The 72,089-nt window shown below is 40.7% G+C and overlaps 1 long non-coding RNA gene across 1 annotated transcript; it reads left to right on the forward strand.

Annotated features, from left to right (window-relative positions):
• Window positions 1-25,646: 25,646 nt before the first annotated feature.
• LOC110743561 lies at window positions 25,647-57,411 on the forward strand. Its single transcript, XR_002522833.2, has 3 exons — window positions 25,647-27,762; window positions 55,511-55,631; window positions 56,388-57,411. It is a non-coding gene; the product is annotated as an uncharacterized LOC110743561 (long non-coding RNA).
• Window positions 57,412-72,089: the final 14,678 nt, after the last annotated feature.

Raw genomic sequence — 72,089 nt, forward strand, 5'->3', positions numbered from 1 at the left:
GCACTCCAGCTTGGGCGACAGAGCGAGACTCCGTCTCAAAAAAAAAAAAAAAAAAAGAAAAGCTATATTGACTGCGTATCAATGAAAATGCTTAGAAGAAGAAGAGAAGGGAGAAATATCTGGAGGAATTGCTGCCATACACATGGAACATACTACTGATGGTCAGAAATATTTTTAATTCTTTAAAAATATTTTTAATTTTTAAAATTTAAAAATATTCTTAGGTATTTTGCCACACATTAAGACCACTCTGATTAAATAATAGAAGTGCTTAAAATTATAATTTAAGGCCAGACGCAGTGGCTCATGCCTGTAATCTTAGAACTTTGGGAGGCTGAGGCAGGAGGATCACTTGAGATCAGGAGTTTGAGACCAGCCTGGTCAACATGGTGAAATCCTATCTCTATTAAAAATATAAAGATTAGTCAGGCTTGGCGGCAGGTGCCCATAATCCCAGCTACTCAGGAGGCTGAGGCATGAGAATCGCTTGAACCAGGGAGGTAGAGATTGCAGTGAACTCAGATCATGTCACTGCACTCCAGCCGGGGTGACAGAGTGAGACTCAGTCTCAAAATAAACACATAAAAGCAGGAATAAATAAATAAATTAAATTACAATTTAACTGCAGAATATAAGGTTTTTTCTTTTATTATACTTTATGTTCTAGGGTACATGTACACAACATGCAGGTTTGTTACATATGTACACATGTGCCATGTTGTTGTGCTGCACCCATTGACTCGTCATTTACATTAGGTATATCTCCTAATGCTGTCCCTCCCCTCTCCCCTCACCCCACAACAGGCCCCGGTGTGTGTTATTCCCCTTCCTGTGTCCAAGTATTCTCATTGTTCAATTCCCACCCGTGAGTGAGAACATGCAGTGTTTGGTTTTCTGTTCTTGGGATAGTTTGCTGAGAATGATGGTTTCCAGCTGCATCCATATCCCTACAAAGGACATGAACTCATCCTTTTTTATGGCTGCATAGTATTCCATAGTGTACATGTGCCACATTTTCTTTATCCAGTCTATCATTGATGGACATTTGGGTTGGTTCCAAGTCTTTGCTATTGTGAATAGTGCCGCAGTAAACATACGTGTGCATGTGTCTTTATAGCAGCATGATTTATAATCCTTTGGGTATATACCCAGTAATGGAATGGCTGGGTCAAATGGTATTTCTAGTTCTAGATCCTTGAGGAATCGCCACACTGTCTTCCACAATGGTTGAACTAGTTTACAATCCCACCAACAGTGTAAAAGTGTTCCTATTTCTCCACATCCTCTCCAGCACCTGTTGTTTCCTGACTTTTTAATGATCGCCATTCTAACTGGTATGAGATGGTATCTCATTGTGGTTTTGATTTGCATTTCTCTGATGGCCAGTGATGATGAGCATTTTTTCATGTGTCTGTTGGCTGCATAAATGTCTTCTTTTGAGAAGTGTCTGTTCATATCCTTCGCCCACTTTTGGATGGGGTTGTTTGTTTTTTACTTGTAAATTTGTTTGAGTTCTTTGTAGGCTCTGGATATTAGCCCTTTGTCAGATGAGTAGATTGCAAAAATTTTCTACCATTCTGTAGGTTGCCTATGTATATATGGTTTTTTTAAAAAAAATTAAATAATGCAATGCAGAGACTGAGTCCTGCGGTCCTGGGCTAATGAATGGACATCATTTGGAAGTGACTGTACTAACTTCCCTGTCAGGTGAACCTTCACAGCTACTGTGAGTCCAGTATTTTACATGTAGTCTCTCTCTCTCTTAATTTGGTGCTTTGGACAAGAGGGCTGGGAAAAGATTTCTCAATCAATGTGATATCTACCACATTATTCATCAATTACAAATTCATTAAATAACTACCATGTAACAGTACTGTGTGAGATCCTGGTGACACAAAGAAGAGGGAGACAGAACCCCTCTCTTCAAAGAGCTTTCAGTCTTATCTGTAAGTAATTTATTTAAAATATGTATGGTAACACACATACAAGCTAAATGTGTGTTGCCAAATGAATCTGGTATTTTAATAGTATTAAAACCTATTCCAAAAGTAGAATTTTCCAATCAAATAAGATGAATGTATACGATGTGAATAACTTCATTAGGAACTATTTCAAACCTCACAATTTCTGGATATATCTGGAATAACAGGATTCAGAAAGATGTTTATTACGTATTTATTACACTCTGTACTTTCCTTGCTGAATCTGATACCACTCCAGAAATGAACAACAGACCTTTCTAACATGGTGACTCAGAGTCAGAATCCACACAATTTCAGGAGCAGAGCAGGCAGATGAGAAAGCGCCTCACTCTGAAGCAATGCCTTCCATTGTTTTTCAGGCAGATGCCACATCAAACTCAAACTCTTCAACTGATCCCTAAATTAACTGTGCGAAGGAACTTTCTGTCTTTTTCTCTCTGGATCTGGGGACATGTTATATTCTATTAGCAGCCTCTCTGATTTTTCATCTAAAGCCCTTCCCTTGCCTTGGATATTGGCTAACATTTTCCACTGGTCAGAAACTTTGTTTATACAGCTGATCAAGTTAATGGTTCATCTCCTCTGCTCCGTAGGCACTCCAATTCTACCGTCATCATAACTAGGACTGGTTATTTTGTTCGGCAGAATTATTTCAGTAATATAAGATAACCAAATTAGATTGGTGATCGATTAGTTTGTTCAGTACTCATCCCAGTAAATAAAACCAAACAGGCTCCAAATGGCTGAAATGCTATTGCAGCAGAGATGCAGTGTGAATCAAAGCTTAGAGACCTCAGGGAATTTCATAAAATCCTACTCTGCAACCAGATGATTGTCCTATAATAAATACTGTCTGCCAAAGACTCACACATTTCCTCCTTTTCTCAGTGGTATGGGTTAGCATTCTATGCTACATAGATTAAAAATACCACCATTTGTAAAGTTGCTTTTGAAAACCACTAGATTCAAAGAGGAGTTCAAAGGCCTAGACGATGCTGCCTCAAATTGATTAATAGCTGCTCATTTTTCTATTCCCATTTCTTTGTAAATGCTGATATAGGAAAAATTTGGAGAGTCATCACGATCTCTGTATTAATGAATACAGCAGATTGAATATCTGCTGAATCATAAATAACTGAATTTTGTTTTTAAATATCTTCCTCTCATTTGAAGGAAAAAGAATTTCTTAAAAAAGAAAAACATCTAAGATGCAATGGAGAATGTATCAATAAACTTTGAAATGTATTTTCTTTAGTGAAAAAAGAAGTCTAAGTTTCAGAGAGAGCTTTGCCACTGACTTCCTGTGTGTGCTTAAAATATGTAGCTTCACACTGTATGTGGTAGCACTTTGCAAAGTCTAAGAAGACATTATAAAGCATGAGACTGCTAGCGAAGCTTCTTAAATTGTGGGATGCATTGCTGGTGAGATGAGAGACACCTGTCAGTGTCCAGGGGTCCAGGGGTTTGCTTTTGGAAATGAATATTAAATGGTATTAAACTACATAGTAGGAAAGTTATTCCTTTTTCAAATCTCAATTACCCTTTCTGATTTCTTCAAAGAGCAAGTCTTCCTGTGGTGCCAACATGTCCTCACTACCTCAACACTGGCTAAATTTCCTTACCGTAAAGAGAGAGCGGACCTCAACCTCAGGCATGGAGCCTTGAATGAGAACATGTATTTAACTAGATTTCAATATCACAGTTTAGTTTTCCTTGCTCATGTTTTCATGATTTTTGTTCTTAGGTTTTGTTTTTTTGGGGAGAGGGAGGGGACAGGGTCTCTCTTTTTTGCCAAGGCTGGGGTGCAGTGGCACAATCATGGCTCACGGGAGCCTCAGCCTCCCAGGAGCTCAAGCAATCCTTCCACTTCAGCCCCCTTTGAGTAGCTGGGACTTACAGGCACACACCACCACACTTGACTAATTTCTTAATTTTTGTAGACACAGGATCTTACTATGTTGCCCAGGCTAGTCTTGAACTCCTGCCTCAAGCAATCCTCCCACCTCAGCCTCTCAAAGCTCTGGGTTTACAGGCATCAGCCTCCCAAAGCTCTGGGTTTACAGGCATGAACCACCGTGGCCAGCCTGCTCATATGTTTTTGTGGTAAACTCCTTAATGACCAATGGTAATGCCTTCCCGTTAATAGCAGTTATATAAAGTTTCATTTCTATGTAAATTTATCTATGTGAAAAAAGAGCCATTTTAAAGAAAATGTTGAATAAATAATAGTCAAGTGATATGTGAATTTGGCAAAATTTGTGAATGTGATATGAATATGTTTGAAGCTTGGGAGCACATGTGGAACACATAGGCCAAGACTTAATATGTGTTGTTTTGAAGATAGTTAATCCTTTTTTTAATGTTGCTTCATTTCATCCTTCACCATCCTTAAACAGTTCTTACAAAGAAACATTGGAAATAGAGGAAGGAAATTGGAACTTTCAGCTGCCATTTTAACTTTCACTGATAAACCCATTCACTGGGAGAATTTAGGCACTGGAATCCCACTTAAATCTTCTAAACTTTTCAAACACTAAAAATTGACAGCATTGACTGAGCTAAAGAGATATTCTCCTCCCCAAGAGTCCGGTTTGTGTCATTAACCTTGGAAAGGGACACATACATGCAATATATCAACCTTGGACAGAATGGACTTCAACATGTGGATGAAATTCATCTTGTTCTGTTCTCTAGGGACCACGTGAATTTGTGAACAATTACAATTTTGAAGAAGTTGTGGGTAAGCTAATCCCCTGTGATCACAGCATTTTCTCACCCATGTTTCTCTTCTCCCTCTCTCTCTCTCCTCTTTCTCTCTCTCTCAATGGGGAATGGAGTAGAAAAATATTTTCAAAGAGTTGGGTTGGAACAAGAAGCATGGAAAATTTGTTCGTAGGTTTTTAAAATACTGTTTCTGAAAATTTATGGATGAGCGCAATTTAGAAAAAGTGAGGAAATTACATGATGACATTCAGGCAACTTGTGAGCCTATTTTTTTCCATATAATGTTGTGCTGAATAAAATCACAAAGTAATGATTTCCACTTGTTAATAAATAATTCTTGCTTGAAGTGAGGAAGTCTTTAAGAAGGAGAAGAAATAATCGTAATCATAATAAAAGTCAGTAGGAACATCTTCATTCCTTTTAAATATGTTCAACTCCAACCCTGGAAAAGTTAACTAAACCTCATCTCAACATTAAATGCTGCCTCTCCTATGGTTTTTTTTTTTTTTTTTTTTTAATTGGTGTATCTTTTTTCCTACAGTCTTCGAGCCTGTGTTTATATAATTATTGTCACAAATGTAGGTATTTGACACTTTAATAACATATTACTGCACTTGAAGGAAAACACGCCCTTCTGCACGATTCTTCTTGCCTGGGTGTAGGGCTCTTCTTTGGAGCAGATGTTCATTGCTGTTACGAAAGGGCTTTAGAATGCTGGATTCAGATGAAGCTGGGAGGCGAGCGCCAATTATGTCATATGGTGTCAGTGCCCAGTTACAACACTCACATAATCATCTTTTTTATATTTTTAATTTTTTAGCCTTAATTATTCCCATGTATACTTCAGGGCTCTCTTTATGGAAAGCTGGGATTTGAGTTGCTATTATGTTTTTCACCTAAACAGGACAAGGAGTGTTTTCATGGTCTGATTTTTAAAAGAGTGTTGGGAATGTCTTGCAACAAACAAAAACCCAAACCTGCCCTATAGCCTGGTCACTGAGGGCTGATGCTATGTTTTTAATGTCTAGTATGCCTAGGTTTCAAATAAATTTGTGTCAAATTAATCAAGTAAATAAACCAACAACATTTTTCTATTTTTTTAGTCAGCTTAATGATACACCTTCCCTATTTCTTCCATTCTTGGAGACTGGAACTATTCATATTCACATGACCTGGAAAAATGAAATATGCCTGGTTCACTCAAAGCAGGGCTGTTTAATCTTTAACTCCTAGCCCCATGTTCTTTGCACAGCATCCTTTCTTTCTTTATTTTTATTATACTTTAAGTTCTGGGATAAATGTGCCGAACATGCTGATTTGTTACAGAGGTATACACATGCCATGGTGGTTTGCTGCATCCATCAACCCATCATCTACATTAGGTATTCCTCCTAATGCCATCCCTCCCCTAGCCTCCCACGCCCCAACAGGCTCTGGTGTATAATGTTCCCCTCCCTGTGTCCATGTGTTATCATTGTTCAACTCCCACTTATAAGTGAGAACATGCAATGTTTGGTTTTCTGTTCCTGTCTTAGTTTGCTGAGAATGATGGTTTCCAACTTCCTCTATGTCTCTGCAAGGACATGAACTCATCTTTTTTATGGCTGCATAGTATTCCATGGTGTATATGTGCCTCATTTTCTTTATCCAGTCTATCACCGATGGGCATTTGGGATGGTTCCAAGTCTTTGCTATTGTGAACAGTACTGCAATAAACATACATGTGCATATGTCTTTATAGCAGAATGATTTATAATCCTTTGGGTAAATACCCAGTAATGGATTGCCAGGTCAAATGGTATTTCTGGTTCTAGATCCTTGAGACATCACCACACTCTCTTCCACAATGGTTGAACTAATTTACACTCCCACCAACAGTGTAAAAGCGTTCCTGTTTCTCCACATCCTCTCCAGCATCTGTTGTTTGTTGACTTTTTAATGATCACCATTATAACTGGCATGAGATCATAATTCATTGTGGTTTTGATTTGCATTTATCTAATGACCAGTGATGATGAGCTTTTTTTCATATGTTTGTTGGCCACATAAATGTCTTCTTTTATATAACAGAAGTGTCTGTTCATATCCTTTGCCCACTTTTTGATGGGGTTGTTGGTTTATTTCTTGTAAATTGTTTAAGTTCTTTGTAAATTCTGGATGTTAGCCCTTTGTCAGATGGATAGATTGCAAAAATTTTCTTCCATTCTGTAGGTTGCCTGTTCACTCTGATGATAGTTTCTTTTGCTGTTTAGAAGCTCTTTAATTTGATCCCATTTGTCAATTTTGACTTTCATTGTCATTACTTTTGGTGTTTTAGTCACGAAGTCTTTGACTATGCCTATGTCCTGAATATTATTGCCTAGGTTTTCTTCTAGGGTTTTTATGGTTTCAGGTCTTACGCTTACTTCTTTAATCCATCTTGAGTTAATTTTTGTATAAGGTGTAAGGAAGGGGTCCAGTTTCAGTTTTCTGCATATGGCTAGCCAGTTTTCCCAACACCATTTATTAAATAGGGAATCCTTTCCCCATTGCTTGTTTTTATCAGTTTTGTCAAAGATCAGATGGTTGTAGATGTGTGTCATTATTTCTGAGGCCTCTGTTCTGTTCCATTGGTCTATGTATCTGTTTTGGTACTACTACCTTGCTGTTTTGGGTACTGTAGCCTTATAGCACAGTTTGAAGTCATGTGTCCAGCTTTGTTCTTTTTGCTTAGGATTGTCTTGGCTATATGAACTCTTTTTTTGGTTCCACAATATTGATTCTTCCTATCCATGAGCATGGAATGTTTTTCTATTTGTTTGTGTCCTCTCTTATTTCCTTTGTAGTTCCTGAAGAGGTCCTTCATATCCCTTGTAAGCTGTATTCCTAGGTATTTTATTCTCTTTGTAGCAATTGTGAATGGGAGTTCACTCATGATTTGGCTCTCTGTTTGTCTGTTACTGGTGTATAAGAATGCTTGTGATTTCTGCACATCGATTTTGTATCCTGAGATTTTGCTGAAGTTGCTTATCTGCTTACGGAGATTTGGGGCTGAGATGATGGGGTTTTCTAAATAGACAATCATGTCCTCTGCAAACAGAGACAATTTTACTTCCTCTCTTCCTATTCGAATATCTTTGTTTCTCTTGCCTGATTACCCTGGCCAGAACTTCCAATACTATGTTGAATAGGAGTGGTCAGAGAGGGCATCCTTGTCTTGTGCTGGTTTTCAAAGGGAATGCTTCCAGCTTTTGCTCATTCAGTATAATATTGGCTGTGGGTTTGTCGTAAATAGCTCTTAATATTTTGAGATACATTCCATCAATACCTCATTTATTGAGAGTTTTTAGCATGAAGGCATGTTGAATTTTATCAAAGGCCTTTACTGCATCTATTGAGGTAATCATGTGGTTTTTGTCATTGGTTCTGTTTATGTGATGGATTACATTTATTGATTTGTGTATGTTGAACCAGCCTTGCATCCCAGGGATGAAGCCAACTTGATCGTTGTGGATAAGCTTTTTGATGTGCTGCTGGATTCAGTTTGCCAGTATTTTATTGAGGATTTTCACAACAATGTTCATCAGGGATACTGCCCTGAAATTTTCTTTTTTTGTTGTTGTGTCTCTGCCAGGTTTTGGTATCAGGATGATGTTGACCTCATAAAATGAGTTAGGGAGGAGTCCCTCTTTTTCTATTGTTTGGAAGAGTTTCAGAAGGAATGGTGCCAGCTCCTCTTTGTACCTCTGGTAGAATTCGGCTGTGAATCCGTCTGGTCCTGGGCTTTTTTTGGTTGGTAGGCTATTAATCACTTCCTCAATTTCAGAACTTGTTATTGGTCTATTCAGGGATTCGACTTCTTTCTGGTTTTGTCTTGGGAGGGTGTATGTGTCCAGGAATTTGTCCATTTCTTCTAGATTTTCTAGTGTATTTGCATAGAGGTGATGGTAGTTTGTATTTCTGTGGGATCAGTGGTGATATCCTTTTATCATTTTTATTGTGTCTATTTGATTCTTCTCTCTTTTCTTCTTTAGTAGTCTGGATAGTGGTCTACCTATTTTGTTAATCTTTTCAGAAAACCAGCTTCTGGATTCACTGATTTTTTTGAAGGAGTTTTTGTGTCTCTATTTCCTTCAGTACTGCTCTGATCTTAGTTATTTCTTGTTTTCTGCTAGCTTTTGAATTTGTTTGCTCTTGCTTCTCTAGTTCTCTTAATTGTGATATTAGGGTGTTGATTTTAGATCGATTCTGCTTTCTGTAGGCATTTAGCGCTATAAATTTCCCTCTAAATACTGCTTTAGCTTGTCCCAGAGATTCTGATATGTTGTGTCTTTGTTCTCATTGGTTTCAAAGAACTTATTTATTTCTGCCTTAATTTCATTATTTACCCAGCAGTCATTCAGGAGCAGGTTGTTCAGTTTCCATGAAGTTGTGTGGTTTTGAGGGAGTTTCTTAATCCTGAGTTCTAATTTGATTGCACTGTGGTCTGAGAGACTGTTTGTTATGTTTTCCATTCTTTTGCATTTGCTGAGGAGTGTTTTACTTCCAAGTATGTGGTCAATTTTAGAATAAGTGCGATGAGTGCTGAGAAGAATGTATATTCTGTTGATTTGTGGTGGAGAGTTCTCTAGACGCCTATTAGGTCTGAACAAGCATTTATTTTTAAGGGACAGGGTTTCAGTCTGTTTCCCAGGCTGAGTACAGTGGCAAGATCATAACTCACTGCAGCCTTGACCTCCTAGGCTCAAGCAATCTTCCTGTTTCAGACTTCCAAGTAGATAGAACTAGAGGCATCCACCACCACACCATTCTACTTTTTATCTTTTAATTTTTTGTACAGATGGGGTCTTACTGTGTTGCCCAGGCTGGCATCAAATTTCAGGGCTCAAGCAGTCCTCCCACACTGGCCTCCAAAAGTACTGGAATTTTAGGCAGAAGCTACAGTGCCCAACCCGCATTAATATATTTACTTTCTATTCAATTTAGTGAACACTTTCTATAGGCTGCCTAATATTTAATTTTCATTCATATAAATCCTCACAACTTTACTGGAACATCCTAGAGGGCAGAGACAAGATCATATACTTTTGATGACTTCATGAAATGCATCAATACTCAAGTGAAAGCATTTTACACATGCTTTTACTTTCCTATCAGAAACAGTTAAAACAAAGCTTTAAAAAAATAAACTAGGTATTGATGGAACATATCTCAAAATAATAGGAACTATTTATGACAAGCCCACAGCCAATAGCATACTGAATGGGCAAAAGCTGGGAGCATTCCCTTTGAAAACCAGCACAAGGCAAGGATACCCTCTCTCACCACTCCTATCCAACACAGCATTGGATGTTCTGGCCAGAAAAATCAGGCAAGAGAAAGAAATAAAGGGTATTCACACTCCTTGTAAGTTGTATTCCTAGATATTTTACTCTCTTTGTAGCAATTGTGAATGGGAGTGCACTCATGATTTGGCTCTCTTTGTCTATTATTGGTGTATAGAAGTACCTGTGATTTTTGCACATTGATTGTGTATCCTGAGTGAATTAAATCTTTCCCATAATTAATAGCACTAATTGAGTCTTACCCACAATCCAAGAGTATATGGCTATCCCCATTTAAAGATGAGGAAACTGAGGCTCAGAGCAGTTAAGTAGTCCAGGGTCACACAGTTGATAAGTTGCAAAGCAAGGATTTAGCTCCAAAGACTTTGTTCTATAAAATGCTGGATAAGGGACTTGTTGCGGAGGAATGGGTTTCATGAGTCAGTGATGTCATTCGACCCCTGACCTAGAGTTGTTCAATATGAAAACCAACACTTTGAGGGAGTTGTACTAGAAAACCTCATCCAGAAAGAATTTTTGCTCATTTCAGTCTAGGTACATTCTCCCAGTCCATCTGATTTGGCTTTCCGCAGAAACCTGGGCAACTGTTTGGTATATAACAATTGGTACTTTTCCAACAAGAGTCAACCCTACATCCTAATAGGATGGGCACAACTGGACTCCCCTGCTTTTGACAATACAAAAGATTGGGTCAGATGAGGCTGGCCAGCAAAACCCAGCTTTTCAGGGGACTGGGAGGCAAGGCAACCCCAAGTCTCTGGCTCAAATGGGAGACTTCCTAAGCTTCTCAAAAGGCCTCTCCTTGAAAACCTATGCATCTACTCCTCCTAAAAAGCTGCAGGGAATGCTGGCAGGGCATCTAAATAGGGAAATGGAATCCAAGGATCAAAGGAGAAATGGCACAGGGTAGAAGGGAAATACACACACGCAGAGACACACACGTTCGACAAAGTAAGGAATCTCTCCTGGAACACTGGCCTAGGAATGAAGCAGTCAAAAAAAGAGGAGGCAGTGCTGACCCTCATAGTGTCCCAGAGGGGCTGTAGGCTGTGGATGATTCCTTAATTCCATGTTAAATTGTCAGGCTGCTCACCTGTATCCTGGGTCTTAGAAAAAACTGTGATTTCTGAGGAGCAACCAGAATCTGCTTGGGCCCCTGAGAAACATGATAAAGGAAGCTGTGGGGTCTTGGAAAAGGCCTCTAATCACCAGGACTGAGATTTTTTCTTTTTCTTCCAGAAGAGAGAAGGAGATACCGACTGTTTCTCCCAAATAATCATTACCATCATTATAATTCACACTGAGCCTTCTTAGCACTGATCAGCTGATTAGCTAGCATTAACAGATCATTCTGTGCCAGGTAGTGTGCTCAGCACCTTCCAAACATCAAATCCCAAAGACTCTAAAATGTAAGTTCTAAGGTTATGTTAATTTTGCAAAGAATTTTTGAAGTCTAGGGCTGCCTGTCCCACACAGTAGCCCCCAGCCACATGTGGCTTTGAGCTCCTGACATGTGCTGTGTGTGTTAATACAAACAGGTGTTCAAAGACTTAGTACAAAAAGGGAAAAAAAATGCAAAATAATTTATTAGCAAATTTTAATGATTACTTATTCAAATGATTTTTAAATACGTCAGATTAAACAAATCTATTAAAATTCATTTTATCTTTTTTATGTTTTTGTTTTACTTTGTCTAATGAGGCTACCAGACCATTTTAAATTACATATGTGCCTCAGTGTGTGGCTTATACTTTATTTCTGTTCAATAGAGTGGCAGTCTAGAACAGAGGTCCGCAAACTACAACCCTCAGGCCAAATGCAGCCCACAGCCTGGCTTTGTACAGCTTATAAGCTAATACATGACAGAATTATTTTTACATTTTTAAAGGGTTATAAATTTCTTTTAGTGTGAGAGAGACTGTATGTGGCTTGCAAAACCCAAAATATTTGCCATCAGTCCTTTACAGGACTGACCCCTGGTCCAGATGATTCAGTGGCAGAGCAGGCGTCAGACCCAGGACCACCAACCCCAAAGTCTGTGCTTTTTTCACTATGAACATCAGCTGTCATACTGGGTGCTGGACATGGCATGGAACCTTTATATACATTGTCTCATTTAATCCAGAGATTAAATAATGTTAATCATTAACATTTATTAATAACACTAATATGATACTACATGAGATTAATGATGTTATTATGTCCAATTTAAAGATAAGCAAGCTGAACATTGTAGAGATTTATTAAGTTTTCTTAAGTCACATAGCCAGTAAATGATAGGACTGGGATTTGAATCCACTTCTTCCTGAAAGCTACAACTGCAGGCCCTTGATACCTCCTGCTTCTGAATCCCTACTATGTTGAGGCAGGGCCAGCCTCTTCATTGATGAGCACTGACTTATCCACTCTTGAGTCTTTATCTGAGGTGTTGTGATCTTTCCAGGTATAATCCAATCCGGGAATCTGAAAACTATTGCCTACAGGCCAAATTTGCCCCCACAGACCTAATTTGCTCAGTTGGGGCAAAACGCTGGCCTCAGTATGGCTTGAGAAAGAACTTGGCAAGCAATTGTACGTGAAACAAAAGTGGTAGTTCCAGGATATTTTGGGTAGACTCATGGCAAAAACTGTTTCGTAAGGTGGCCACGTGCCATTTCCAAATGATATAATAATAGCTCTCATCACCGAACACAACCCTGTTCTTTTGTTACGTATTGTCTAGGGGTGCTTTTGTGTTACAACGGCAGAGTTGACTAATTGCAACAGAGACCGTGAATCCCACACAGCCAAAAATATTTACTATCTGAGCCTTTACAGAGAAAGTTTGCTGACTTCTAATCTACTTTGTTCAGGACAGGGATCACGTTGACCCCTTCTGTACGAGCAGTGCCCACTACAGTGTGGAGTTAGTGAGGGCCCAATAAGCATGGAGTGGTTGGGTGAGTGGTTGACCAGTGGGTTGGAGAGGAGAATCAGGAGGTCTCATGGCCTCTCTTCCTTGTACAGAGGTCCCTTAGAACACATGCAGCACACACACCTCAGATGCTGCCATCTCTGTAAGAGATGTTGGGATTCTCCCTGATTCTTTCCCACTTCCCTCCTCAATAGTTACTTGACCAGGAACACGTGGATTACATTTCACTTAAAAACACACAGGGAATTTCAAATTAGCGGGAAACATGTTTGGCAAAAACTAAAATACTTTGCAAACCATCTGGGATGTTCTCTTGTTGGTACTGGAGCCGAGTGCCACTGTCCTCCATGGAGAAATGATTTTTTACAAAATCCACATTAGTTCCAGGACAAAAGGACTCTGCACATTTAAGCAAGACCAACGGGAGTGAATAATGTTGGCTTCACTATGTCTTGAGAACGGAATTGGCAAGCAATTGTATGTAAAACAAAGGTGGGAGTTCAAGGATATTTTGGAGAGACTCACAGCAAGAACTATTGCGTAAGGCAGCCATGTACCATTTCCAAATTATATAATAGTTACCATTACTGAGTATTTCCTATGTTCTAGGCACAAGCACCTTACACCTTTACCACAAGTAATCCTCCCAACAACCACATGAAATAGGTCCTATTATTGTCCACATTCCAATTAAAGGAAACTAACAATTAGCTTAAATAATTTTCCCCCAGGCCACACAGCTGCTAAGTGGTAAAGGCAGGGCTCAAACCCAGATCTAGGACTAGCTAACTCTGGGCTCTGTGCCTCCCACCATTATTCCACACTGGACTCCCCATAAGTTTCCCCATGGCATTAATTATGTTTCCCATGCCCTTTGAGTACAGCAGTGCTGGGCATATGGTAAGCATGCAATAATTACTTATTTTCTCATTCATGTATTCAAAAATGTGTATCAAAACCTACTATATGCTAGGCACCATGATAGGTCATCGGGATTCAATGGTAACGTAAGACAGATGGACTTAAATTAAATTTATTAATTTTTTAAAAGGCATCCTGGGATTTTGTATCGGCTATCTCTGTATGTAGAAGATGTTAGACTCTGTATCTAGAAGATGTCAGACTTCCCTTTGCTTATCCATTCTTTCTCGTTTGGAGGAAGACTTATTTTTCTGTCTCATATCTCTGTCCTTCTTGCCCCACTGCTTTCCCCCCTTCTCCAAAAATCCCAGCTCCAAAAACAGTCTACACATTGTGAAAAAGATTTCTCAAACCACAAGGGTGATGTAACTTTAGGCCTGTGTTTTCTCTCTCACATACACAAAATATTGGATCTGAGTGAAATTTTAAAAAATTGGTTTTTAAATGTGATGAAAAGAGTGTCCTTTTCACCAGAACAAAACAACCCTTAATGCTGAAGCCTCCTTCCTGATATGGTTGACTTCCAAAAATGAAGAAATCTGTGCATTGGGCCACAGGCTCCAGACAAAGTCTGAGGACAAGGAAAACCTGTGGACTGAAAAGATCGTCGATGTTTAGAATGAACTGGAGGCTCCCTTCAGGCTTCGGAGACCGTGGTTAAGGACACAGCCTATATTTCGATGGGCAGCAGCCCAGCAAGGCTCCTTTGTAATCCAACTGATAGGACAGGGTTTTTGCCATGGGAAGTGTTTGCATTTGAGCGTTTCTCAGCTAGTCACTAGGCATCAATTACTTAGGAGTCAGATCTTGGCCAGAGGCCCCCGTTCCACAAAGTATGTCATTCTGTGTTCACAGAAATGGAGTTTACAGTCCTGCCACTAAATTAAAACTGGTGCTTCCAAATTAAAAGCAGACAGGACAGATGTGCAGGGAAGAAACGGAGACTCACATCTTTTGTGAATCAGCTAATCCTTGTGCCAGAACTTGAAATCAGCTTTTCCTGTAGAGGCCTTGACTACACCACACCTATGTAAGCTGCATTAAATGAGGTGGAATTAACATTTTACCAGATATTTCCTCCGCTCTGCCATCTGGACAAGGATAAAGAGCTCAGTGAAGCCCAGAATCCCAAAAACTGTGCAACATGAGAACATGGGGCCAGCACCTGAGGGTGGCCACATCCAGCCTGTCCCCTCATTGAGCAATATGAAGCCATGTAGGACACCAGAGGGTGGACAAAAAGCACGTGAACCAAGTATGCTGCTCCTAAGGATGAAGGGTTCAAGCACAATCTCAAAACTCCAGTGTCTGCACTCCTCAAGGGAAAATGATTTTAAAAAAAATACGATTTTCACTATTCTGCCTGCTTCGTTAATCACCTCATGATACAAATATTAGCTTTATTTTATAGGGCATTTATGATATTAAATTTGAAAACCTCAAATATGATCAGGCAACTTCATGCTTAAAAGCCTTCAGTGGCTTCCCATAGCCCTCACGATTAAGAGCAGCATCCTTTATTGGGTCACTAAGACTTGCAGGGTCTGGTTTCCACCTCATCTAACACTACTTCTCTCCTCTACTCTGTGCTGCAGACACATTGACTTTCTTCCATTTCTCCTGCACACCATATTCTCTTCCACTTCAAGTTGTTCCTTCTGCTGCATAGCTTTTCCAGTCACCCTCTTTTATAATCTCATTATTAAGAAAAAATTTACATACACACAATTCACCCACTTAAAATGGACTATTCAGTGGTTTCAAGCATATTCACAGAGTGGTGCAAGCATCATTACATCTATTTCAAAACGTTTTTATCACCCTTAAAAGAAACCCCTTTACCTATAAGCTTTCACTTTCCATTTTCCCTTAACCCTAGGAAATCCTTAATCTACTTTCCATCTCTCTTCTGTCTCCTGTTGCAGACATTCAAACAAATGGGATTATCCAACATGTCATATTTTGTGTAGGACTTCTTTTACTTATCATAATGTTTTCAAGGTTCATCCATGTTGTACCGTGGATCAGTGTTTTGTTCTTAGTCATCAAGTAATATCCTATTGTATGGATATACCACATTTAGTTGATCCATTCACAGGTTGATGGACGTTTGAGTTACTTTCACTTTTTGACTATTATGAACAATGCTGCTATGGGCATTCATGTACAAACTTTTGTGTGGACATATGTGTTCATTTATCTTGGGTTTATACCCATGGATAGAACTGCTAGGTGATAAGGAAACTATGTTTAACATGATGAGGCAACCACCATAATTTTAACTAATGTTAACTACCACTCATCCTTTGAGTTTCAACTGAAATGTAACTTCCTCACAAATGCATCCCTGTCCCTTCCACTTCCTCCTAAGGTCCGCTGTTAAATGTCTCTCATAACATACTGTAACTTTTCCTTCATTGTCTTAACCTAGTTGGTTGTTATGTATTTAGGTACATAATGATTTTATGTATGTCTGCCTCTCCTCTTAGACTATAAGTTAGATGGCCCTTTAGCTCATGGCTATATCCCCAAAACTCTTACTAAGGCACTGTGGCAGCCAGTCTTCAAAATGCCCTCCAAGGATTCCACCTCCTGGCATTTGTGCTTTTACGTATACTTTCCCCTGGGTGCAAACTTGTCTCAGTGATGGACAAATAAAATAGGAGAGTTGGGTACTAGGTTCTCTCTCTCTCTCACTCTCTCTCTGTCTCTCTCTCTGTCTCTCTCTCTCTCTCTCTCCTTGCTCTAGGGGAAACCAGTGGTTAATTCATATGGACACTGTATAGAGAGGCCCACTTGGCAAGAAGCTAAGACCTTTTGCCAATAGCCATGTGAATGAACCATCTTGGAAGTAGGTCCATCAGCCCTGGTCAAGCCTTCAGATGACTGCAGCCAGAGTCCACATATTAATGGCAACCTCTTTAGGGATCCTAAGCCAAAACCATCCAGCTAATTCCTTGAATTCATGACCCATAGGAATTGTGGGATAATAAATGTCTGTTGTTTTAAGTTACTAAATTTTGAGGGTAGTTTGTTATACAGTAATAGAAAATGGCAATCATTAAAAAGTCAGGAAACAACAGGTGCTGGAGAGGATGTGGAGAAATAGGAACACTTTTACACTGTTGGTGGGACTGTAAACTAGTTCAACCATTGTGGAAGACAGTGTGGCGATTCCTCAAGGATCTAGAACTAGAAATACCATTTGACCCAGCCATTCCATTACTGGGTATATACCCAAAGGATTATAAATCATGCTGCTATAAAGACACATGCACACGTATGTTTATTGCAGCACTATTCACAATAGCAAAGACTTGGAACCAACCCAAATGTCCATCAGTGACAGATCTCATCAAGAAAATGTGGCACATATACACCATGGAATACTATGCAGCCATAAAAAAGGATGAGTTCATGTCCTTTGTAGGGATATGGATGCAGCTGGAAACCATCATTCTCAGCAAACCATCCCAAGAACAGAAAACCAAACACTGCATGTTCTCACTCATGGGTGGGAATTGAACAATGAGAACACTTGGACACAGGAAGGGGAACATCACACACCGGTGCCTATTGTGGGGTGGAGGGAGTGGGGAGGGATAGCATTAGGAGATACACCTAATGTAAATGACAAGTTAATGGGTGCAGCACACCAACATGGCACATGTATACATGTGTAACAAACCTGCACGTTGTGCACATGTACCCTAGAACATAAAGTATAATTTAAAAAAAGAGAGAAAATGAGCATAGTTATGCAGCCTGGAACATAACAGAAGCTAAGTAAGTGATGAATGAATAAGTGAAGGAATAAACACCCTAGGCTTCTCAGAAATAAAGACAGTAAAGGCTACATTTATGAACACTTCCTAGATGTTAACTGTTTGCGTGGGCTGAATGTTTACGTCCCCTGCCAAATTTATATATTGAAGACCTAACCCCCAATATGATTGTACTTGGAGGTGGAGCCTTTGGGAAGTAAGAGAGTTAACATTAAGTCATTATGGTGAGACCTTCATGCAAGGATCACTGCTCTTATGAGAAGAGGAAGACAGAGATCTCTCTCCCTGATGTGAGCATGCAGCTGGAACGCTGGTATCTACAGCCAGAAAGCAGACTCTCACCAGGAACCAAATCTGACAGCAGTTTTATCTTGAACTTTCCAGCCTCTAGAACCATGAGAAATAAATGCTGCTTAAACCACTCAGTCTATGGTATTTTGTTATAGCAGCTCAAGGTGACTAAGACAGTGTTTATATCAGAATCTCATTTAGTGATCACATCAATCCTCAGTGGTACAAACAATGACCTGCATTTTACTGGTAAGGAAACTGAGGCCCAAAAAAATCTAGGAATCAAGAATCAGCCTATGTGGTTTTTACTGGGTCAAAGCATGAAAAAAATCATACCATGCTCCCAGCTGGCAGTGCAGACAACTCACTCAACCATCCAATAGAACCTTCAGAAGTTCCAGGACCTGAAGCAAGATGCAAGATGAAAGATCACTGGCATAGAACCTTGCCATTTCATTTTCAACTTTGTTGCTTAATTTAATTATTGATATTTTTTTAAATTTTTTATTAAGGTTTAATTCATATAATATTAAATTAACGCCTTTGAAGTGTACAATTCAGTAGCATTTAGTACATTCACAATGTTGTGTAACAATCATGTCTAATTAGTTCCAAAATACATGAATTTATTTTAGTCCTTGGTACGGAGGGTTGAATTTTAGTGACACACCTTAGTTCAAGGCATATCAATATCTTCATCAGGTCAGGGCCCTTTCTCCAAGTCACTTATTTATGCCTCCCCTTCATCCTTCATCCCAGGAGCTGTGGCCCTAACCACACTAAAATGTCTAATGCCTACCTTCTTGTTTACCTGTGCTTTGTTTTATAAAACCCTCACGGTTTTCCAACTCTGATCTTTCATTTTCCCTTAACATTAAGAAAATAACAGGGCTTTACAATTCATCTGTCTTCAGGAGGCAGCTTTGTTTTTGTAGAAAAAGTGCTAAATAAAGAGTCAAGGATCCTTTGTTCCAAACTAGAGTGCCACAAATTATCACCCATGGGTCAAATCCAGCCGTCAACCAGTTTTATAAATAAAGGTTATTGGAATACAACAATGTTTCTTTTTTTACATATTGTCTGTGGCTGTTTCCTTACCACAATGGCAGAGTTGAGTAGTTGTGACAGAGCCTGCAAGGCCCACAGAGCCTAAAATATTTACTATCTTGTCCTTTAGAGAAAAGGTTTGCCAAGCCCTGCTCCAAACCACAGTCTGTCACCTATAACTCTTCGTATGATCAGACAAATCTGTTCACCCCCTGGGCCTTAATGTCTAGTTCATAAAATCGAGAGCATGATACTAAAACTATAGTTTTGATTTCTCTCTCTCTCTTTTATTTTTAACCTTCTTTTTCTCTGTGTTATGTAGGAGAATACATTTTTAAAACAAAATATTTACGTGCAAATCTAGTACAGAAAGTACATAAGTAGTTTCTCTGGTAGAAGAAGATCGGGACCCTAGAATCCTGCCTGGCTAGCTTTAGCCATCCCTTTCTCTCCATCAGCCTCTGAGGTGCCATACTGATATGCCAGGCCCATGAAAAACTCCGTGAGAAAGCAACCCACCTCTTGGATACTGTTAACATCAGTTCCCTTTCATAGCATCCTGTTGTTCTATGATAGTACAGAAAGTGATGAATTTTGGAACTAGGTCAAATTCCAACTCTGACATTTGCTGTGTGGCTTGAACCAGTCACTTTAACCTCTCTGAGCCTCGGTGTGCTCACTTGCTTGGGAAAATGGAGATAAATAGTCTGGACATCACATGCTGGTTGTAAGGATTAAAGACCCCAATTATTTCTAGAATACTTGGCATAGAAATCTGCATTCAGTGAATGGTAACCACAGAGGATACAAAATAATTTTTGTGTGAGGGAATCCATGTGATGCTTTTTTTGGGTGTGAACTCAATTTGAATTTTCACTTTTTGAACACTGACACACACTGGAAAGGTCAGCCTTTTATTGTAATAGAAATCTGTTACTTATGTGCTGTGATTTGGAGACACTTCTGAATATCTACCCCTGCCTCCAAATGGCACCTACCATGCCTGGCTGAATGCTTGACACCCACCATTAGTGGTCAGCAGACCCTGGGCTGAGACAGTGCCTCTTTAGCCATAAAAATCTCAGACAGAAACAACAGGTTAAGCCATTGTCTTCTGTAAGGATTTAGCCTGAATTAATCAATTTTTCAGGTTTAAGTCTTTGAAGAAAAAAAGCATAAATAAGGCTTAGAAAAGACCGAAATGTATAATGACTTCCAGAGAACAGAAAGAAGTCAACTGCAGAGGCCTCCCAAAGAGAATGGAAAAGCCTCTGCATGGGGAGACACCTTGTGCTGAGTCAGCCTCACCTCCTCCAGGCTGTGTGACTTGAGGCAGTCTCTTATCCTCTCTGAGCTTCCACTTGATATCCAAAATTAAGGCCAAGAAGACTGACTGGCCTCCAGGTGACAGTGAGTGTGAATGCCTGGTCCCAGTCCTGGCACAAAGCAGGCACTGGGTTAAGTCTTCCTGAATGAATCAGTGCAGCATCACACTAGACACTATGAAAGTAATTGAACATCAAAAATGATCATGTAACCTTGAAACAGGCATGTGATGGAACACCAGAGTGTGGAGCGTCAATGAGTTGTGGATCCACCTGAAGGCACTGGAAAAGGAAAATGGGGCACAGAGAGGCAGGGAAAGGTTGATAAAGGTGAGGGACAAGCGTGACTACTAAGAGAACCTGGGATTCACCACAGTGTGTGGTGTGGAACAACCGGTGGTTTGATCCAAGTCAGAATTGCATTGAATCATGTCAGATGGGCACTGAATCAAAAGTAGTAACTCTCACAAGAGACAGGGGGCACTAACCATGTGCCAGCCACAGTGTGAGCATGCCATGCACATTGCCATTTAATGCTTTTACAGCACAGTGTGATTTGGGCAGTTAGCCTAAATTATCAGAAAGGCCGTTTCCTGTGCAGTAGGCTTTGGGTTCTCGAACTTGCTGTGGCTGATGGACTGTGAACAGGATTGCCAAGAGAGAAAAGAGCCAGGTACCCCCCTCCCCATCTCTTTCTCTGCTGTGATGAACTGGAACCAACCGCTGTAGGTTGATTGACATAGTGATGTCAGAAGAAGAAAAGAATCCCAGATCCCTGAGTCTCCTGAAATAGAAGAAATTTCTCCACCTGCATGAGTAAGAAATAAATGTTTATGGTGCTAATCCACTGAGATGCCAAGGTTTATATTTCACTGGAGGATTACATGGAACCCATGCCACCAAACACAGCAACTAACATTTATTTAGTGCTTGTTACTACTTGAAAAACTTTGTATATTTTAAAAATTTCATTTCATTCTCATTTTCATTTTACAGGTAAAGAAAGAATAAATTATCTGAGTATATGAGAATATACCAGATGTACCAGAGCCTGAATTTGAACCTAGGCATTCCGGCACCAGAGCTGCCTTCTGCGTTGTTTTTTTTGCGGGGGCAGAGTCTTGCTCTGCTCTGTTGCCCAGGCTCTGCTGGAGTGCAGTGGCGCAATCTTGGCTCACTGCAACCTTTGCCTCCCGGGTTCAAGCAATTCTCCTGCCTCAGCCTCCCAAGTAGGTGGTTAAGCTGCTTTTTTATAGAAGGAAAAGTTGAGAAGTTAGGGGATTTGCCTATGATCACAGAATTCAGAAATGGTAGGGCCATGATTCAAAACTAGGTCTGTTTGGTTTGGTTTTACATTATGGGAAAACCATTATGGGAAAGTCACAGCTATTTTGTGTTCTCTTCTTTGCAGTTTTGGTCCAGTAGGTCCACTCACTGTCCAGTGTGCAAGGTGTGAAAACACTGTAAAAGTTGAGAGTAGGCGTTTCCAGCCACTGCATCAGTGTAGGAGTAGGCAGGGGCTGTCTGGCTTGCCTCGTGCTCAAATCCCCATTTGCTGTGGAGGCCGCAGATGCTCTGGCCTGACAGTAAGACAGCCCCTCTTTTGGACAGCACTTCCCACCACCACGAAGCTTCTCTGTGCCGGGGTTGCAAAGCTCAGCAACACCACTGTGGGCAGTCCCTGGAGAGGCAGTGAGTCTTGCTATCGACAGGCGTATTGACTTTCAAAACCACAGTGTTCGAGCCTCAGGGCACTCTTTGACTCATATTTCCTTTTTCAGTCTATAATGCCGCAAAGGTCCACAGAGACAATGGGAAAGGCAGGCACAGTACTGCCCAAATGGTAATGAGGAGTGGCTCAGAGGGAAAGAAACGAAAGAAATGGTAACAGTAGTGAACATTCAGAGGACACATGTGCCAGGCAGCATTTAAGCTGCTCTGTGGGCATAATATCATGGAATTCTCAAAACAATGCCAAGAGATGGGTATTACTTGATTTTGAAGGGCAGAAAATTGGGATTCAGAGAGATCATGCGACTTACGCACAGTCACTCATCTAGGCGTTAGAAATGATATTGGGTTCCTCTGGAACTAGGAATCTTAATTTGCTTGGCTCCTTCAATGTTAATTTGCTTTATAAATGTTTTTCCATATAGCTTCACTTGACAGTTTTGCTGGAACAAATAGTCCATTGGGGTTCTTACCTTGCAAAGAGCATTTGTAAATGTTAATATATTTGATCCTCATGAGAGCTTTGTGAGGCAGGTGGGGCATGCCGGATTTTCATATTTAAGGACACCAAGACACAGACATTGAGACACAGCTCATCCCAGGTTAGGCAAGGTGAGGCAAAAATCTAAAATCCGTATGTCTGAAACCTGGTTGGATATCTTCCCATGAGCTCCACAGCTCTCTTCTTGGAAGCCCAGAGTTACTAAGGGTCCAAGAATATAGGCTTAGACATTAGAACCATCTTCGATTAGAGTCCTGGCTCCACAGCTCAAGTGCCGTGTGACCTGTAATGCACAAAGTTCTTATGAGTTTAGGTGTCCTTGGACAAAAATTAAGACGAATAATAGTAACATCTACTTTATGGGTATTGTAAGGTTTCAGTGTAAGTCCGTGTGCTTGGTGGATAGAAACTGTTATTTTTCTTACACTATAGAATCTCTTCATCTGATTGTTTCTGCCTAAGAACAATCACATTGAAAAAAAAACTCATCATGACTGTGATAGAGCCTGAGACTCCTACCAGCTTGTGTGTGTTTCATCCTTTGAGATTTCCAGGGAACCGAACTGTGCCCAGTGCCAGTTTTGTGAATTCAATGGAAAAGCGTGCCCTTCAGTCCCCGCTCCACTGGCTTCTGGACCTCCAGGAGGAGACGCTGGGTTAGAGCTGAATGAAAGACCCTACCCATGGATGGCTCCACAGTCTCCACAGTTCTGGGAGCCACTGTCCCTCTCAGCAGCTTCAGTTGCTTTCCTGATAACAGTGTTATTCTCTTTGGTCCTTCTGGGAGTCTCACCGGCATCATTAATCAAAGCACTACGTTGCTTCCTTGTACTGAAGTATCCTCACCGCCTCATCAATCATAAAAGCAGCAAAGAGTGTGCTTTGGATTTCTAAGGAAAGCTCCAGACAGCACCAAAAGAAAAAAAAAATTGTATGGGGATGAGGGAGCTTAATTATCAGCTGGTCCTTGGTCCATCACTCACGCTGGAAATGTCTTTACAGCTTTATTTGGGTTGTGTCTCTTTTTAAATCCCAGTAAACAGCCGTTAAGCTAAAAACCCTCATTGCTCGGCACAGGGAGCCCCACTGGTTTTCAAGCTATTATTTTAATAAGGCCTATTTTACAATTAAGGCACCATGGGCTTTAAATTACATATAAAATAAAATGTGGAAATTGAAGCATTAAGCGTGTGACTGTCGTTAGAGAAACAGCAGCCGTTCTTTCCGGTAAAATGCTGTCTGGTGCAAAAGGAATAAAACAGAAGGCTGGGGGTATGTGCCACCATGATAAAAACAAAACAAAACAAACCCACAATACACACATACCGCATCTGAAAGCCCTGTTCACTCTTCTCCAGTGAAGATTGGGGTCATGTCTAAATGGAGCTAAATAGTAACAATTAATAGTAAGAGTCCTGGCTTCACTGGACAGTTTTGCTGGAACAAACAGTCCATTGGGGTTCTTACCTTGCAAAGAGCATTTGTAAATGTTAATATATTTGATCCTCATGAGAGCTTTGTGAGGCAGGTGGGGCATGCCAGATTTTCGTATTTAAGGACACCAAGACACAGACATTGAGACACAGCTCATCCCAGGTTAGGCAAGGTGGGATTGCCTTTTTGAAGCAAGCACCAGCTTCATCCCAAGCACCAGCTGAGAATTTTCTCCTGCACTGTGTCATCCTTCCACCAAATTCGAAAAGGAAGTGCCATTCTTATCCCTGTGATAAGGAAGGAAATGGAGACTCAGAGGGGAGGCCACTGGCTGGAGGTCTCTGTGCTGGCAAGGGGCAGAGCTAGGAGCTAAACTCAGGTCCTTGTGAATCCAAACCCTTTATTGTAGGCACTCTCCTTGGAGGCCAAACCATTAATTTAATCAACAATTATTTTTGTGCTGGGCACTGGGCCATCTAATCTGCAAAGGAAACAGAGCCACGGCCATGCCTGGTGGTGTTTACAGTCTAGCGGGAGGTTCAAGCGATAATGAGTAAACAGTTGCATGGATTTGTGACTATGGGCAGGGTAAGAGTTATGATGGAAACAATCAGGGTGTGGTGAGGGAGAATAAGGGGGTAAAGGGGCTCTGCTGAATTGGGGTGGTCAAGGAAGGCCTCTCTGAGGAGGCGATGTTGAAGCCAAAGGAGAAAAGTGAGGAAAGAGGAGTCCACTGCAAGATGAATGGTTCCCACTGTAGCCTGGCAGAGGGAAAACTGCTGGTAACTGGAAGGGAGACATGGGAGATCAGAGGGCAGTGAGTGAGAGAGAGCGGAACTAAATGGGGATGGAGAGGAAAGCAAGGGCCAGGGCAGCCACTTCATGACCACACTAAGGAACCTGTTTTTTTTGTTGTTGTTGTTTGTTTGTTTGTTTTTTGAGACGGAGTCTCGCTCTGTCACCCAGGCTGGAGTGCAGTGGCGCGATCTTGGCTCACCGCAAGCTCCGCCTCCCCAGTTCATGCCATTCTCCTGCCTCAGCCTCCCCAGTAGCTGGGACTACAGGTGCCCACCACCACGCCCGGCTAATTTTTTGTATTTTTAGTAGAGATGGGGTTTCACCATGTTAGCCAGGTTGGTCTTGACCTCCTGACCTTGTGATCCACCTGCCTCGGCCTCCTAAAGTGCTGGGATGACAGGCATGAGCCATTGTGCCTGGCCAGGAACCTGTTTTATTTTAAGTCTTAGGAGAGCATGAGCTGAGAGTGACTCATGTTCCAATTTTAAGCAGATTACTTGGGCTGCTCATGTGAATGGACTGGAAGTGGGCAAGAGTGAAAATAGGGAGACCATCAGGAGCTTCTTGCAGTAGCGCAGGAGGGCCAAAAGGGTTGGCAATAGACATGGAGACTAGATGCATTCAAGGTATATTTTGGGCCTGTAATTCCAGCACTTTGGGAGGCTGAGGCAGGTGGATCACCTGAGGTCAGGAGTTCGAGACCAACCTGGCCAACGTGGTGAAACTCCATCTCTACTAAAAATACAAAAAATAGTCAGATGTGGTGGCGGGCACCTGTAATCCCAGCTACTCAGGAGGCTGAGGCAGGAGAATCACTTGAACCTGGGAGGTGGAGGTTGCAGTGAGCCAAGATTGTGCCACTGCATTCTAGCTTGGGCGACAAGAGCGAAACTCCATCTCAAAAAAAAAAAAAAGATGTATTTTGGAAATAGAAATAACAAGGTAATTGTCAACCATTCAGTCCCCACAGGTTTCCAGCAGACACCCTGTGTTGTATGATCATCTGGTCTTTGTCCTTCAAGAGAAGGTTCTATTTGCTCTCTTAAGCAAGGTTCCATGTTCCAAATTGTTCCACCCTCTCTTCCTGGAATGTCCATAGATTTATCAAAGAACTTCCCTATCCTTGCCAGCCAGCTACTCCTCCCTCTTGTAAAAAATATCTATATTTATGCTGAGCTACCACTGACTCCTCTCACACTCCCTGTGGCTGGCATTTCCTTCCAGAGGACTTAAAAAGGTTTGGAGGATTCTTCCACATGTAAATGCACCATATGCAAATCAGACCTGTCTGCCTCTGTAGACAGCTGTCAATGGAGGGTGTGTCAGAAACACTTATTTGCCTTTACAGAACATCAGAGCCCCAAGGCAGGAGGTCTTTAGGGAAACAGCAGTGGGGAGATCTACAGGGGCTGCATCTGCCCCAGTGGCCGGGGATACTTGGCGGCAAGACTTTGTTCTCCCTCAGAAGATGAATCTCCTTTAACAGGACCAGAGGGTGTGACCAGCTATGTCATCAACTTGGAGGCTTTTCATTTTTTGTCCACAAAATCTTGCTCCTGGGTGGTACTGAGTCAACTTCATTAACATCTAACAGCTGCTCAGTGGCTTATGGAAAATGACTTGCAGCTTCATGGTCTGAGTCCCAGTTTGGAACTTCATGGTCTGAGTCCCTTCACAGCTGGAAGCCTCCTTGGCAACCACGACAGAGATCCTGGGATGGGGTGAAAGACCTTCTGAAAGGAGTGGTCCTTCTGAATGTGGCTTGCATCTCAGGCCAACCGGAAACCTGCAGAGGCCAGCCTTGGCCAAGCAGGGCCTCGGGCCTTGAGAGAGATGCTCAGTGTAGGTTTCTCTCCCACTCCTCCCTGGAAGCATATTGGGAAGATTCTGAGCAGAAATATCTATCCAGTTGTTTGTCAGGCCCACCCTATGTAGACTGTATCCTCCATTTTCTAAGAACTGATTCTCCCACCCCCTTGATTCATGTGCTTCCTGCAGGCGAAACCATGTTTTTGCAATTTGACCTCTGTTCTGGCTTCAGTTAATGGAAGACCAATCAGACTCCCTCCTCTAGGAAAGTAGGATTGAGATTAAGGTCTCAGTGACTCTGGTCTCTTGAGTAAAGGAAATGAAATTCTACTAGCTGGAAAAGACCAAGTTTGTCTGAGATTTGGGGCTTGTCTATTGTGACAAGTAGCACAAACTTCAAATATCAGTGGCTTAACACTGTAAAAGTGTATTTCACATTCGTGCTTGTAGGAATGCCACATGAACACATGACCACCAGCTTGTCACAGCAAGGGAAGAGAGAGTCACAGGGGATGGTTTTCAGGGTCAGGCTGTATGTCAATTTCATGTGCATTCTGCTGACCAGAATTAAATTAGATAACTCAAACATAACTGTAAGAGGAGCAAGGAAATTAAGTCTTTCTTCATGCCAAGGAAGAGAAAAGGTTATAGAGAGCATGCTGTGTTGCTTCATGACATACATGAAACTACAAACAAGAAAAGTCAGTCCCCAAAGAGAAAAGGAAGTGAAATAGGCACATGCTACAAACAGCCTCCCTGCAATAAACTCCCACTGTGGCCTGAGTTAGTTCAAGGGGGTTCTCTGTACTCGCAAACAAAGAGAAGTGTACAAATACAGTCTTCAGTATACACTGCATGATGACTCTCAAAAAGACTTGAAGACAGCACTGCCCAACTCCTCACTGTGATCAAAAGGTAAAGTTCTACATGCTTACAACTCTGGGCTTCCAGCCAAAAATAGTCTTGAGGACACAGGTGTTCTGGTGCTGTGGTCTGTTGGCTCAGGTTTAAAGATGAAACTTTTCATACCGCCAGCTGAGAGATCACCCTTCAAGCAGTTATGATTCTTTTCTGAATGGGTATACACACTCTTGCAGCAGTCATGTTCTGTTGCATTTCACACAAAGGGCTGTAGAGCATGGGGAAGGCTCAAGTCCAAGAGCAGAGCAAAGGAGGTAAGTGCACAATTAGTATCAGGGCAGTTCTGTGTGCAAATGAACTAGGTGGCATCTGGGGGCTGTGATCTCAGTGGTTTGAGGAGAATCTTGAGCTCCTAAATGTTCCTCCTACTCCTACTGCTCACCTCATCCTAGGAACTTCATTGATTCCCCTGGCTTAAGTCCACAGATCTTCCCCACCTCGTGTCTTGCCTCAACATTCCAAAGCTGCTGATCCCTGTTGAACTCTCCAGATTCACTCCAGTCTGCCATTCTGTGCTCTACTGTACCCTTCCCTCTGCTTAAAATACCCTTGGCCTTCTCTTCCTCATGGAAGATTCCCCTCACTTTCCTCCACCTTCTGCAGAGCCTTTTCTGTGCAACCAAAGGTGATCACTCATTCCTCTGTGGCACCATCACCTCTATTCCTGCTCTACCAAGTAATTATTTGCTCCTCAGTTGCCCCCACACCGTTCCTGCCTAGCCCCCTAAGTTTCAACATGGGAACTCCTTTAAGGTAGAATTTCTTCTGATTTGTATTTAAACTCCTGTGGAACTGTCTATTATCTGACACCTAGTAAGTGCTGAGAAAATAATTAACTACATAAAGAAACAAGCGAATGAATGAATGAATGAATGAATCTATAAAAATAGTGACCTCAGGCCGGGCGCAGTGGCTCATGCCTGTAATCCCAGTACTTTGGGAGGCCAAGGCAAGCAGATCATGAGGCCAGGAGATCGAGACCATCCTGGCTAACATGGTGAAACACTGTCTGTACTAAAAAAATACAAAAAATTAGCCAGGTGTGGTGGCGGGCGCCTGTGGTCCCAGCTACTCGGGAGGCTGAGGCAGGAGAATGGCATGAACCCAGGAGGTGGAGCTTGCAGTGAGCTGAGATCACACCACTGCACTCCAGCCTGGGCAACAGGACAAGACTCCATCTCAAAAAAAAAAAAAAAAAAGAGAAGAAGAAGCGACCTCAGTGAAAGGTAAACAATCAAACCTTAACAAATATATGAGTAAGTACTCATCAATGTATTTGACCTTTAGGGTGAATGAAGATGGAAATGCTGGAACTATTTCTTCTTCTCTTGGATTTCCCTATGGAGTGTTCAGGCTCTCAGCTCCTCCTCTGGACTTTCCAAATCAGGTTTCTCCCGTATGAATTTTCTTTCCTGTATCTTGCAGTACAGTTCTCTTGCTCCCAAACTTGCATACACAAACTCATTGGCATGCTTACCAGTATCAGAATATGAGTTCCATGGGAGAAGGGGCCATGTTTGTTATGCCCATCAGCATTCCCAGTGCCCAGAACAATATCTGGGCACATAGTAGGTGCTCAATAAATGCTTGTTAACTCAAGGAAGGAATATATAAATCAATCACTATGTGAAAGAATAAAGGCCTTTCTATTAATATGTTATTGGTTTTTTAGGAAGCAGTCTGGGTTTTAAACAGCATTTCTTTCCTGCCTTGACCTTCACATGATAACTGGGTTTTATCTACAGGTTAAAGCTCTGCTCACCAGTGCCAGTAGCTAATTCTTTGTATTTCTTGTAGAGATGAGGTTTCACCATGTTAGCCAGGATGGTCTCGATCTCCTGACCTCATCATCCACCCACCTCTGTCTCCCTAAGTATTGGGATTACAGGCGTGAGCCACTGCACTGGGACAACTTTGTTAACATTTTCAAGTCACTGAAATGTGTGGGTTGTTTATTACTACAGTATGACTGAGCTTGTCCTGACTGATGCATTCTCCAAATTAGGAATTACGATATGTCACAGCACAAGGAAGAGATAAGACTAGTCACTCAGGACCAGTTACTTGGTTAAACGCCTCTTTCTCTAAACTGTGGCTTCTGCTCATCTGAAATATTTAGGAAGGGAATCAATAGAGGAAGAAATGAAAGCTCTGCTTCCCACTACTCCTTATCATGAACCTGGGCTCCAGCATAACAAAGAGAGGCACTTGTTCTTGATGATCACCCCCAGGTTTTCTTGGTTCATGCCTTTGTTTCCACGACTGTCCTCTCTCCTTAGAAACCTTTCCTTCACCTTGTCTCCAAGGTACACAGTAAGACTGCATCTCTCAAGGACTCAGCTATGAAGTTGCCATGCTCCTCAGAAGATGCGTCATTAGCCAATGTCACCTAGATGGAGATGATCTAGGTCCTCTTCTGAACTCCAAGAGTACCTTTTCAGTATCCTTCTTATTACATTTTTCATTGTCTACCATAAAGGTTGGTTGAATGCTCATATGAAAGAGTCAAGGGATGGAGAAAAGGAGAAAAAGAAGAGATGGAAGCAAATTCCCCAGAGGATCTGCAGTGGTCACATAGCCGTGAATGGAAATAACATTTGTCAGTTTGGAAAGCTTGTCTTTGCTTCTGTGTTGTATATTTTGGGCTTTCACCACAAGCCACTAATTATTCTCGTCACCTTTTATGGGCTGTGCCACTTCTCCTGTGCCCCAGTTGCTTCCTTTCAACTATGACTTCTGATCAATTATGTCAATTGTTCACGTAGATGTATCCTTGCTGACAGGTAAGGAAACCTATGATTCCTCCTGATTAACATAATACATACTTCTTCATCTTGCAGTGGCTGATAAGGTTTGGCTCTGTGTCCCCACCCAAATCTCATGTCAAATTGCAATTCCCATGTGTTGGGGGAGGGATCTGAGGGGAAGTGATTGGATCATGGAGGTAGTTTCCCCATGTCATTCTCATGATAGTGAGTGAGTTCTCACGTGATCTGATGGTTTAAAAGTGCATGGCAGATCCTCCCTTGCTTGCTCTCTCCTGCTCCACCACGGGAAGATGTGCCTTGCTTTCCCTTCACCTTCTGCCATAATTCTGAGTTTCCTGAGGCCTCCTCAGCCACACTGAATTGTGAGTCAATTAAACCTCTTTTCTCATAAATTACCCAGTCTCAGGTAGCTCTTTATAGCAGTGTGAAAACAGACTAATATAGTAACTCATAGTGTATTTTGATGGCAATTCTAGGTCTCTGGGATGCACAATTTGAAAAATTATAACCTCAGCTCTTTTAGTGACCCTTTTGAAAGACACAAGCCAATTTGTGCGACCTGGTACAAAATAAAAATTCTGGGGCCCTTGTTTAAAAGTTATTGAGAATTTCAAGATGGCAACAGCAGAGCACTAAAGGGTAAGGCCCTTCCAACCACAGAGCACTGTGCACCTGCAGAGGTCACACACTCATGAAGTTGACCCTGATGTGGAATATGGGAGTTCTGAATGCCTTCGAATCATACAATGTAGGTGACAGTCAGTTCCAGTCAAATACTAGATCCTCTCTAAACGGGTGATACCACCATTTCCCTCCTCCTGTCTACTAGGCATGTCCGACACTGACTTCCAGGAATCAACTATCTAAGGAGTCTGACAACCTTCAGGAATGTTGCCTGCTGAGTCTTTGTTCTCTGCAGAGAAAATGGATACATTCCAGCATCAAAGTAGCAGCTTCACACAGCTTCACTCCAACCACCCTTCAAGATGCCAAGGAAGGGTTTTGATTTGCCCTCATTTACCTTTAACTAATGTGTTCGTCTACTAGACGAATTACCTATTTCTTGATGGAGTTGAAAGTTGGCCCACATCTTCTAAGAAGTGTGATGTGATGGCCTGGGAGTATATTTTATTTTATCTTAAAAAAACCTTTTTTTCTACCAAAATCAAAGGGAGGTTGAGAATACTTTTAGCTTATGTTGTCTAACTCCTTTACAGTTCAATTTCACATCAAGGAAACAGAGAAGCTGTGGAATGTTCTCCAGTAGGGCAGGCCAGCAGGAGTTCCCAGCATGGATCTATGATGCTCTGTGATCCACTCACAACCTTCAGAGAGTACACCACACACAGGGGAGGACTACTCCTGTTTAAAATTCCAGGAAACACCAAAAGATTGCTATGATGACCTGGAAGTCAGATTGCTGTGGTTCTTGCCCCACCTTTGAAAAACTAAGTAAGTTTGGTAAGTGAGAGCACAGGACAGGTGCTGTCACTTACCAAAGATCAAAGTGGTGGCTTAATCCCCATGCAGCCAGAGCCATGATGCTTAGACCAGCGTCCATTCTGACGGACTGGTACCCATGCCATATCAGTTGTTAAACTTTATTTACTGTCATCCCTGGAACAAACCAGATGTCCATTTTTATTTTGGTGTCTCGCAAATGTGGGACAGTGGTCTGGTGGAGCCAGCTTGTACCAGCTCAGACAACCCTTCCTCACTCCTACTTCACCGATATAAAATTGGTAGCCTGAAATCAGTCACAGTGAGAGTTTTTACACCACACAAATCAGCCCTTAGAGATAAGGGCTTTTTGTTTTCAGAGAGTCAGTTGATCAACTCATCTCATATCTCAGATGTGATAGATACGTGAATCATTGGTTAGTCATTCATCCATTATTTCACCCATGATACAGTCAAAAACACTTACTGCTATATAATTCATCTCCCAAACTGGGACATTTTCAAGAGTAAAAGGACGTGCTATTAAAAATTACACCAGAACACCCCAGAGTAAATGGAGACCGTCTTGAGCAAACTAGAATGTATTGCCACTATGTTGTATTGCCTCTAGGTAAGTATACTTGTTTTGGGGGACAAGACAGTCATTATGAGAGACATGATCTCTACCCTTATGACATTACAGCCTACTGGGTTAAACAGATACATTGATAAATAGCATTTTTTTACCGATCCATTTCCCACACATAATATCAAAGTATTAAATCAAATGTTTTAAGAATAGTTAGGTAAAAACAGCTTTTATCTTAATGATCTCGCTCCAAGAAATTGTGAGTTATGACTCTACAAGCAATTTGGCTATCTTAAAAAACAAATCATATGAATGCTACCATGTTCAAAGTGGTCACCCTGAGAGGTTGTGTATATAACCCAGTGAGACTGCCATTGCTAGACCATTGGAGTCTCAAGGATATTTTGCATAGCGTTGATTGCAGTCAGTTTTCATCTTTGCAGTGTGATTTTAACTTCTGAAATGGATCAAAAGTCATTTGGCATCAAGTGTGAGGAAGAAAGAAAGTAACCAAGCTGGGTAGAACATTTTGGTTTAAATCAGGGTGAAATCACAGGTCATGAGATGACGTTTCCTGTGTGGTTAGTTAAAGTGGCTCCACAAATAGACATTACCAAAAAAACATTGTAAAGTTATACTCAATTCATTTGGATAAGTATTTCTAATTTTTAAAATAATTCCAAGAGCTTTTGGCCACATCTTATACAGTACAGGTATAAAGAAGAAAAACAAGGCTACAGTGGAATGAAGAATTTGGGGTATCTGATATTTATGTCACAGATTCACAAAACGCTTACTGATATATATATATAGGTAAGCTTTATATAATATTATATGTAAAATATTCTGTAAAGCTTACCGAAATTTATGTGTAAAAGATTACTTACATATATATTTAAAGCATACTGAAATATATATATTTTTTAATCTGCTACAGGCATTGGAATAGCTAGTCAAAAGCCAAAATATCATAAATATGGTTAATCTTAAAATGCTGCTACAGAGAGAAAGCACTTGCTGGTTTATTGATCTTTAGATGGTGCTACTTCTCACACAAGTTCTTATTGGTGGAAACTGAGTTCAAATCCAGGTCCTGTCCTACATTCATTCACTCAACACAGAATGATGGAGCTCTGAAGACAATTCAGGGCTCAGCCCTGGGCATAGGGCAGTGAGGAGAAGTCACAAGACTCCCATTCTTGTGGTAGCCTCAGCCTACCAGGGGAGATAGACTTTGATCAGATAACACACAAATAAAGGATGTTTTTGTTTGTTTGTTTTGAGACGGAGTCTCGCTCTGTGGCCCAGGCTGGAGTGCAGTGGTGCGATCTTGGCTCACTATAAGCTCCGCCTCCGGGGTTCACACCATTCTCCTGCCTCAGCCTCCCAAGTAGCTGGGAATACAGGCACCCTCCACCACACCCGACTAATTTTTTTTTTTTTGTATTTTTTGTATTTTTAGTAGAGACGGGGTTTCACCATGTTAGCCAGGATGGTCTTGATCTCCTGACCTCATGATCCGCCTGCCTTGGGCTTCCAAAGTGCTGGGATTACAGGCGTGAGCCACCACACCCAGCCATAAAAGGTTGTTTTTAAACTGCTGTGCTAAATGCCATAAAAGGAAAGCAGAGGACTCTATAAGAAAGGATAACTTTCTTGACGAAGTAGGATTCAAGTCAGGACATAAGGAATTAACTGGTCAAAGAGAACAAACTAGTGTGAGGAGAGAACAGCTTGCAGAAACACAGAGGCTGAGGTCAGGGTCAGAGAATCCATCAATTTCAGATATCACATGGCCAAACTCCTGGTTAGGTAAATGAGGAAAGTGAAAAGGGCAGGTCTAGAGACCAGATGTCTTGACTCATATCTCATTCAGGGTGTTTCTTAGCACCCACCCATCTCTTCTTGAATTCCAAATGTATCTGGAGCATGTAGAGAACCTAACAGCTGAAGCAGTCAATGGGGTGTTGCTTTTGAGGTTAGCGTCTGGGTCTTGTATGCACTCAGATATGCGTGCACATACACAAACATGCATGCATGTATACATTTGTGTGCACACACAAAGACATATATTCTTACATGTATACACACAAACACACGTATGTTTATATGCATGCATGCATGTATGCACATGCAAGTACATACCTAGTTGTATTTTTTTGTTTATGAAAATGGCTCTTTTTCCGATTGATATTGCACAGCAAGGTAGACTAGCAGAAAGAACACTAAATTCCAATCCTAGGCATATGGGAACAAGTCACTACATCATTCCACACCTCTGTTGCTTTGCCTGGAATATAGACATAAATCTTCTGGTCTAAATAACGCATTGGGTTGTAGCGAGGTGCCAATCAGATGGCTAATATGAAATTGTTGAATGTGCACAATACAGTATTGTATTACTATTCAGCAGTCAGAAAATTAAATGGTGGTTTGGAGAGGTCTCCTGTTTGGTGTCTATGATTTTGCCTTTTTTTTTTTTTGCCTCTTAATCTGGACATTCTTCACCTCTCCATAGTCACTTGGTGCAGATTCCAGAGATCTAACACCAAGAGAACTGCCCCACCAGGCGAGGCTCAATGCCCTTGCAAGTAGGGTTCAGAGTCATGAGTTGTGGAATCAGAAAAATCCAGCTCACTTCTTCAGCTCCATTACTTTCCAGCTCTATTGCCCCTGGGGAAGGCCACTTAATCTCCCTGAGTCCCGGTTTCCTCAATTGTAAAATCTGAACTCTAATATTTCCTTCATAGACTTGTGAGAAATAGAGGCTATTTTTGGAAGCCCTGGGGTCCTGTCTGGTACACAAGAAACCTCAAGAGGATGTATTTGGCAGGTCAGTGCTTTGCTTCCAGCATTGGCTCCCAACATTGCCAAACATGCAGACGTCCTATGCATCTGTTGCACCACAATGGGTCTGTCATTCTGTGAATTTTAGCAAGTCTTTTGGGGAAACAATTTGTATTTTCACTCTGTTCCATGTTTTGGGGTTGATTCAGTTATTTATTCATTCAACAAACATTTATTGATCACCTCTATGTGTCAGATGCCACTCTAGGTACTTGATATACATCATAAATAAGATAAATGAAAACATTACCCTAGTGGAGGAAGACAGATAATAAACAGCAAACACAACGTATTAGTAAATTATATAATGAGTTATCAGGGATGTGGGGAATAAAAGAACAGTGTAAAGATATCAGGAATGCCAAGGGTGGGGTGGTAGGTGTTTCTTTACCAAGGGTCATCACCTTAAGTCTAATTGCAAAAAGGTCATTTTAGTAAAGATTTGGATGGGGGACGAGAGAATGAGCCTGTGGCTATCGGCAGAGTGGGGTGGGCAGAGAACATTCCAGACAGAGGGAACAGGAACATGGATGACATGCAGAAAGGACATCAAGGAAGCCAGTGAGGTTGTTGGGTGCTCACTACAGAGTGAGCAGAGGGAAAAATGGATGGAAAGGGGGCTGAAGAATGAACAAAAAGCCAGATTATTTAGGGTTTTGTAGGCATTACTTAGACTCTGGATTTTGCCTTGAATGTATTGATTTGATAAGTATGTATCAGGTGTCTGCTTCATGGACAGCCACGTGTTAGAAGACACGGTGGCCAGGAAGAAGCCAAGCAAAAAGAAAGAAGAATTTCTTGGTCCCTTTTCTGTTAAAACTAGTGGGAAATCAAAAATATCTTAATTCACCACCTCTTTTGTTTATCTATTGAACATGTGGAGTCCATGCTTTGATGGTTGTCAGGACATAAAGGTAAGAAAAGCCAGAGAGGGTCTTTACCCACATGGAGCTTTCAGTCTAACTCAGGGTCTCTCCATCATGGCATGACTAACATTTGGGGCCATTTAATCCTTTGCTGTTGGGGGCTGTCCTGTGCATTGTAGAATGTTCAGTGGCATCCCTGGCATCTACTCACTAGACACTACTAACACATCTTCCAGTTGTGACAACCAAAACTGTCTCTAGACGTTATGAATATCCCTGAATAGGGATAAGCAAAATAATTCCCAGAGAATCACTGGTCTAACTAAAAAGATGTTATGTGCTTTTTTCATTATTTTCAGCTGTTAACACCTAAACACTTTTGTTGTTATTTTGGGATCCTCCAACTATGAGATTTCAAGGCAGTCACAGTCCACTTCTTTTATGAATTGAATGTCTGCATCATTCCCCAAAAGTATATCGAAAGTCCCCAATATCATGGTATTTGGAGGTGGTGTTTTTAGGAGGTGCTTGGGTTTAGATGAGGTCATGAGGGTAGGGCCCCCGTAATAGCACTGGTATCCTTATAAGAAAAAGAAGAGAGACCAGAACACACACACACACACACACACACACACACACACTCACTCTCTCTCTCTCTGTCTTATTCTCCATCTGTCTCTTTGCCATGGGAGAACACATGGAGAAGACAGCCACCTGGAAGTTAGGAGCAGGGACAAGGCCCTTACTAATCTTTACTAATCTTGGACTTCCCAGCCTCCAGACCTGTGAGGAATAAATGTCTGTTGTTTAAGACACCCAGACTATGATATTTTGTTATAGCAACCTGAGGTGAAAAATATTATACAACCTCCTTCTATCAAATCTAAAACTGTCAGAAACTTGCTTTCAAGACTCCACTGACAGTAAAGGCATGGGCCTAGGCTCTGCCAATCATGTGTATCCACTCCTGGCTTTGCCTCCAAAGGTGGGGCTCCAAAAAAGCAGGACCTGCAGATAGTTATTTAGCAGTGATACTGGGACAGCAAGATGTAGTTTCCAAGAGGGGGGGAAAGAAAATGATGGTCCCCCAAGATAGCCTGATCCAGAGATAAACAAGTCCCAGCACCAGGTGCTTCACTTCCAGAGCAAATGCTATTTTGTTAACTCCATTTTGTGGCAAAATGGGGTCTTTCTCTAGGATAATAGTTTTGTACTTTTGGGTGGTTTGTTTTGTTTTGTTTTGTTTTGTTTTTGACCGAGCCTTTATTTATTGCCCAGGCTGGAGTGCAGTGGCTCCATCTTGGCTCACTGCAACCTCCACGGGTTCTCACTGCAACCTGCCTCAGCCTCCCAAATAGCTGGGACTGAAGGCACACACCACCACACCCAGCTAGTTTTTGTATTTTTAGTGGAGACAGGGTTTCACCATGTTGGCCATGCTCATCTCAAACTCCCGACCTCAAGTGATCCACACGCCTCGACCTTTCAAAGTGCTGCGATTACAGGCATGAGCCGTCATGCCTGGCCTCAGGATAATAGTTTCTGAACATGGTTTTCTCTGGTATTTTATTCTATCCTTTTGATAAATTATTTCTTTGCATAAGCAGCCCAATTCAGTTTCTGTTGCTTGCCCTCAAGAACATTGCCTGAGACGAAAGATAGTACATTAAACAGACAGTAGCTGATTTCTGAAGATAGAGACTGAAAGGGAGTTGTCAACCACTCTATGGACATAATGAGCTATTATTGAATAGTTGGAAGTTGAGTGTTTTTGTACAATTTGATATTTTGGCATCCTGCCCTTAGGGCCTTTGGGTTTTTTCAAAAAGAGAAAACACTCAAAATCCTGAAGATCTGAGACCCTCCTCAGGTCGTTTCTGTAAAGAGACTAATAATTGGGGAGGGGGGTGGTGGGAAGTTGAACTACATGTGGGGACTTGGGTTGTGGACTGAAGCTTTGGAGAGCTGCACTGAATACTGTCCTTCCAGTCCCCAAACTTACCTTGAACTACAGAGTGATGGAAGTGATGTTTCACCAGATTGTTCTGGTGGTTTGACTTGAACCATTAATAGTTGACCTTCATGACCCCAAGACCTTCTTGGTATCTCTGCTAGGTGGACACTGTGTTTGTCTGAGCCACTCCTTCCCAAACCAACATTCTGTGAGAGAATTAAACCCTTATGTCTTTTTAATGTGTTTTACTTTTAATTTTTGCAGATACATAGTAGATGTATCTATTTATGAGGTACATGAGATGTTTTGATACAGGCATGCAATGTGAAATAATGACATCATGGAGAATGGGGTATCCATCACTCAAGCATTTACTCTTTGTGCTACAAACAATCTAATCACACTCTTTTAGTTATTTTTAAGTGTACAATTATTATTGACTATAGTCAGTCTGTTGTGCTATCAAATAGTAGGTTGTATTCATTCTTTCTAACTATTTTTTGTACCTGTTTAACCATCCCCTCTTGCCCTTCCCCAGTCCCCCACTACCATTCCCAGCCTTTGGTAACCATCCTTCTATTCTCTATGTCTATGAATTCAATTGTTTGATTTTTAGAGCCCACAAATAAGTGAGAACATGTGATGTTTGTCTTCCCATGCGTGGCTTATTTCACTTAACATAATGACCTCCAGTTCCATCCATGTTGTTGCAAATGACAGGATCTCATTCTTTTTTATGGCTGAATAGTACTCCATTGTGTATATGTACCACATTTTCTTCATCCATTCATCTGTTGATGGACACTTGGGTTGTTTCCAAATCTTGGCTGTTGTGAACAGTGTTGCAATAAACATGGGAGTGCAGATATCTCTTCAGTATACTGAATGGAATTAGTACACTGAATTAGTATACTGAATCCGACTCCAGTAGGATTGCTGGATTATATGGTAGCTCTAGTTTTAGTGTTTCGAGGAACCTCCAAACTGTTCTCCATAGTGGTTTTACTAATTTACATTTCCACCAACAGTGTACAAGGGTTCTCTTTTCTCCACATCCTTGTCAGCATTTGTTATTCCCTGTTTTGGATATGAGCCATTTAACTGGGGTGAGGTGATATCTTGTTGTAGTTTAGATTTGCATTCCTCTGATGATCAGTGATGTTGAGCACTTTTTCATATGCCTGTTTGCCATTTGTATGTTTTCTTTTGAGAAATGTCTATTCAAATCTTTTGCCCATTTTTTGATCGGATAATTATAATTTTTCCTATAGAGTTATCTGAGCTCCTTATATATTCTGGTTATTAATCTCTTGTCAGAGGGATAGATTTCAAATATTTTCTCTCATTCTGTGGGTTGTCTCTTTGCTTTGTTGATTGTTTCCTTTGCTGTGCAGAACATTTTTAACTTGAAGTCATCCCATTTGTCCAATTTTGCTTTTGTTGCCTATGCTTTTGGGGTATTGTTTAAGAAAATTTTGCCCAGACCAGTGTCCTGGAGATTTTCCCCAATGTTTTCTTGTAGTAGTTGCATAGTTTGAGGTCTTAAAGTCTTTAATCAATTTTTGATTTGATTTTTTATACAGTGAGAAATAGGAGTATAGCTTCATTCTTTTGCGCATGGATATCCAGTTTTCCCAGCACCATTTATTGAAGAGACTATCTTTTTCCCATTGTATATTCTTAGTATCTTTGTCAAAAATGAAGTCACTGTAGGTACGTATATTTGTTTCTGGGTTCTCTGTTATGTTCCACTGATACATGTGTCTGTTTTTATGTCAGTACCATGCTGTTTTGATTACTATAGCTCTCTGTGTAATTTGAAGTCAGATAGTGTGATTTCTTCACTTTATTCTGGGTCTTTTGTTGTTCCATATAAATTTTAGGATTTCTTTTTTCTATTTCTGCAAGGAATGTCATTGGTATTGTGACAGGGATTGCACTGAATCTGTAGATTGCTTTGGGTAGTGTGTACATCATAACAATACTGATTCTTCCAATCCATGAACATGGAATTTTTAAATTATGTTTTGGTGTCCTCTTTAATTTCTTTCATCAGTATTTCATAGCTTTCACTGTAACACTCTTTCACTTCTTTGGTTAAGTTAATTCCTAGATATTTAATTTTATTTGTGGCTATTGTAAATGTTATTACTTTTTAAATTTCTTTTCCACATTGTTCACTGTTGGCATATAGAAATGCTACTGATTTTGTTATGTTGATTTTTTTACATTTAATTTTTATATTTCAATAGATTTTGGGGGAACAGATGGTGTTTGGTTACATGAATAAGTTCTGTAGTGGTGATGTCTGAGATTTTGGTGCGCCCATCACCACAGCAGTGTACACTGTACCCAATGTGTAGTCTTTTACCCATGGTCACCTCCTCCCTTTCTCCCAAGTTCCCGAAGTCCAATATGTCATTCATATGCCTTTGTATCCTCACAGCTTAGCTCCCACATATGAGTGAGAACATACGATGTTTGGAAATTTCCATTCCAATTTCCATTACTTCACTTAGAATAACAGTATCCAATTCCATCCAGGTCACTGCAAATGCCATTATTTCATTCCTTTTTATGGCTGAGTAGTATTCCATGTCATATATACATATATATCACATTTTCTTTTTTTTCAAAATTACACTCTAAATTCTGGGATACATGTGCAGAACGTGCAGGTTTGTTACATAGGTGTATATGTGCCATTGTGGTTTGCTGCACCCATCAACCCGTCATCAACATTAGGTATCTCTCCTAATGATGCTATCCCTCCCCTTGCCCCCAACCCCTAGACAGGCCCCAATGTGTGATATTCCTCTCTATGTGCCCATATGTTCTCATTGTTTAACTCCCACTTATGAGTGAGAACGTGTGGTGTTTGGTTTTCTGTTCCTCTGTTAGTTTGCTGAGAATATTTCCAACTTCATCCGTGTCCTTGCAAAGGACATGAACTCATCCTTTTTTATGACTGCATAGTATTCCATGGTGTATATGTGCCACATTTTCTTTATCCCATCTATCATTGATGGGCATTTGGGTTGGTTCCAAGTCTTTGCTATTGTGAATAGTGCTGCAATAAACATACGTGTGCATGTGTCTTTATAGCAGCATGATTTATAAACCTTTGGGTATATACCCAGTGATGGGATTTCCAGGTCAAATAGTATTTCTGGTTCTAGATCTTTGAGGAATTGCCACACTCTCTTCCACAATGGTTGAACTAATTTACACTCCCACCAACAGCATAAAAGCTATTTTTCTCCACATCCTCTCCAGCATCTGTTGTTTCCTGACTTTTTAATGATCGCCATTCTAACTGGCATGAGATTGTATCTCATTGTGGTTTTGATTTGCATTTCTCTAATGACCAAGGATGATAAGCTTTTTTTTCCATATGTTTGTTGGCCACATAAATGTCTTCTTTGGAGAATTTTGTGTTCACATCCTTCGCCTACTTTTTGATGGGGTTGTTTTTTTCTGGTAAATTTGTTTAAGTTCCTTGTAGATTCTGGATATTAGCCCTTTGTCAGCTGGATAGATTGCAAAATCTTTCTCCCATTCTGTAGGTTGCCTGTCCACTCTGATGATAGTTTCTTTTGCTGTGTAGAAGCTCTTTAGTTTAATTTGATCCCATTTGTCAATTTTGGCTTTTGTTGCCATTGCTTTTGGCGTTTTAGACATGAAGTCTTTGCCCATGCCTATGTCCTGAATGATATTGCCTAGGTTTTCTTTTAGGGTTTTTATGGTTTTAGGTGTTATGTTTAAGTCCTTAATCCATCTTGCATTAATTTTTGTATAAGGTATAAGGAAGGGGTCCATTTTCAGTTTTCTGCATATGGCGAGCCAGTTTTCCCAACACCATTTATTAAATAGGGAATCCTTTCCCCATTGCTTGTTTTTGTCAGCTTTGTCAAAGATCAGATGATTGTAGATGTGTGGTGTCATTACTGAGGCCTCTGTTCTGTTACATTGTTCTATATATCTGTTTTAGTACAAGCACCATGCTGTTTTGGTTACTGTGGCCTTGTAGTATAGTTTGAAGTCAGGTAGCGTAATGGCTCCAGCTTTGTTCTTTTTGCTTAGGATATCTTGATTATATGGGCTCTTTTCTGGCTCCACGTGAAATTTAAAGTAGTTTTTTCTAATTTTGTGAAAAAAGTCAATGGTAGCTTGATAGGGATAGCACTGAATCTGTAAATTACTTTGGACAGTATGACCATTTTCAAGATATTGGTTCTTCCTATCCATGAGCATGGAATATTTTTCCATTTGTTTATGTCCCCTCTTATTTCCTTGAGCAGTGTTTTGTAGTTCTCCTTGAAGAGATCCTTCACATCCCTTGTAAGTTGGATTCCTAGGTATTTTATTCTCTTTGTAGCAATTGTGAATGGGAGTTCACTCTTGATTTGGCTCACTGTTTGTCTATTATTAGTGTGTAGGAATGCTTATGATTTTTGCACATTGATTTTGTATCCTGAGACTGCTGAAGTTGCTTATCAGCTTAAGGAGGTTTTGGGCTTAGATGATGGGGTTTTCTAAATATACAATTTGGGCTTAGATGATGGGGTTTTCTAAATATACAATCATGTCATCTGCAAATAAGGACAACTTGACTTCCTCTCTTCCTATTTGAAAACTCTTCCTTTCTTTCTCTTGCCTGATTGCCCTGGCCAGAACTTTCAATACTGTGTTGAATAGGAGTGATGAGAGAGGGCATCCTTGTCTTCTGCTGGTTTTCAGAGGGAGTGCTTCCAGCTTTTGCCCATTCAGTATGATATTGACTGTGGGTTTCTCATAAATAGCTCTTATTATATTGAGCTATATTCCATCAATAACTAGCTTATTGAGTGTTTTTAGAATGAAGGGTGTTGAATTTTATCAAAGAACTTTTCTGCATCTATTGAGAAAATCATGTGGTTTTTGTCTTTGGTTCTGTTTATGTGATGGATTACGTTTATTGATTAGTGTATGTTGAACCAGCCTTGCATCCCAGGGATGAAGCCAACTTGATCGTGGTGGATAGGCTTTTTAATGTGCTGCTGGATTCAGTTTGGCAGTATTTTATCGAGGATTTTTGCATCAATGTTCATCAGGGATATTGGCCTGAATTTTTCCTTTTGTGTGTGTGTCTCTGCAAGGTTTCAGTATCAGGATAATGCTGGCCTCATAACATGAGTTAGGGAGGATTCCCTCTTTTTCTGTTGTTTGGAAGAGTTTCAGAAGGAATGGTACCAGTTCCAGTTTGTACCTTCAGTAGAATTCAGTTATGAATCCATTTGGTCCTAGGCTTTTTTTGGTTGGTTGGTTATTAATTACTGCCTCAATTTCAGAACTTGTTACTGGTCTCTTCAGGGATTCGACTTCTTCCTGGTTTAGTCTTGGGAGAGTGTATGTGTCCAGGAATTTATCCGTTTCTTCTAGATTTTCCAGTTTATTTGCGTAGAGGTGTTTATAGTATTCTCTGATGGTAGTTTGTATTTCTGTGGGATCAGTGGTGATCTACCCTTTATCATTTTTTTTATCATGACTATTTGATTCTTCTCTCTTTTCTTCCTTATTAGTCTGACTAGCAGTCTTTCTATTTTGTTAATCTTTTCAACAAACCACCTCCTGGATTCATTGATGTTTTTGAAAGGTTTTTCGTTTCTCCATCTCCTTCAGTTTTGCTCTGATCTTAGTTATTTCTTGTCTTTGGCTATCTTTTGAATTTGTTTGCTCTTGCTTCTCTAGTTCTTTTAGTTGTGATGTTAGGGTGTTGATTTTAGATCTTTCCCACTTTCTGCTGTGGGTAGTTAAGGCTGTAAATTTCCCTCTAAACACTGCTTTAGCTGTGTCGCAGAAATTCTGGTACATTGTATCTTGATTCTCATTGGTTTCAAAGAACTTATTTATTTCTGCCTTAATTTCATTATTTACCCAGTAGTCATTCAGGAGCAGGTTGTATAGTTTCCATGTAGTTGTACAGTTTTGAGTGAGTTTCTTAATCCTGAGTTCTAATTTGATTGCACTGTGGTCTCAGAGACTGTTATGATTTCTGTTCTTTTGCACTTGCTAAGGAGTGTTTTACTTTTACTGATGAACATCAATGCAAAAATCTTCAATAATGTACTGGCAAACGGAATCCAACAGCACATTAAAAAGCTTATCCACCACGATCAAGTTGGCTTCATCCCTGTGATGCAAGGCTGGTTCAATGTATGCAAATTAATAAATGTAATCCATCACATAAACAGAACCAATGACAAAAACCACATGATTATCTCAATAGATGCAGAAAATTCTGTCAATTCATCAAATTCATTGTCTAGTTTTGTTCTTTTGCTGATGAGGAGTTGTGATCCTTTGGAGAAGAGGAGACATTCCGGTGTTTGGAATTTTCAGCCTTTTTATGCTGGTTTTCTTCTCATTTTCATGGACTTATCTACCCTTGGTCTTTGATGTTGGTGACCTTTGAATGGGGTTTTTGCATGGGCATCTTTTTGTTGATGTTGATGCTATAGCTTTCTGTTTGTTAGTTTTCCTTTTAACAGTCAGGCCCCTCTTTTGCAGGTCTGCTGGAGGTCCACTCCTGACCCTGTTTGCCTGGGTATTACCAGCGGAGGCTGCAGAACAGCAAAGATTGCTCCCTGCTCCTTTCTCTGGAAGCTTTGTCCCAGAGGGGCATCTGCCAGATGCCACCTGGAGCTCTCCTGTTTGAGGTGTCTGTCGACCCCTGCTGGGAGGTGTCTCCCAATCAGGAGGCATGGGGGTCAGGGACCCACTTAAGGAGGCAATCTGTCCCTTAGCAGAGCTTGAGCACTGTGCTGGGAGATCTGCTGCTCTCTTCCAAGCTGGCAGGCAGGAACATTTAAGTCTGCTGAAGCTGCACCCACAGCCACTCCTTTTCCCTGGTGCTCTGTCCCAGGGAGATGGAAGTTTTATCTATAAGCCCCTGCCTGGGGCTGCTGCCTTTCTTTCAGAGATGCCCTGCCCAGAGAAGAGGAATCTAGAGAGGCAGTCTGGATACAGCAGGTTTGCTGCACTTCAGTGGGTTCCGCACCCAGTTCGAACTTCCTGGCGGCTTTGTTTACACTGTGAGGGGAAAACCGCCTACTCAAGCCTCAATAATGGCAGACATCCCTCCCCCCACCAGGCTCCAGTGTCCCCAGTCAACTTCAGACTGCTGTACTGGCAGTGGATCTTAGCTTGTTGGGCTCCATGGTGGTGGGATTCGCTGAGCAAGACCACTTGGCTCCCTGGCTTCAGCTCCCTTTCCTGGGGAGTGAATGGTTCTGTCTCACCGGTGTTCCAGGCACTGGGGTACAAGAAAACCTTGTGCACCTAGCTTGGTGTCTGCCCAAACGGCTGCCCAGTTTTATGCTTGAAACCCAGGGCCCTGGTGGTGTAGGTACCCGAGGGAATCTCCTGGTCTATGGGCTGCGAATACCATGGGAAAAGCATGATATCTGGGCCAGATAGCACTATCCCTCAGGGCACAGTTCCTCATGGCTTCCCTTGGCTAGGGGAGGGAGTTCCCTGACCCCTTGCACTTCCCAGGTGAGGTGACACCCCACCATGCTTCTGCTTGCCCTCCATGGGCTGCAACCACTACCTAACCAGTCCCAGTGAGATAAGCCAGGTTCCTCAGTTGGAAATGCAGAAATCGCTAACCTTCTGCATTGGTCTCACTAGGAGCTGCAGACTGGAGCTGTTCCTATTTGGCCATCTTGTCCTCTGTCTCCACCACATTTTATTTATCCACTCATTGATTGACATTTGGGCTGGTTCCATGCTTTTGCAATTGCAAATTGTGCTGCTATAAACATGTGTGTGCAAGTATCTTTTTACGTATAGTGACTTCTTTTCCTCTGGGTAGATATCTAGTAGTGGGATTGCTGAATCAAATAGTAGATCTACTTATAGTTTTTTAAAGAATCTCAACACTGTTTTCCATAGTGGTTGTACTAGTTTACATTCCCAACAACAGTGTAAAACTTTTTCCTTTTCACTGCATCCATGCCAACATCTATTATGTTTTGATTTTGTTTTATTATGGCCATTCTTGCAGAAGTGAGATGATATCACATTGTGATTCTGATTTGCATTTCCCTGATAACTAGTGATGTTGAGCATTTTTCCATATGTTTCTTGGCTATTTGTTTATCTTCTACTGATAATTATCTATTCATGTCCATAGCCCACTTTTTGATGGGATTCTTTGGGTTTTTTTCCTTGCTGATTTGTTTGAGTTCCTTGTAGATTCTGGATATTAGTCCTTTGTCAGCTGTATGGATTGTGAAGATTTTCTCCCGCTCTGTGGGTTGTCTGTTAACTGTGCTGATTATTTCTTTTGCTGTGCAGAGCTTTTTAGTTTAATTAAGTCCCATCTATTTATCTTTGTTTTTGTTGCATTTGCTTTCAGGTTCTTGGTCATGAAGTCTTTGCCTAAGCCAGAGTCTAGAAGGGTTTTTCAGATGTTATCTTCTAGAATCTTTATGGTTTCAGGTCTTAGATTTAAGTCTTTGATCTATCTTGAGTTGTTTTTTTGTATAAGGGGGAGATGAGGATCCAGTTTCGTTCTTCTACATTTTGCTTGCCAATTATCCCAGCACCATTTGTTGAACAGGGTGTCCTTTTCCCAATTTATGTTTTATTTGCTTTGTCAAAGATCAGTTGGCTGTGAGAATTTGACTTTATTTCTGGGTTTTCTATTCTGTTCCATTGGTCTATGCACCTATTTTTATACCAGTACCATTTTGTTTTGGTAACTATGGCCTAATAATATAGTTTGAAGTTGGGTAATGTGATGCCTCCAGATTTGTTCTTTTTGTTTAGTCTTGCTTTGGCTATGCAGGCTCTTTTTTGGTTCCACATGAATTTTAGGACTGTTTTTTCTTGTTCTGTGAAGAACGATGGTATTTTGATGGGAATTGCATTGAATTCATAGATTGCTTTTGGCAGTATGATCATTTTCACAATATTGATTCTACCCATCCATGAACATAGGATGTGTTTCCATTTGTTTGTGTCATTTATGATTTCTTTCAGCAGTGTTTTGTAGTTTTTTTCCTTTTACAGGTCTTTCACATCCTTGGTTAGATATACTAAGAATTTTATTTTATTTTTTTGCAGCCATTGTGAAAGGGGTTAAGTTCTTGATTTGATTCTCAGCTTTGTCACTGTTGGTGTGTAGCAGAGCTACTGATTTGTGTACATTAATTTTGTATCCTGAAACTTTGCTGAATTCATTTACCAGTTCTAGGAGCTTTTTGGATGAGTCTTTAGGGTTTTGTAGATATATGATCATATTGTCAGCAAACTGTGACAGTTTGACTTCCTCTTTACCAATTTGGATGCTCTTTATTTCTTTCTTTTGTCTGATTGCCCTGGCTAGGACTTCCAGTACTATGTTGAATAGAAGTGGTGAAAGTGGGCATCCTTGTCTTGTTCCAGCTCCCAGGGGAAATGCTTTCAACTTTTCCCCATTCAGTATAATGTTGGCTGTGGGTTTGTTGTAAATGGCTTTTATTACCTTAAGGTATGTCCCTTCTATGCCGATTTTGCTGAGTTTTAATCATAATGGATGCTGAATTTTGTCAAATACTTTTTCTGCATCTATTGAGATGATCATGTGATTTTTGTTTTCAATCCTGTTTATGTGTTGTATCACATTTATTAACTTAAACCATTTATTGATGTTAAACCATCCTTGCATCTCTGGTATGAAACCCACTTGATCATGGTAGATTATCTTTTTGATATGCTATTGAATTAGGTTCACTAGCATTTTCCTTAGGATTTTTGCATTTATGTTCATTAGGAATATTGGTCTGTAGTTTTTTTTTTTTATGTCTTTCCCTGGTTTTGGTATTAGAGTGATACTGGTTTTATAGAATGATTTAGGGAGGATTCCCTCTTTCTCTGTCTTTCGGAATAGTGTCAAGAGTATTGGTAACAATTCCTCTTTCAATGTGTGATAGAATTCAGCTGTGAGTCTGTCTGGTCCTGGACTTTTTTTTGTTGGCAGTGTTTAAATTATCATTTCAATCTTGCTGTGTCTTATTGGTCTGTTTAGAGATTCTATATCTTCCTGGTTTAATCTAAGAGGGTTGTATATTTCCAGGAATTTATCCATCTCCTCTAGGTTTTTTAGTTTATGCACATGGAAGTGTTCATAGTAACCTTGAATAATCTTTTGTATTCCTGTGGTATCAGTTGTGGTATCTCTCATTTTGTTTCTAATTGAGCTTATTTGGATCTTCTCTCTTCTTTTCTTAGTCAATCTTGCTAAAGGTCTATCAATTTTATTTATCTTTACAAAGAACCAGCTTTTTGTTTCATTATCTTTTGTATTTTTTGTTGTTGTTGTTGTTGTTGTTGTTGTTTCCATTTCATTTAGTTCTACTCTGATCTTTGTTCTTTTTTTCTGCTGGGTTTGTGTTTGGATTGTTCTTGTTTCTCCAGTTCCATGAGGTGTGACCTTAGATTGTCTATTTATGTTCTTTCAGACTTCTTGATGTGGACATTTAGTACTATGAACTTTCCTCTTAGCATCACTTTTGCTGTATCCCAGATGTTTTGATAGGTTGTGTCACTATTATCATTCAATTCAAATAATTTTTAAAATTTCCATCTTGATTTCATTTTTGACCCAATAATCATTCAGGAGCAGGTTATTTAATTTCTATGTATTTAAATGGTTTTGAGGGTTCTTTCTAGAGTTGATTTCATTTTATTCCACTATGGTCTGAGAGAGTACTTGATGTAAGTTCAATTGTCTTAAATGTACTGAGACTTGTTTTGTGGCCGATCACATTGTCTATCTTGGAAAATGTTCCATATGCTGATGAATAGAATGTATATTCTGCAGTTATTGTATAGAATGTTCTGTAAATATCTGTTAAGTAATTTGTTGTAGGGTATAGTTTAAGTCCATTGTTTCTCTGTTGACTTTCTGTCTTGATGACCTGTCTAGAGCTGTTAGGTCTAGTAGTACTTATTTTATAAATGCTGAAGCTCCAGTGTTAGGTGCATGTATATTTAGGATTGTGATATTTTCCTGTTGGACTAGTCCTTTTATCATTATGTAATGTCCCTTTTTGTCTTTTAAATGCTGTTGTTTTGTTCTGTCTGATATAAGAATAGCTACTCCCACTTGCTTTTGGTATCCATTTGCATGGAATATATTTTTCCACCCCTTTACCTTAACTTTATGTGAGTCTTTATGTGTTAGGTGAGTCTCCTGACGACAGAAGAAACTTGATTGGTGAACTCTTATCCATTCTGCTATTCTGTATCTTTTAAGTGGAGCATTTAGGCCACTTACATTCAATGTCAGTATCGAGATGGGAGGTACTATTCTATTCATCGTACTATTTGTTGCCTGAATACTTTGTGCCTTTTTCATTGTGTTATTGTTATGTTGATCCTGTGAAATTTATGCCTAAGGAAGTTCTATTTTGGTGTATTTTGAGGATTTGTTTCAAGATTTAGAGCTCTTTTGAGCAGTTCTTATAGTGCTGGCTTGGTAATGGTGAATTCTCTCAGCATTTGTTTGTCTGGAAAAGACTGTATCTTTCCTTCATTGATGAAGCTTAGTTTCGCTGGATACAAAATTCCTGGCTGATAATTGTTTTGTTTAAGGAGGCTAAAAATAGGACACAATACCTACTACCTTGTAAGGTTTCTCCTGAGAAATCTGCTGTTAATCTGATAGGTTTTCTTTTATAGTTTATGTGATACTTTTGCCTCACAGCTCTTAAGATTCTTTCCTTTGTCTTGCCTTGAAATAACCTGATGACTACGTGCCTGCATGATGATCTTTTTGCAATGTTGAGGTCTGTTCTTTCTATACTCAGTTTTTTTGAGGATTTTTATCATGAAGGAATGTTGAATTTTATCAAATAGTTTTTCAGCATCAATTGAAATGATCATATGGTTTTTATCCTTCATTCTGTTGATATAATGTAGCACATTGATTAATTTGCTCATGTTGAGCCATCCTTGCATCCCAGGGATAAACCCCAGTTGATCATGATGAATGATGTTTCCAATGTATTGCTGAATTCAGTTTACTAGTATTTTGTTGAGAATTTTTGCATCACTATTCATCAGAGATGAATATTGTAGTATAGTATATGTAATATAGAATATTGTAGCCTGTAGTTTTATTTTCTTCATGTGTCTTTGGTTTTGGTATTGGGGTATTACTATCCTTGTAGAATGAGTTTGGAAGAATTTTCTCCTCCTCTATTTTTCGAAACAGTTTGAGTAAAATTGGAATTAGTTTCTCTTTAAATATTTGGTAGAATTCGGCAGTGAAGCCATCAGGTCCTGGACTTTTCTTTACTGGGAAACTTATTACAGCTTTGATTGTGTTACTTGTCATTGGTTTGTTCAGGTTTTGGACTTCTTCCTGGTTCAATCTTGGTAGGTTGTATTGTCTAGAAATTTGTTCATTTCTTATAGCTTTTCCAATTTATTGGCATATTGTTGTGCATAGTAGCCACTAATTATCCTTTGAATTTCTGCAGTGTCAGTCGTAATGGCCCCTTTTTCATTTCTCGTTGTATTTATTTGGATGTTCTCTCCTTTTTTCTCAGTCACACTAAAGGTTAGTCAATTTTGTTTAACTTTTAAAAAACCCTTCTGTTTCATCGATCTTTTTTATTGTTTTCTTCATTTCAATTTCATTGATTTCTGATCTGATATTTATTATTTCTTTTCCTCTACTACTTTTGGATTTGTTTTGCTCTTGCTTTTCTAGTTCTTTAAGATGCGTTGTTAGATTGTTTATTTGAAGTTTTTTCTCTTTTTTGATGTGAGCACTTACAGCTATAAATTTCCCTCTTGATACTACTTTTGCTGTATCTCACAGGTTTTGATATGTTTTGTTTCCATTATCATTTGTTTCAAGAAATTTTTCAATTTCTTTCTTCATTTCTTCATTAAGCCACTGGTCATTCAAGAGCATATTGTTTAATTTCCATGTATTTGTATAGTTTCCAAAATTCCTCATTATTAATTTCTAGTTTTATTCTATTGTGGTCAGAGAAGATGCTTAATATTATTTCAAATTTTTTGAATGTTTTAAGATTTGTTTTGTATCCTAACATATGATTTATACTTGAGACTGATCCATGTGCTAAGAAAAAAAATATGTATTCTTCAGCCGTTGGATGAATTGTTCTATAAATATATATTAGATCAATTTGTTCTATAGTGCAGATTATGTCCAATGTTTCTTTATTTTCTGTCTGGAAGATATGTCCAATGCTGAAAGTAGGGTTTTGAAGTTTCCAGTGATTATCATAATGGAGCCTTTCTCTGTCTTTAGCTCTAATAATATTTGCTTAATATATCTGGGTGCTCCATATCCTCTGGCTGAATTAATTTGTTTATCATTATATAGTGACCTTCTTTATCTCTTCTTATAGTTTTTGTCTTGAAATCTCTTCTGTCTGATATAAGTATAGCTGTTTCTACTCTTTTTTGGTTTCCATTGGCATGGAATATCTTTTTCCATCACTTTTTTTTTTCAGTCTAATATGTCTTTTTAGGTGAAGTGTGTTTCCTGTTGGCTCAGATCAATGGGTCTTGTTTTTACATCCATTCAGCCACTCTATCTCTTCTGATTGGAGCATTTAGTCCATTTACATTCAATATTTTTATTGAGAAGTAAGGACTTAGTCCTGCCATTTTAAAATTTATTTTCTGGGCGGTGATGGCTCAACCTGTAATCCCAGCACTTTGGGAGGCGAGATGGGGCGGATCGAGGTCAGGAGATCGAGACCATCCTAGCTAACAGTGAAACCCGTCTCTACTAAAATACAAAAACTAGCGAGGCTGAGGTGGCGAAGCCTGTAGTCCCAGCCTACTCGGGAGGCTGAGAGGCAGGAGAATGGGGCGTGAACCGAGGGAGGCGGAGCTTGCAGTGAGCTGAGATCCGACCCTGTACTCCAGCCTGGGGCAGAGCAAGACTCGTCTCAAAAAAAAAATTTGGTTGTATTGTGGTATTCTCTTCCTGTTTTCTTTCTTTCCTATCTTCCTTTATTGAAGGTAATTTTATCTGGTGATAGAATTTAGTTTCTTGCTTCTTATTTTTTTGTGTCTCTGTTGTATGTTTTTTGGTTTAAGGTTACCATGAGGCTTACAAATACTTTTTTTTTTTTTTTTTTTTTTGACAGAGTCTCACTGTCACCCAGGCTGGAGTGCAGTGGTGCAATCTTGGTTCACCACAACCTCCACCTTCCAGGTTCAAGCAATTCTTCTGCCTCAGCCTCCCAAGTAAGCATGTGCCACCATGCCTGGCTAATTTTTTGTATTTTTTGAAGTAGAGATGGGGTTTCACCATATTATGGGATGGTCTCAATCTCTGACCTCATGATCTGCCTGCCTCAGCCTCCCAAAGTGCTAGGATTACAGGCATGAGCCACCGCACCCAGTCACAAATACTATTTTATAACCCATTATGTAATCTGGTAACAACTTAACACTGTTTGCATAAACAAACAAGCAAAAAGAAAACTACAATAATAAAAGTCTATGCCTTAACTTCGTCCCCCTCCTTTTTAACTTTCTGTTGTTTCTATTTATATATTATTGTACTGTCTTTTGTCTACAAAAGTTGTAGCTATTTTTGAATGATTCATCATTTAGTCTTTCTACTTAGAATAACAGTAGTTCAGACATCACAGTTAGTGTTTTGATATTCTGTGTTTTTCTGTGTACTTACTATTACCAGTGACTTTGGTACCCTCAGGCCATTACTTTTTGCTCATTACCATCTCTTTCTTTCTGAGTGAAGTGCGCCCTTTAGCATTTCTTGTAGGACAGGTCTGGTGAAATCCCTCGGCTTTTGTTTGTCTGGGAATGTCATTATTTCTTCTTCATGTTTGAAGGATATTTTCACCAGATATACTATTCTAGGGTAAAAGGTTTTTTTTTCCTTCAGCACTTTAAATATGTCATGCAACTCTCTCCTGATCTGTAAAGTTTCCACTGAAAAGTCTGTTGCAGACACCATGTAGACTTCCAAGTAGAACATTTTGGAGCTTCACTGTATGTTATTTGTTTCTTTCTCTTGCTGTTTTTAGGATCCTTTCTTTATCCTTGACCTTTGGAAATTTGATTATTAAATACATTGAGGTAGTCTTCTTTAGGTTAAATCTGCTGGAAGCGGATCCGAGGTCAGGAATCGAGACCATCCTGGCTAACCCGGTGAAACCCTGTCTCCACTGAGAAAATGCAAAAAAATAGCCAGGCGGTGGCCGGGTGCCTGTAGTCCCAGCTACTCGGGAGGCTGGTGGGAGAATGGCGTAAACCCGGGAGGCGGAGCTTGTAGTGAGCTGAGATTCGGCCACTGCACTCCAGCCTGGAGCCACAGAAGCCGAGACTCGCCTCAAAAAAAAAAATTCTGAATTTCTTCTCTGTATTTATCTGATAATGCTTACAACTGCTGAATTCTCTGTCTGAAAGGTCATATCTCTGTTTCTCAGTTGGTTCTGGTGGCTTATTTAGTTCATTTGGTGAGGTTATGTTTTCCTGAATGGTGTTGATGTTAGTAGATATTCTTTGGTGTCTAGGCATTAAAGAATTAGGTATTTGGCCGGGCGCGGTGGCTCAAGCCTGTAATCCCAGCACTTTGGGAGGCCAAGACAGGCGGATCACGAGGTCAGGAGATCGAGACCATCTTGGCTAACATGGTGAAACCCCGTCTCTACTAAAATAAAAGTACAAAAAACTAGCGGTGGTGGGCGCCTGTAGTCCCAGCTCTTTCGGAGGCTGAGGCAGGAGAATGGTCTGCGAACCGGAGGCTGAACTGCAGTGGCTTAAGATCCGACCCTGCACTCCAACCTGGGTGACAAATGAGACTCCGTCTCAAAAAAAAAAAAAGAATTAGGTATTTATTGTAGACTTCACTGTCTGAGCTTGTTTGTACCCATCCTTCTTGGGAAAGCTTTCCAGATATTTGAAAGTACTTAGGTGTTATAATCTAAGCTGTATCTGGTTTAGGGAATACCCCAAGACCAGTAACAGCTGTGGTTCTTGCAGACTGGTGGTGGTCTTGGACAAGGTCTGGAAGAATTTTCTGTATTGCCAGGTAGAGACTCTTGTTCTCTTTTCTTACTTTCTCCCAAACAAATAGAGATCTCTCTCTCTCTCTTTCTCTTTCTCTTTCTCTTTTTCTTCTGAGCCACCTAAAGCTGGGGGTGGAGTGACACAAGCATCCCTGTGGCCACTTCCACTATGACTGCACTGGGTCAGACCTGAAACCAGAACAGCACTGAGTCTCACCCAAGTCCTGCTGTAGCCACTCCCTTGGTACCGCTTATGTTCACTCAGGATCCTGGGGCTCTATAATCAGCAGGTCACAAAGCCAGTCAGGCCTGTGTTCTTCTTCCCTTCAGAATGACGAGTTTCCCGAGGCCCTGGTGGGTCCAGAAGTACCATCCAAGAGTTAGATACTAAAGTCAAAAACATTAGAAGTCTACTTGGTGTTCTGTTTTACTGTGACTTGGCTGGCACTCAAACCACAAGACACAGTCATTCCCAGTCTTTCCTCCCCTTTCCAAAAGCAGAGGAGCCTTACCCTGTAGCCACCACCACCATAGGCCATGGGGAGTATAGTAAGACTACCAAGGATGTTCTCTTAATGTCCCAGAGCTCTTAAGTCAACTTGTAGAGAATGCTGCCTGGCCTGGGAGTCACTCTTCAAGTCTGGGCTCCTCTCTGGCCCAGAGCAGGTCCAGAAATGCCATCCACAAGTCAAGTCCTGGAATCAGGGACTCCAAGAGCCTGCTCGGTGTTCTACCCTCTCACAGCTGTGCTGGTTCCTGAATCCAGCAAGTCTCAGAGGCTCACCCAAGGCCCTTGATGTAGTATGTGGGTATTGCTGCTGGTTATTCAGGGTCCAAGGGCTCTTTAGTTAGTAGATGATGAATTCTCCCAGGACTGAGTCCTTCCCTTCAAGGCAGCGAATTCCCTTCTAGGCCCTGAGTGTGTCTAGAAATGTTGTCTGGGAGCTAGGGCCTGAAACAGGGGCCTCCCAACTCTGACTGGTGCCCTGTCCTGCTGTGGCTGAGCTGGTATTCAAGAAGAAAGACAAAGCCCCTCCACTCTTTCCTCTCCCCTCCACAAGCAAAAGGAAGGGGTCTCTTTTGGAGCTGGAAGCTGTGCAACTTGGGGTTAGGAGAGGGGTGAGGCCAGCATTTCCTTAGCCACCCCAGTTTGTGTCTCAGTATGTTGAGTTCTCCCCAGTCAACTCTCTCTGGGCCCAGTTTAGCACTAGGACTCACCCAAGAGTTGCAGTTCTTATGGCCTAGACTGCTTTTCAAGTTTACTTAGCACCTCAGAGCACTGTAGCCATCAGTGGGGAGGTCTACAGGCACTCAAGCTTCTGGCCTCTAGGATCATTGATTCCTCAACTACTGGCTAGGGTTGGTTCAAATGCTCCCTCCATGGGCAAGCGTCAGCTGAGTTGGTTCAATTTTCCTTTCTGCTCGAACAGGACAGCACTGAGTTCAATGCCTCACAGTTTCTCTGCTCTCCCTCCCCCAGCATCCAAAGACACTCTCAGCACCACATAGCTGCTGCAGGGGGTTGGGGAGGCCTGGCATCAGAGATTCCGGACTGTTTTTCTTCTTCGGTGCCTCTTTCAGCAATACAAACTTAACACCAGGTACGATGAAGACTCGTCTGATTTTTGCTTGTTATGAAGGTTTGTCTTTTTTTTTTTTCTGTGTAAATAGTTGTTAAATTGGTGTCCTTATGGTGGGGACAATCAGTGGAGCCATTTATTCTTCTATCTTGCCAAACCCTGATATCTTAATGCATCCATTGTATGTAACAAGAAAGGAGATTTGTCACATAATGATGATAATTGCTATTAAGAGTGAGCACTGAGCACATACCTGTGCCAGGCACTGTTCTAAGTGCTGCACATGTATAAGTTTTCCCTTAATTGTCACCACTATGATATGAAGCAGGTACTATTATTATCTCCATTTATAGATAAGAAAATTAAAGCACTGAGTGGTTAACTAACTTACCCAAGGTCACACAGTCAGAGAAAGGCAGAGCTGGGGGATTGATGATTGACTGATGGCTTGATTTAGGAACACCTACTTTTTTCAACTTAGTGGTTCAATCTGCTGACCTTGAAACCATGGGTTCAAATGCCAGCTCTATTCCTTACTATCAGATCATTTTAAACCGAGTTTCTCATAGTTAAAATAAATAAATTATAGCATCTAACCTCATAGGTATGTAGGAATATTATATGAGTTAACTCATGTAATAGTGTAAAACCTAGAATACTGGCTGGTACCAAGTAAGCAATATTATTAATACTATTATTATTTCTTCATGTATAACTTAGGCAGAATGATTTGACAGCTTGTGTTCTAACTACTACCCTGTATTATTTTCCTTCTAGATTCCATATCCTCAGTTCCATAGCTGAATGGTTGACACACTTGAAGCAGTCGATAACAGTTGATGAATAAATGAATGCATGAACAGATACATGAACTGCTGAATGAATTCGTAGAAGATAGAGAGAGGAGAATTAAGTCTTATCCTACGTGTGGAGTTTGGAAGGGAAAACAAACATTTCTTAGGAAATGCCAGTGATCACCTATGTTTACTATTGTTAACAAATCAGGAAATGTGCCTTCCTTCCAGGAAAAATGACGAGCTTATCTACACTACAGGAAATAACAGGCCTTTGGACCTCCTAAGCAACCCCAAGCATGGGATCCCTCTCACACTTTCTGTTTGCTCCTTCATTTGCACCTAAACCCAGCCCAGACTGTGCTGTGAATTTCATGGCCGTAGCTTATGCCAGTAAAAAGCCTTTCATACTCTGCTAATGTGGCATTTGTTTGGTAATATGCGGGAAAGAGCATTAAAAATAAATCCAGAAATGGCATCTTATAAATTTGGATTTTCTGTTCTCATAATTTATAGGAGTTCATGTTAGAGAGCACTGTCTTATGCATAAATACAATTTCTTTGTGAGCTGATGATGGAATTTATATCAAAGGGGGTCGAACATATACTTCATGAACTCAGCATCCACTATTATAAGCTATTTCATGTATAACTGGAGATGAATGATCTCTCCCCCGTTTGTCTTAACTTAAAATTCAGTTGGTTTGCTTGAATTCATTTCCAAGGCATGGGAGTGGGGGAAGGGAACTCAAGATTTATACACCTTTAATCTAATCAATTCCAAACATATCTTTAGACAAATAATTTAAAAATCTATGCATCACAAAACACCTCTATTAATTTCAGAATACATAGTTTGGTGAATTTTTATGTGATTGTGGGTTTGTGTGCTTAAGGAGATTAAAAAAAAGTCATCCTCTCTTTCCTTTCCCCTCAGAAAGAAATTTTAACAGGAATGTTTTGAAATAAAATCCCACAAGGAAACAATCCCCCCAGACAATTAAACTGGGAGAAGTTCCCCTGAGGGCAGACCGAAACAAAATTCGTAAAAATAATTGCTGTGCTGGGTTTCTGCTGTATTTTGGCTGGGCATAAGCAGAACAGCGGGGGCCTGTGCACATACTCACAGAAAACACACACACACAAACACACAGTTACTCTGTTTGTGTGTTTGTCCTCCATGGAGCAGGCTTATGACACTGTTGTGTGTAACTACCTGGCCAGACTCAGGTCTTTCTGGCAAGACGCAGTGATTTGGAGGCTGTAGCCAATATAAAATAACAATCAGGTCATTTACAAGGTTCTGCCAAATATTAACCTTGTATCCAATTCTCCCCCAACATTGCGGAGTCTCTAATATGAACCAGGCCAGCCCCCCAATCATTTTACCATATTCTGGAATGGGGGTGGAGGCAGTAGGCAAGTTGGGGAACTCAGTACACACTTGTTAGAAATAAAATATTTTAAGGGGGTGTGTTTATACCAAGATAATGATGTGGTTTGTTGGCTTTTTTTTTTTTTTTTTTTTTTTTAAGTGCCAGAAAGATTGTTTAATTGCCCTCTCCTTCCTTAGGGGAAACTCAAAGGTTAATCCATCCAAGAAAGTGGGGTTTGCATTTGCCCTGAAGATAACAGAATTATTTGAGCTGTGGTTGAGGGTGTAGGAAACTGTGGTTTAAGGCCAGGTGGCTGAGAGTGTTTTGGCAGGGAGGACTGAAGTTATGGTTTTGTGTCTGTGTTAGGGAATTGCTTTGGACAGAATCATGCGGTACTGGGTTTAATGCCACACTCAGGAGCATGCTCAGACAGCTAATATTGTATTAATATTTATTGTTAACATAGCTTCATAGTTATTTTTAGCACTTCAAAAGAGATCACTGATTTGGACCATCGCCTCTACTTCTCCACTTCTCGTTTTTTAAGCAACCACACTGGAGCCCCCGCTGTGTGCCAGACACGACGTCCTATTTAATCTACACAAGAGGTCGATACAGTCAATATCTCCATTTTAGAGGTAAGGAAAAGAAGGTTTCTTGGACCAGGAAATACCTCTCCCAGGTCAAGAGGCTACAGAATATAAAGCTAAAGGCAAGCCCCCTAACTTGGTCCATGCTCCATTCTTCCCTCTTAAGAGAGAGTCGCCCTCCATGCCTGAATCCATTCTGCTAGTCTTTGCTTTCAAAGACCAGTGAAGCCAATGGTACTGCACTAGTCTGAGCCATGTCATAGAGAACTTCTAAACTTCTCAAGCCAGCCATAATCACCAAGATTCAATGGATAAAATAATTCCTAAGTAAGCCCATCTGTCTGAAGTGTAGATTGTGTTCATTCTCTGTCCCTGCTGTATAAATTCTAACCAAGTTTTCCTTCCCTCTCTAAAGGCCAATCATACCTTCCGACTGAAGGCCTTGGGGAACTTAAATGCAATTTCTATGCTGAAATTAAGCCAGGTGAAGGTTTCAACAATAACAACAAAACTGGTCCCTCTGGGTCTTCTCTCAAAATTGTTGGTATCACTACTTCTTTGGAAGCAGAGGTGACATTTCTTGACAGCCAAGACACTATATGTTACAGCTAGTTAGTCTTCTTTGAATGTATTTCTTTTTTTTAATGGAGTGGAGCCTACGGAGGGGGCGGGGCTCAAATTCTTTCGTGAATGGAGTGTTAGAATAAACAGCTCTGCACGAATGTTGGGATAATGTTTTAAAGTGAGTACCAGCCAATGCAGTCAGGAGAAGCAGTTTTAACAGCAGGGCTGTTATTTTAACAATAGGTTACCAGATCCATTGGGCAATCTGACTAAAAGCCCATATTTATTTCCCTAATTTTATAAACATTTAATAGGTCCTTATTAAACACATCAGCCAGCATGATTTAATAACACAATCAGTCTAGAAGTTTAAGAAAATTGAAAACAGGATTTGAATGTAATGCAGCCACAATTACTGGAGATTATAGGGAATCATTCCCATATGTCTCCAGTGGAGAGCTGCTAATCTCTGTTTGCGTGGAGGTGATTTCCTTTGGAACCCTGCCCAGCCTTCAACAGCACTAGGGCTGAACAAATTAGATTTGAAAGTCCCCAATTTTATGACTAAGGTAATACACTCTGTGTATTTAGAGAAACACTGAGTTCCTATTTTCACTGGCTCTCAAACGCTGGACAGAGACCTTGATTTCATTTAGTTTGGCTCCACTTAGAATATGGTCATAGGTCTGAAGGGGTCAGCACATGTTTTTGTGTGACTTTCATAGATATTCTAATTCCTCTCCACCCACAATGCTGAGGCGTTTGCATCATGGCTTGGTGATGACAGATCTCAGGAATGTGCTGCAATTAGACCTGGAAGACAGCCGGCTTCTAGGGGCCTGGGGACCCGCACCTTCCTCTACTAAACTTTTGTGCCTCCATCTCATTCTTCGTCCTCCGCTCATGGTACCCTCCAAGTGGCTTTTCTTATGCTCAGAGAATAGCAACCTGGGAAACTGGGCTTTGTTTTTCTCTTTCTTAGGCAGCTTCTGGAAAAGGTGAACTCTGCAAAGAGACAGATTTTCTTGATTCTGGATAAAGCAGCAAGGACCAGTAGGCTACAGATGAAAGTCCTGGGAGCTACAAGATTAGGAACAAACCCCAAAGCAGCATTTCTATTAGAATTAGCCTGAAAGAGTGCTGGACGGTCTCCACCTTGATGTTTGCCTCCCATCCTGCCTCTTATTTTTGTAGAACGAGTGAAACATAGTAACAATGACTTCCAATTCCTGAGCACTTACTGTATGCCCGCACATTACAATACTGCCTGCTTTAAGCTTCACAATAACCCAGTAAGATCAGTATTATCAACCACACCATATAGAAAAAGAAACTGAGATTCTGTTGACTTTGGAACCTTCCTGGTCTCAGCAAAGCAAGATTCAGACTCAGAGGGCATTGACTTGGAAGTTCCTTTTTTAATATATACTTTAAGTTCTGAGATACATGTGCAGAACATGCAGGTTTGTTAAATAGGTATACACATGCCATGGTGGTTTGCTGCACCCATCAACCCATCATGTACATTAGGTATTCCTCCTAATGCGATCACTCCCCTAGCCCCCACCCCCTCCGACAGGCCCTGATGTGTGATGTTCCCCTCCCTGTGTCCATGTATTCTCATTATTCGACTCCCACATATGAGTGAGGACATGTGGTGTTTGGTTTTCTGTTCCTGTGTTAGTTTGCTGAGAATGACGGTTTCCAGCTTCATCCATGTCTCTGCAAAGGACATGAACTCATCCTTTTTATGGCTGCATAGTATTCCATCGTATACATGTGCCACATTTTCTTTATCCAGTCTATCAATGATGGGCATTTGGGTTGGTTCCAAGTCTTTGCTATTGTGAATAGTGCCGCAATAAACATACGTTTGCATGTGTCTTTATAATAGAATGCTATATAATCCTATTCTTAATCGCTATTTGGAGTGTGTTGCTTCCAATAATGGTAAAGATAACGAGAGGACCACAATGCTTTATATGTGCATGAAAAGGAAGTGTACCTTTTCCTAGACATCTTTCCACTCAATTCAAGAGTTCTAGTTAGTTTCTTCCTGGTAACTTCCCTTTACAATGGTGCTTTTGGCTTTTAAAGATCCAGAAGCAACAAGAGGAGGAAGAGGTAAAGGGCTAGAAAAAGAAATTTGGGTAATTCTTAAGAGAAATGTTGAGGAGCTTACAAGAATGAGAGGAAATGAGATTTTACAGTTTTTAAAACTTATTTATGATTTACCATGTACCAGGCATTATTCTAAGCACCTGTCTTGTATTTCCCTTCATTTCAGTCCTCCCAACCATCCTGTGAGGTAGTTCTATCTTAAAGTAGTCCTATTTTGTCCACATTAAGTAACTTGTTCAAAGTGACCCAGCTAGTAAGTGGCACAACTGGGATTTATGCCCAGGCACTCTGAGTCTAGTGCCAACCCTCACCACTGTGCTAAGACATTGTGTATCAACTAGTCCTTCACTTGGAGAAATGCAAGGAGGGAACTCATGTTGCTTTCAGGTTAGTTTTTGCTTGCTGAACTAAATATATATTTGACCTTCGCTTAGCTTCTTGCCTGAAGCCCTCAGCAGGTTTATCTAAGCAGGTGGGATTAAAACCTTTAATTTATTGACTTGACTTTACAACCTAAACCCACATCCTCTTCCCCACCACACGCACCCACCACAATCATACGTGTTCAACTCACAGTCACAAACATCTCCATTAACATATATTAAGATTATATGTGCTGAGCTTTAAAACAAAATGGAACCACTTTGAACCCTTTAGGCAAACAAGAACACCCGAAATCTCCATTCACCCTCCACCCTCGCCAAGGACTTGATGGTTCCCCTAGGGGCAGAATGTTTGAACACCCAGTCAGCAGTGTATATAGACTTTTCTTTTGTTCATTTCTTTAATCTAGAGCAATCATTACTCAACTCTAGCATGTATAAGAATTGCTGTAGATCATTGGATGCACTGAACAAAGAGTATCCACTAAGTGTGATGGGCGAAGGCGACTCTGCCTCCCCTGCAGATGCCAGGTGACAGCATCATCCAGGTGAGAGCATCATCCAGGTGAGAGCACTAGGTGAGTTGAGTCAGTGACACACAATGCTTTGAGGCTTTTGAAGTGCCTCAACCACCTCCTGCTCCAGTTACGCTAACTCTTGGGGGTCCCCAGTACATGTCCTGGCCCCAGGAGACATGTGAAAGTAAATTAAAATGGAGACCAGGCCTGAAGAATCCCTGAGCAGACCAAGCCAGGTAGGCCTCATCAGTGAGTTTAATCCTCCTCGATTTGCAAGCATGAGCAAAACTTAACTTGAGTTATTTTTCTTGTAAATGCCTATATTAAAGAAAAATAGAACTTAAGCTCAACCAATCAGAAGCAGCCAAAACACTTATCATTATATAACTAGGGGCCTTCCAGCAAGATAGACCAAATAAGGCAGCCGTATGATTAATATAACCAATCAAATATTTGCTTTGCTTTACTTCCAAGTTTATCCTATAAAAACCTCCCTCTAGTGTTCTTCTGGTGGAGCTTCCGAGCCACTTCCAATTTGGAACTACCAGATTCATGAATCACTGTTTGTACAATTCAACTCTTTCAAAATTTATTGTGCCTCAGTTTGCCTTTTTAGCAGGTTTTGTATTTCAAGCTCCATTTCATTGATGATGACTGCAGCACAGGAAAGAGCCTCATCTGAAGTCAAAATGTGCTGGACTCTAAAGACAGCCTCAAAACTGCCCTGAAATCCAGTTGTTTCACATAGAGTAGCATCTTTTATCATCATCCAACTTTTACCATGAAAGGGTCAAATGGCTTCTAGAAGCCATCGAACACAGCAGCTTGATGATGTAACAACTTTTTAAAAGAAATACAAGTAAATTCTGCTGAAATGTCTACAAAAAAATCCAACTAAATCAATAGCAGATAGGATTTTCTGCTTCTAAAAGACAATGCCTTCTAGAATATCATGACATTCCATCACTAAATATTTTATTTAATCAAAGTTTGTTGGTGTAGACTTTCTGCCAAATCCTCAGGGTGAATTCTAATTACACAGTGTAGCCGGGTGTTTACAGAGCATGACCTTTTTAGAGACTGCATGCCTGGCTTTGTATCCTTACCCAACGAACCACTAGCTTTGTGTCCACGGGCACGTTTACTTCATCTCTCTGTGCATCAGATTTCCCATCTCTAATATGGGGACAATGATGGAATCTGCCTCTTGGGGTTGTCATGAGTATTAAATCAGTTAATCTAGGCAAAGTACTTAGAACAGTGCCTGGCATACCTGAAGAGTGCAATCAGTGTTACCTCCTATAGTATCAAATGGGAATATGCCTCAATCAAGATGAGAGTCATTGAACAAGATATAAGTTTGTCTTCACAATAAATAAAATCTATTCAGTGGTATGCAGTGGGCCAAGGATGGAGTTTCAGAGTCAGACAAACCTGAGTTTGCATTCTGGCTCTGCCTCTTTCTAGAATTGTCATCCATGTAACAGCTGGAGGCTTAATGAATGGCAACTACATGAGGCAGCATGATAGTCAGATGTGTGAATTTCAGAGCCACTTCTGGATTCCAACCCTCTGCCACTTAATTCCTATGTGATTATGGAAAAGACACTCATACTTTCTGTACCTCAATTTCCTCCTCTGAAATAATGTAACAAAGCCTACGGGAGTTGTTGTGAGGGGTAAATGAGATGTGTGTATATTTCCCCACAGGTAATCAACACTCTATAAATTGTAACAATGCTACTGTTAGTCTTTTCCAAATCACATAGGTGGTGGTTACCTCCAAAGTCAGATCTCAAGAGAAAGACAATTCTATTAAGTATTCTAAAATACATGTAATATATAATATCCTATCTTAGCCATTTTTATATATAGAGTTCAGTGGTATTAAGTCATTCCCATTATCGTGCAGACCTCACAACCATCCACCTTTAGAACTTTTCATCTTGGAAAACTGAGACTGTCTACCCATTAAACAATAGTACCCCATGGCCCTTCCCCCAACCACTGAAAGAAACACCATTCTACTTTCTGTCTTTATAAATGTGTCTACTCTAGGTACCTTATATAAGTAGACTCATACAATATTTGGGTTTTTGTGACTGACTGATTTCACTTAGCATGATATCCTCAAGGTTCATCCATTTTGTAGCATGCATCAGAATTTCTTTCCTCCTAAGGTTGAGTAATATTTTGTTGTATGTCTATACCACATTTTGTTTATCCAATCTTCTGTCAAAGCACACTTGGGTTGCTTCTGTGGTTTAGCTATTGTGAGTAGTGTTGTTATAAAGATGGGTATGTAAACATCTGTTCAAGACCCTGATATCAATTATTTTGGGTATATACCCAGAAGTGGAATTGCTTGATCATATGGTAGCTCTACTTTTTATTTTTTGAGGACCTACCATACCGTTTTCCACAGCAGCTGCACCATTTTGCAATTCCACTAACAGAGCACAAGGGGCAATTTCTCTGTATCTTTGTCAACACTTGTTATTATCTGGAGTTTGTTTTTTTTTTTTTTTTTTTTTTTTGATAGCAGTATCCTAAATGGTGTGAGCTAATGTCTCATTATAGTTTTAATTTGCATTTCTCAAATGATTGATTATGTTTAGCATTTTTTGTGCTCATTGGTCATTCATAAATCTTCTTTGGAGAAATGTTTATTCAAGTCCTTTGCCCATTTTTCAGTTAGGCTGTTTATTCTTGTTGTTGAGTTGTAGAGAAAGACATTTTTAAAGACACTTTCAGAGACTTATTTTATGAAAAATATTTTTTTCTTTATTCCTCAGAAAAATAAAGGGAACATTCTTAACGGAGAGAAAAATAGGAATTGTAAGGTTATTTTGTGATAAGGTACGTATAAAATGTCCCTTTCCCTAGGAATGGCTTACACAGAGGCCTCAGGTAAGGGAGTGCAGGGAAGGCCTGCACCTCTTCCAGCCTAGCTGCAGCCCCAGCCCCAGCCCCAGCACCCTAAGCCTGTAAGGCAGACACAAGAACTTCTGCCTCTTGGGGCCTGGCATCCTAGGGTGTCCACTCAGGCCCCATTAAAAGTGGCCACCATAAAGTGAAAAGAGCCAGTGTCTTTGTTCATTTTTGTGCTGCTCTAATAAAATGCCACAGACAGGGTAAGTTATACACAACAGAAATGTATTACTCACAGTTCTGGAGTCTGTGAAGTCCAAGAACAAGGCCCTGGAAAGTCGTGTCTGGTGAAGGCTGCCGTCTGCTTCAAGATGGTACCTTGGATATTGTGTCCTCGCATGGCAGAAAGTGGAAGGGCAAAAAGGGCCTAGTCTAGTTCCCTCCAGTCCTTTTATTAATATAAGGCTCTAATCCATTCATAAGGGCAGAGCCCTCAAGACTTAGTCATTTCCCAAAAGGGCTTATCTCTTAATGGGGATTTTCAACAAGAATTTTGGAAAGGACACACTCAAACCATAGCAGCAAGTCTCAGAAGGACAAATACTGCATGATTCCACTTACGTGAGGTATCTGAAATAGTCAAACTCATAGGAACAGAGAAAAGAATGGTGGTTGCCAGGGACTGGAGGAGGGCGATGTAGAGTTGCTGTTCAATGGGTATAACATTCCAGTTATGCAAGACGAATACCTCCTAGAGAACTGCTGTACAACATTGTCCCTATAGTTAATAACACTATGCTATGCACTTAAAATTGTGTTCAGAGGGTAGATCTCATGTTAAGTATTCTCACCATAATAGTAATAACAATGACATGGTCACCACTGGGGGTTCTGGTACCTGGAATGGCAGCTGGCTTCTGGATGACTTCAATGGAAAAGCATGCTTCACGAGTTACTGGACACTGCTTCCTGAGCCTCCTTCCCCAGGCCACACCCACTCTACAGCTTGAAGCACTAATACTTCTTTTTTTTTCTTTTCTTTTTTAGAGGGAGTCTTGCTCTGTTGTCCAGGCTGGCGAGCAGTGGCGCAATCTCAACTCACTGCAAGCTCTGCCTCCTGGGTTCATGCCATTCTCCTGCCTCAACCTCCTGAGTAGCTGGGATTACAGGCACCCACCACCACGCCCGGCTACTTTCTTGTATTTTTAGTAGAGATGAGGTTTCATCGCGTAGCCAGGATGGTCTTGATTTCCTGACCTCATGATCCGCCCGCCTTGGCCTCCCAAAGTGCTGGGATTACAGGCGTGAGCCACCGCACCCGGCCTAAAGCACTAATACTTCTCATAACATCCTATCACCTGAGAGAGTGAGCCCTGACACCCTCCCCTCTGAGTGTCCCCAGATAACTTCTCAGTGAAGACGGAGCTGCATCTCCAAATGCAACACTAAAATCCTGCTTTGCCTGCACAGGTCATCCTTGGGGTTAGAGGCCAGGAGAAACAGAAGACATTTTTACTAGCACCTAAAAACCTCAGCTCCTTGGGCACTCTTGCTGCCTATACCAGTGTCCCAAAACCCAGCGCCTCCCTGGACCCATCTCCAGCCTCCACCCTTGTGGAATGGTGGGATCTTCCTGCTTTGCCTTACCAGGTGGATAACACTGAATTCTCTGCCTTTGGCTTTTTTCACTTAACATTATTTAATTCTACTTTTACCCACAGCCTTCAGCCCTTAATTGAATATGCATTTACTCAACCACAGGCTGGGTGAACTTGCTAGGAAACATAAAGGAAGGTCAAAATATGAAGGGTTGTGATGGATAAAAACCAATGGATAACTTTGGTTCCTTTGATGAGGATGTGAGGCCGGGGGCCATCAAATGTTTAGCAGGAACCTGTGAAAATAACATTCCTGTGGTAATTCCTCCTAATATGCAGTGAACTGAGAACATTTCAGGCATTTTATTTTCATGTGTGCTCTAATCATTGAAAACAATTTTAAAAAGCAAAATATCAGGGTCAAAATATTTCAGAGGTATTTTTTTTCACCTCTAGCTTGAAAGTAAATTGTTACTTTCTAAGCAAGCAAACAAAAAGGGCTTTTATGCATATCTGATTAGCTCATTTCCTTTGATTTTGGCGAGTGATGTCATTTGGGCCCAGCTGTTGGTATGCTGCAAATGATTTCCCTTCCTCATGTTTCAGCGAGTCATTTCTGCCCCTAATGGAATTACTTTGACTGGAACCCAGCATTTTTCATGGTTCACCTCTCCTATCAGCTGATACCCAGGACTCCTCTGGAAAAAACGAGGAGAGGCCACAAAGGTATTTAAATGCCTAGCAAACAATAATTTCACGTAGACTCTTATCAAGCAGTTGTCTTTTGGAAATCTGTTTGTGTCCAATGCCTTAGCTCCTCAATTCATCCAGTAAAATAACAGTGAGAGTCTGAAGTAGATGAAGCGTCTAAATTAAAGGGCCCTGGGTTTTCAGAAGCAGGCCTGGCTTGCCCCTTTCTGCCCCATGTGCTTACAGCAGAGCTGACATATTAACCCAACAGGGAAGGTAACAGAGCCATAGAAAGAACAGGGTAGCACACAGGAGCAGTCACTTTCAAATTCTTCAGACAAGTCCACATTTGAGTGCCACACCTTGCTAGTTAAGTGTCTGGGTGTCTTTATACCCCAGTTTCTTACTGGTAAAAAGAAACTACTAAAAGTAAGCAGATAGTGGGAGAGGCTGTACGTGGGAACCAGGGGTAGATGAGGAATCTCTGCACATTTGCTCAGTTTTTCTGTGAACCTAAAGCTGCTCTAAAAAAATAATAAAACCTACCTTTAAAAAAAAAGCAACAGAAGGACAGAGGGTTGGCTGTGAAAACAGGCCCTTAAAGTGCTTAGAACCCTATGTAGCATAGTCATTATGTGCTGCTTCTAAACTGGTTATTAGATGTTTGGGCAGGGGGTTATCTGCTAGGTCAATGCTTTTCAGCCTATGCACTCTTGACATTTGGGCCATTTAATTTGGTTGGGAATGGGAACGTCTTGTGAACTGTAGGGGGCTTAGCAGTAGCCTAGCATCCCTGGTCTCTCTACTCACTAGATGCCAGTAGCAACTCCAACACCCTCCCAACCAGTAGCGAAAACCAAAGACATCTCCAGACATTGCCAAATGTCTCCTGGGGGGTATAATTGCCCTTGGTTGACAATGACTGTGATGGGTTAAAAGAAAAACAATCATTAGTTCATTCAATGGCTCTACTGAATAGAAACGCTTCATGGTCCAGGTGAAACTCTCTTTTTGAGAATTGTGCTTCCTTGTTTCTCTAATTGTCAAGCGCTGCTTTCATCTGCTCAGACTGATCTCACAGCACACCTGGCTCACCTCAGCCCTGCCCCTGATCTCCCACACCTGGATGCACTGCTTTCCTTCTGCTCTCTTCGTGTCTGAACCCTTCCTAGCTTCAGCCTCCACCTTCTTCATTGCTTCTTGAATCCTTCAAGCCTTCAGACTCATCTTGTCTTCCCAGATTCTTAGTCTGCCACTCCATCTAGCCACTCATTTTGCCTTGGTCCTGAGAAGATTGCCTGAGAAACTAGAGGTTTTATAGCAGGAAAAGACGATACAAATCACGTAACCCAGCAGCCTCTAGGAGCAGATGAGGACATTTGGATGTGGGAAGGCTACAGAACTTGTGCAAGGTCACAGTGCTGGTGATGTGGAGCTGGAATTATGACCTCTGCTTGGCAGCCATTTCCCTGGAGTGGATACTCTTGGGAGTTGGTCCCTGTGTCCAGCCTGTGTCTTCATACACAAATTGTGTTTCTGTGTTTAGACAGGTTGGCCCGTGCAGACTCATCAGTGGTTCAGAGATATCCAAAAGCTTCTGTTCCTTTCATGGTGCTGAGTCTAAGACATTTATCTTTCTTGCATCCCCTGCTTACACTAAACCTCGATTTAAGCTTAATAGCCAGAGAAGTGACTGTAAGCAGTTCTCAAACCTGAGCTTGCATTAGAATCACCTGGATGGCTTTTTGAACCATAGCGAGCTGGGCTCCATCCCTGGAGTTTCTGATTCTGAGAGGGTGGGGTGGGTCGGGTTTGGGACTTTGCATTCCCAGGTGATGCTGATATTGCTAACCCTGCGATCTTGTTGGGAGAGCCTGACAGAAAGTTATTAAGAGCCTGGACTTCAGAACTGAACAACCCTGAGTTTGAAGCTCCTGTTTCACCACCTTGGGCAAGTGACTCAACCTTGGTAAGCCTCAATTTTCTCATCTTTACATAAAGATAATAATTAGAAGTGCTCATTACAATGCGTTGTTACATATAACATCTTCAATTTTTGGCACTTACCAACTCGCAGCATGTGTCCTGACCAGAGGAGTAAAAAGAGGTCAGTTAACTTCTATTTTTTTAAGCTAATGGCTTAAGAGGAAATAGCAAGTTAGTGAGGCTCTGGGAATGGGTTTAATTTGGTATGGGACTCTGCAAAAACTGTTTTATGTATTAGCCATTTCTGTAAAATGGACCAAATGGCTCTTCTCCACTTCGCCTGACATCCCCCGGACCTGTTGGACAGGTAAAAGGATAGTAATGAGTACTTTGAAAGAATTAATTAATGATATGACACTGCTATAAAAGTTCAGTGCTGACTTGCCTCTTTCAGTAATAGTCCTCCTCTGGAAGAGGAGTTCTTCTCTTGCCTTTGTTTCTTTCCAAACCTGCATAGCTTACCTTCCAGATAAGCACTTTCCTCCTCACTATAGCCCAAGTGAGTATCTCCCTTTTCTGATGAATCTCTATTGCCTAATTGCTACTTAACTATAAACAGCTTGCTTTGAAACTTACCTGCCTAATGAGTACTGTCTCCATGTCTCTTCGATTAAACATTCTTTGAGGAAATGAACTATGCTTTCCATTTCTCTTGAATTACCCCTGAGTGCCTGGCGTCATTCTATGAACAGTCAATAGACGAATGTTGATTAAATGTATATTGCCTAGTTTTCATAGAATTTCAAAGCTTTAAACAGGACCTGGGAAAATAATTTCCTGTGTCTTCATATTTAAGATGTAGGACTCTTCCTCTTTTAGGTCATTGGTGCTTGTATATGATGGGTTGGTCACGTCAGACTCCTAACAGCTCAAGCTGGCTGCCTACAGAAGGGTAACTCCCAGGGTGAACCTATTTGCAACACTTCCCTCTGATATTAACAAAACGATTTTGGGGGAGATCACAGTCTTAGGAAAATGAAACATGTCTGGCTTTTCATTGTCATATCACTTTGTGACCAAAATTATGAAAGCATTATGCTGAGCAGGTTACCCAGACTTCTCAAGTTAAATGGACGAACATTAAATGCCTAAAATAATAAAACCCCTGGAGTAATGGGAAGTGAAGCAGAAAAGAGGGAGTTGAGAGGGCTTCTAGTCCTATTTGTGTCCTACTAAAGTGTAGCCATAAAATATAATGGGCCAGTTGGGGTACGTGTGGTTTAACTTGTATTCCCCCTCCTTTCCCAAACATGCCTTATTTTAATAGGACAGTGATTTTACCAAAGATAGATTTTCCTGGGGAGAAGTTAAGGAGAGAGCCATGACCACAGTGGTCCATGGAGCATCCATGAAGTCTAAGGCCTTGCAGCATTCTGAATGGGATTCCCTGTTGCCTTCTTTTTTCTTGTTTGCTAGTATTTGTCCCTTTGGGAAAACTATTCCACCTTTTAGAATTCGATTTCCAGCTCCCTCTTTCCTACCACACCTTCAAAGAGGAGTTGGTATACTGATTCCTTTTCACTACCAGTAGTGAAGCATGAGTCTAATCAGCAAGGGGCGGGACCCCCATTAGCAGGCAGCTGAATGGAGGTGGTGGGACTTGCAAGAGGCAGCTTGACTTTCCTAGGATGCTCTTCAGTCTTCCATTTGGACCAGTAGCTCTTGATCAGGGGTCATGACACACGCTTGCAAACGGTGTCACAAATAATATGTTACTAAGCACACAGTACGACACTGGTGAGTGATTTACTCTTTAAAAACTAAAAGTGAGATCAAAGACTCCTGGGACAAAAGTCACTCTCATGTATTTCAATATGCTTTCTAGAACAGAGCTCAACTATTGTCCTTGCTTACGGCAGTGAAAGTTGAATGACGAAAGTTGAATGACAAAAGTTGAAAGAGATTTTCAAAGATTGAGAAATACAGTATCCGATAAGAGTATTCCATCTTCTGCCCCAATGAGTATATAAGACCTAGGCCTGAGGAATTCGTGTTCTGCCACTTACCAGCTATGTGAACTCAGGCAAAGCTATTTAACTTTGAAGAATCTTGGATTTCCCATCTGAAAATTAGGCAAATAATACAATCTAGCTCAGAGAATTGTGAGGATTAAGTGAAATGATGCCTGTGCTTATCAGGAATCTTTGTGTGCACACCCTGTGGTTCAACTGGCAGTCTCAACACTGAATTTTACTGTCCCAGACTATAAGCTCCTTGAAGGCAGAAACCACTTTTCACTCATCTTTGTATTTTCCTTGCCCTTCTGCTGTGCCAAATATATGATGATTTTTTTAAAAAATGCTCATTGAATCATTGTTGAATGATTTTACAGTTTGCATCATTGCTGGTTGCATAATATAATTGTTGCAAATGAATTTTAAAAGCAAGTTTCTAGCATACTTTTGGAGATGCAAATGGAGACCACGAAAATAGTTTCCAAGTTCCCAGATGACAGAGCATTATCTGTACTCAAACTCCTCAAGTAGAATGAAGGAAAATTTCAAGTTGTCTATCTTCTTGATGCTTTAAACTTCATTTCTGGGGTAGTGGTTGATTAACTCTCAAATCCGATCATGTGTCTAGTGTTCAGTAATGGGCAGTATCTGATGTGTGAATGAATTTAATTGTGGGCCTGGATGTTACTTTCAGGAGGAATTTGCCTGTGATTTGAGGAGGTAGTCCCACACAGATCAATTGGAAAGGAGAAAATTATAATGATGTTTTCAAAGCAGTCAGAGTCAGGTGAAAGAGTAGTTGAACTATTTCTGCCAGGGAGGCAGGATGTTGCATGAGATTTAAAAGAAAAGCATACTATGTGTGTTTCCTTTTCTAAACATCTGTGTTAGCGAGCCCCCCACCTCCTGGGACATCAGGAAAGAACCAATATGAATCACTCAAGAAGGAAGTGATTGTGTTGTCTTAAGTGGAAAAACTTTGAAGTTAAGATCTTCCTCGTATTTGTCCATGCAAAACTAAAAACCTTAAGTT

The sequence above is a fragment of the Papio anubis genome, chromosome 5, assembly GCF_008728515.1.
Source record: "Papio anubis isolate 15944 chromosome 5, Panubis1.0, whole genome shotgun sequence".
NCBI classification, from domain to species: Eukaryota; Metazoa; Chordata; class Mammalia; order Primates; family Cercopithecidae; genus Papio; species Papio anubis.